Source organism: Adiantum capillus-veneris, chromosome 16, assembly GCF_014529385.1.
Source record: "Adiantum capillus-veneris isolate H3 chromosome 16, ASM1452938v2, whole genome shotgun sequence".
Classification (NCBI taxonomy): Eukaryota; Viridiplantae; Streptophyta; class Polypodiopsida; order Polypodiales; family Pteridaceae; genus Adiantum; species Adiantum capillus-veneris.
Window position 1 is genome coordinate 36,176,029 of NC_140946.1, and position 72,089 is coordinate 36,248,117.

The 72,089-nt window shown below is 42.5% G+C and overlaps 1 protein-coding gene across 1 annotated transcript; it reads right to left on the reverse strand.

Moving 5' to 3' along the window:
- Positions 1-15,434: 15,434 nt before the first annotated feature.
- LOC147438856 (uncharacterized) lies at positions 15,435-42,840 on the reverse strand. Its single transcript, XM_086484207.1, has 5 exons — positions 42,694-42,840; positions 39,004-39,029; positions 38,644-38,716; positions 15,917-16,065; positions 15,435-15,818 (listed from the first exon to the last, which is right to left on the reverse strand). The coding sequence occupies exons 1-5, from the start codon at positions 42,838-42,840 to the stop codon at positions 15,809-15,811; spliced, it is 405 nt and encodes a 134-aa protein (XP_086340333.1). The 3' UTR covers positions 15,435-15,808.
- Positions 42,841-72,089: the final 29,249 nt, after the last annotated feature.

A 72,089-nucleotide genomic window follows, 5' to 3' on the forward strand; every position in this document is an offset into this window, starting at 1 on the left:
CAAAAGGTTTCTAGCTTCAGTATCTGCCAATACAACTTTGTAGAAACCACGAGCACCAAAATAAACGCCTCAAATAGCCTGGCATTTGAGAAGGAGATCAACCCATTGTCCAACATCCTATGTAATTTGCATTTTTCTTGGGAAAAACAAGATGACTGCATTCATGGCATATTGCGCTACCGGATCCATAAGGTCCAGCACTCAAATACGCACCTTGAGGGTAGGTGCCTGACCATTCCAAGATTTTCGGACCTCTTCAAAGTCTTCATACAGATAGCTTTTGATTTCAGAGGTAGTCTCTAAATTCCATGGCTTTACGACGCTTGAAAACACACGGAAACTCTGACATGCAGCAGCCAGACCACAACCGAGGAAAAAACCAGAGGGAATTAACACTACAAAGGACTTTTTTTTTTCCCTTGATAGCTATTTATAAAAACCTTAGAAGTATATACATCTCCAACAGATAGCATACATCTGCAAAATAACACTTCCTAGAAAATTGTGCTGGAAAAGAACCAAAAAATGTGAAGAACACCTATCTGCTCCACAAGATTCTGTACAAAAACATGCGCCTTGTATGCTAGCAAAGCACCTTCTAAACAACAAGTTACTATAAATTTTGTTGATGATTTGGCCCGAGACAGGAGCTAATCACTGAGCTGACAAAGTCTCTTGCATGTTGTCTGCACCCAAACTCACACAATAAAACCAGAGGAGGCAGCGCCCAAAACAATTTGTTCTACAGGTCGATAGGGGCAGGTCGCAAGCTCACGCAAGAGACGGAACACTCGTAGCGACTGAAACAAGGGAAGTCAGATGCTACCCACACACACACACACACTGGTATACTGTGAATATGAAGAAAAACTTCCAAAAAAAAACCCCTTCCCCCCCCCCCCCCCCCCCCCCCCGCCTCTTTTTTTAGACTCCTGTTGCCTGGACCATACTAGGTCAAAAAAAACTTTTATTAAATACTACAGGGGGGCCAAGCCCTTTACTAAGTAGTGATGCTCTGTCAAGCGTGATCAATGGCTACTGCCCTCAGGGAGTAGAGAAGGCGTCCCTCATCCTCTCCCCAGTCTGTCAATCTCCATTGAAAGCTATAGGTGGGGTACTCGATGCTGTATCTCCTACTCATGGTGAAGCGTGGCCTTCCTCTCTTGAGTCCGTGACACTGCACAAAGGAAAGGCTTGCCTCCTCCTGCTATAAAAATAGGTGAGGGCGCATCTCTACCCCTCACTTAGCTACATTGGGTGTGTTGAGTCATTTTGTGAAACACTTCCTGTCTACTTGCCACCACCAAGGAGAATGGAGCTCTCCTCGGAGGTGACTCAGGCGTTCAATCCTTCCTCTGCTGCGTTTACTATTTTTCTGTACAGTTTGGTACACATACTAAAGGATTTTCCTACCTCTTGCTTGGTAAAAATATGCATATTGTGTAGGCTCGTTTCTTGTTTTGGGCTTCTTGCAAAAACTGAGCATATTAACACTTGCTGCTGATAGTCTTAAAAGGCTGGATATAGTGAAAAAAGTATTGGAGCATCCCTGCCATATGCATAAGAAATGGCTCCTGACCTAGGACTTGATTGGGCCAACTTTTTGGCTTACTGTAGGCTATGTCAAACTACTGCAGGTGCATGTACTTTCAAAACTTGACTGGTTTTTTTGTTTGTTGAAAGCCTAGACACTATGGGGGCCGTGGGCCTCTTGTGCATAAGAAATAATCATGGTATGCATTATGGGGTTGCCTCAGGGCGCAATACTTTTGCGTGTGCATGAATAACAGTAAACGGTGGTAAGTATGTGGTGATGAAGCATGAAGGTTGGATTGATGGCCGTTCAGGCTTTTGTTGGGTAAAAAGCAAAAGGCGGGCTATTACTGTATACCGACTGTGTAAATGGTTGCTACAAGGGATTATGGACAATGGGCCACTTGGTAAAAACAAACAGCAGGCTGTTGTCGTTGTAATTACTAGTTGTTTCCATCTGATTGTTCTCGAAACCAGTGGGGCTCTCTCTTTCTGTCTTTCGTGATTAACTGGTTGCTTAGTATATTTTGGAACTCATATGCCAGACATTGCATATGGGAATAACCTGACATCCTTTTCCAAAGGTAAGTATGTAGCAGCACATTCTTCTAAACTTTTGAAATAAGCCATGGTTGGCATGACCAGACACTATTGGTCGAGATAATCGATAATGACTTTTTGGATAAAGAAGGTAAGTGGATATTTGTTGGCTTGGGTATAGCCTCCAAGTTGTTTGGCAAAAAAATGATAAAGTTATTTAAATACTCTCATCTTGTCTTAATAGTTGGTTTTTTCAAAAAAACGAGGCATCTATAACCTCTGGATAAACAAAAAATATCGGATCTCGCATCTTTTTACCTTTGATACCATAGGTTCTGCTAATTGAAGAAGGTAAGTATACAGTTGCTTCTTTATACATAGTCACTAAGCGGTGGCTCTTGGTGTTACCCTTGATGGACTCCACCATAGTTTTTTCTAAAAAATAATATGAAAAACTGCTAAACTAAGCTTGTCTAAAGTAATTAAAACCTATAAGATGGAAATGGATAACAACTAATATAGTCCATTGATACCTGTAAAACACATCCAAGGCTAACAGAATTGTTGCCTTGTTTGGATGGATGCAGGTAAGGACTCTATCTTATCTTGGATGGCTTTCTTTTCTTTGGCAAGCAACCTTTCTGTAATGAATTACTCACTGAGGAACCAGGAAGTTCTCCTATTTCTAATTTTACTGAAAGAGGACCTCTTTCCTACAATCATTGTACCTAAATAATTCTAATATCGAGTTATTTTTGGACATATCAGTTCATTTATTCCTTGGCCAGCTGTCTTTTGAATGTAAAAATTCAATTATGTCTTATTATTTAAGATGTAAAACAACTACACACACATCATATACATAAGGTTTCTCCTTGTTTTGGGAAAACCGGGATGCTGGCCTAGGATATTTTCTTAGGAATGGAGCTCTAAATTGGACCCACATTTGATAAATCCTTCATTGGTAGACTGGTGTTAGGTGGCCCCCTTTAGACTCTTTTTCCTGGTTCCCTGCTCACGGCTACCATAGTCTCTGACTTTTTCCGGTTGAAGGTTTGCAAGACCAAGTATACTTTACTATTTAAACACTTTTTGCTAATCTTTATGTCACTTTTTTTAGGACTGCTCATGCTATAGATTGACAGCTCGCATGAGCACTAATCGCAACCTCAAGAATCATGCAAAGATTCTTGATCAGATTAAGCTTTACATTAAAAAACAAATACCAAAGGATGCCTTGGCTTCTAGAACTAGACCTTTCCTTGCTAGAAAAGCCAAACTATGTACTACATACTATGGCAAGAAAAAGTAAAGCTGACCTCACTATTTTTGCAAACTCTGGCCTTATCTCAAGGATTGGAACTCACCTCGGAGCCCCTCTCTATGGCTTCATCTCTTGTCCTCAGATGTATAAGCAGTTTGGATGCTTCATAGCTTATTTATGATTCAGCTCTTGCCTCGGATAAAAAACTGTCTATCTTGCATATGTTGTCATTTAATGAGACTGGGTAAAAATTCTGGCTACACTGGACAAGGACTCTCTAGAAGGAATTAACTTATTGACCCAATATATTGCCCAACTTCCAGTCCTTGCTACACAATATCAGCAAGAGCTTGCTCAGGTTTCCTCATCGGGAGCTGAGCTGTCAAACTTCCTTAGAAAACTCTGTGGGCTTAACCCCTCGTTTGTCTTCACCCCAAATAACCCCGTCATCCCTCCAACTGGAGGAATATTCTGTAGAGATAGTGTTGCACTAGAGGCAGTAAAAGAATTCCAAAACAATCTTTGTTCCCTCAATGATGTCAACCTCCTGGAGATGGTACCAAAAATCTCCAAAGTGTTTCCTGTCTTACCAATAAGACAAATAGAAATTGAATCTCTCGGAGTTGATCATCAACTATGGGTTCTACCGAACAAGGCTTTCCTTGCCCCCATTCTTAGTGAAACCTGGGTGTACTTGGCCAATCTCCCAGCCTCAACAGTAGAAGACTGTAAACTTAAGATTGCCAAAGGTGGACAGTTCCTGGACAAGGGAACTAATTAAAGCACCCTTTAACCTCATCGACCACTCCAAATGCCCCTCAAATGCTGGATTGTACATACGTACTAAAAGAAGTATGGAATTTGCAAAAAGCAACCCGGATTTCTACACAGAGTCTATCTGGAATATCTTCTGCCCCTATATAAAATGTGCTTGCAGATTTCTTGACCCAAAAGCTACCTGTGAATCAAGCATCATGTGGTTTGACCATGCAATATGGTTTATCCTCAACCACCTAGATCTGTTATTTCCAGAGAAACCTGTCGACTTTCATCTGTCCCTCATCTGTTCTTGGCTTGGTGGATAGGCTAAGCAGATTGTGACTGCACAAATTGCCTTTAATATTTTCCGCGGTCTTATGCATGATATTCTGAAAGAGCTTAAAGAAGATGAACCCGATCTATACCTCACCACCTATGCTAACTTTAAAGGAGTCAAATTCATCACTAATCTGCTTAAACCTTGTATTGAAGATGATGAGTCTCCTGCTCTAAAAGGAGCCAACTCTGTGGCCACTCCCAACTCCTTCACCTCGTTTTTTTCACCTAGTTCTTCATCTAATCGAGGAAAATCCCGTAGTGTTACAAGAGGGAGAGGCAGATCCCCGCAATCAGAAACTTCCCTGAAATCTAACCCTTAAATATATTGCAGGTCTCTACCAACCCTTGTGGAAGAAGGATTCTCAGCAAAGATGATTCGAAGCATGGTGCTACCTACATACATTGTCTGTTTCACAATATCCTTCTCGATTGGATCTCACCAAAAAACCTTTTTTGTGAGTGCTTTGACATTTTTTTTGGTGATCATAAACTTCTTGACAACATTCTCATAGGATGGAAATACCATCATCCTATAAAAGGATTGGTTTTAAATAATGACTTTCTTAGACAAGAAACAATCCCTTACTATACTTGCTTTCAATTCACCTCATTTTGCAAGAATTTTGAAGGATCTGGTAAACATGTCTGTACCCAGGATCTTAGTATTATCGATAATACCACAATACGAAGAGTACTAGCCAAAGGGCTCAATCACATACCCAACTATCCAAAAAAACCCTTACCTTGCTCTATCAGCTTTACTTAGCTGCCTCACTAACCTTGTCAGTGCTCTCTGACTGGAGATGACAGTCCTACCGAACTTAAAGGAATTAGTGAAGGAAGGCTTCCTTCATAAAATTTCTCAACTTCCTAGAAAATGGCTTTCATCTGATAACTCTTGGCTTACTCCTCAACTAGCTCTTGATTTTCAACTATCTCAGATAAATGGCTTGTGGTCGGGCTGGACAAAAGTGCCAACTGTCCTACTATTATGTGCAAATACCTTGCTTGGATAGCTGCTCAGGATCGAGTTTCAGGAAAAGAATTATGTCATACTAACAAAACACCGCAAGAGATTTCTGACAAGATCTCTAAACATCTAGAACAACTTGGCTATTCTCTTAATAACACCAGGCTACCTGTACTATTTCCTACATATAAGTTTCACAAACATCAATTCAGATGGATATCTGATGCCTCTAACTGCATCTTCACAGATATCACCAAGGATATTACTTTATGCCTCGATATTCTTCTCACAGAATTTGAACTCATTTGTGCAGAGAAACAAAAGATCTACAAAAACTTCTTAAAAATCCAATACAATCCCTTCTGGCTAACAAAAAACACTACAGAAGTCACACTTAACCTTCCTCAACATATCTTCCACATCTTTTCAGCTGACATAACACAATGCTATGAAAACATTCCACTGAGTGGAGAACTCGGCCTTAAGACTGTTTTAGCTAAGGTTATTAAACTAGCCTTCTCCAATGCTAAAAAAAGAAAGTATCATTCTATCTCTCTATCCAAAAAACCCAGATGGATTCAAACATCTCACTCCATACACCCTCTACACTTCAATGAAGAAACGATCTGCGCCTATATCTTCTGGCTGTTGAATAGCTGCATTGTGATTGTTGCAGGCAGATGTTGCTTTAACCAATGCCTTGGCATTCCCATGGGCTTCTCCTGTTCACCTCTTATGTGTAACATTTACCTTGCCTTTTTTGAATACAAATGGTGCTTAAAAAACTTAGAAACTAATCATAAAATACTTCCATTGTTCAATCATACTTTTAGATATATGGATGACTTGCTGAGTGTTAACAAGAGAATGTTCTCTAACGAGATTGATCAAATCTACCCCCACTGCTTAAAAATAGAGCCTCCCTCCCTCCCAGAAAATCCAACTGCTGTTGAGAAATTCTGCAAATCAACCCAGTTTCTCAACCTTTCAATTTCTCTTCATTACCCATCCACAGGCGGTTTTGACCTTAGATTTATTTGGAGAAAGGATCTTAGCACCTTCATGCACACACACACACACACACACACACACACACACATACTTGCTATGTTCGGGAAATAATTGTGTTCTTTCTTGAGGTCTTGGTTAGGGACGTCAATAGCTTGAGCTTGAAAGAGACTGACCAATTGGCTGCCTAGTTTCACCTCAATGGCACTAAGAGACTGGTGCTATGAAAAGGCTGGTCTATCTCTTGATGCCCCTCTGTGAACCTGGTCTTGAGTGGATAGCCTAGTGATGGCCCCAGATTAGCCATTTCCTCAAACCACACACCAAGGTCATATACCACGCTCTTATGCACAAGGGGGCATACAATGGTCAGAGGATTGGTGCGTAGCTACTACAAATAATATCTTCAGTGGCCTCTGTCAATGAAGATCTTTTTGTGGAAAGTGTTATGGGGGACCCTGCCAATAGGCGACAAGATGCTTGCCTGCAATATCATCTCTAATAGGTGCTTGGATGCAAAACAGCTAGTGGGGACCTGACCCACCTATTTACAAGGGATTAGAGGCCTGGTAGGTAAGATATGCAAGTGAATCCAAAGGAGCTAGAAGATAGGGTTCTCCAAGAATGATTTGTTCCTAGGAGGGCAAGGGAGGAAAAACACTTCTTATATGTAATCAAGTTGTTATATTATTCCTCTTCCACCATATTTGGAAGGCCAAGAATTCTCAAGTGTTTGATAAGCATCTCTTTGTTGCCAACTTCTTAGAGATTATCCAAGAAAGCACGAAAACTATTGTTGTGATTGAGAATTCAGACAAGTGTAAAAGGCTTGCTCTTGTCGTCAGGGCCACGTGTGGCCATTAGATCATGTTTTGTCTAAGGTTGTTGTACATGTTATGATGGATGCAAGGTTGTGGCTTCTTGTTTACAGGCTTGGACACTCTGAGTGAGAAATCAACAAAACCACACAAACATAAACTTCAAATCCACTGAACTTTAATTGAGAAAAAGAAAGAGTCAACACGGCACAACAAAGTTCCGTGCCCACTGAAGCACTAGACCCAAATACTGGTGCCCCTTTTGATATTTCTTTATTATTATCACAACCAGGTACAAGTCCCAAGGGTTCTCTGCTCTCAGACTCTGGGTCAAGATGCTCTGTAGAGTGAGGCCCCATGGGGCTCTTATAAGTAGTACAAGGGATGCCGAAAAGGGATGCACTGAACCCCAAAAGCATCTACTCCCAAAAGCTAGCGTTGAAACCAACCCAAAATAGCCAGCACTTTTTGCAAAAATTTGTACAGCCTGCCACATGGCACAACCAAGGCAAAACGTAAACAATCCGTACAACCCTGCCATGTTAGCATCTGTATGATTTGCCACTTCATGCCAGTGCGATTACAAAAATCTTTAGAGTTTAATATTTTGGTCTTTTTAGGGTTTTGGGCCCCAAGGTCAATGCTTCAAAGGTTCTTTCAATTGGTTGGCTTAGTTTCTTTTATCCACTTGGCCATTTCTCTTCCAATTAGGCATGCCACATCATCACTTTATGACATTCTCCCCTCTTGAAAGAATTGTCATCGCCCTTGATTACGCCTGCAAAATCAACATAAGAGTTCAATAGAAACTAACTCTAAGTATTGACGCACTAGACAACACATAATCTTGCACAAACGCGACAGTCATTGAAACATTCAAATCACATTCACATCACCATCCTCATCGAGATCTTGGATGGAAATCATGATATATTGTAATGTATTTAGCAATCACATCGAGATCTCATTGATCTCTTGTGGATGTCTTGATTGACTAAATCTTGTTAATATCATGTCCACATCATCTCTCAGGAGAACAAGGCCAAAATGTTACAGTCATTTCATTTTTCAAACATGCACTCAAACACTACTCACTAGAGGGAGCACATATAATAGATTCATTTTAGGAATTTTCATTTCAAAATACTTCTTTCATAAAGTCATTCAGTAGAATATTGTCAGCCCATCAGTATCCCTGAAATCACAAAGGAAGTCAATGACTTTATTCCATCTAGGTAATATGTGACCCGGAATAAGTCCCCTCTTGTGAAGTCTCGGTTGCACTAGATTCAACTCGTTGATCATTGGGAACTCTTGGAATAGTCAAAGCTAGATCAAAAGCCTCAAGGTAGAGTTCCAAAATCTGAGGAGTATCCGCTAGGTCCTCCTCTTGTCCTCCTCCTCCATCCACTTCGCATCAAATGCCGGATAGTTCTTAAACTAAAAACCGCTGTATCACTTTTCTTTCCTTGTTCTCTGGGACATGTGGGTAGCCTCACTAGCCTCCCCTGTCCGTTGGCACGTCAGTCTCAATCGTCAAAATCCTAAGACGTACAATCATCTAATTCTCTTACTACTCCAGAGTTCTATGATGAGTTTTCATCCGGTTCCCTTGATTCATTCTCTTCACTGGAAGACTCTTGCCCTAGTGAGGTGGATCATATCCTATCTGTAGGATAAGTCAATGAGCCGGCATGCATTCCAAGGCAATCCACAGAAAAACCTCTCAATTGGGTCTCTCAAAGTAATCTTTCAAAAAGAAGACACTGGCAAATAAGTATCCCAAAACCTCTGGTAGTGGTCATCCAATGTATCTTTCTTAGTCATTCTCAAGTGATGCCAAGTCGTGATGACATCTCGTTCATATTCGTATGATATGCAAGTTGACGTGAAAATTTTCTTGAATTTTAACCACGTCACAGGTGCTTCTCTTTGTAACAATAGGGTAGCCCACCATGTCTGTGCAGTTCCTTTCAAGTAAGATGTCGCCATTCGCACCTTGGAGTGTTCTGTGAGCTGAGCTCCAGAGAAGGCGACGCCAAACTATTGTAAAAACTCAAGGGGTCGAAGGGTGTCACAGTAGCCTGAAAATGTCTCAAACATGACGGCATGACCCCCCCTTCCTTGAACTCCTTGCTCTTCTTGCTCATCTTCTCATTGTCAAAAGAGGATGAGTTCTCCTCCTCCAAACTGCTAGATGGCTTTCCATGCCTTCTAGGGGTGTATGCATGACCCACTTTTAGCAATTGCCCCCACCAAGACAGCTAAACAACAACCTCTTCTTTGCCACTCTTACGTACATTTGACTTGCTTGCGCTTACTTTGAAGAGGCAAGATTTGGTACCACACAACGCATATAGTTGTAAACACAATGGAAAGCTCTGATCTTCATTTTTTCACATGTAAATGGAAATTTTATTGTGCGAGGACTAATCTGGTTCAGCATGTCGCACCTTGTCATAGAATTGTGACCTTGATGAAGAAATACGTATAACTTCAAATGGGATTTTCTTCTTAACTTGCCCTTTTGCACATCAAATGTTCACTTGACAAGCAATTTAAATTGATTTATTGATTATTTTTTTAGATATTTAGATAATTATTATTATTTTTCTTTGTTAGAATTTCTATTTACAAAATCCTACTTTTTTTACATAAGATATCTAATGATGTAAAACTTATTTTTCAAGATCCAACGGTCATTTGATAGATTATGACCCTCTAATTATCCATATACACACACCTTTTAAGAAAGAGTGGTGGATACTCCACAAGAGGAAATCGATTAATTAGCCAACAATTATTAAATTAATCAATTGTTGCAAGTTTAGATCTTCAACTCAAAAGAGAGAATAGTCAAGTTGAGGTTTCATCATCCATTTTTGCATCATCAAAAGAGTAGTTCTCAAACTTAATTAAATATTGTTGCAAGTTTTAATCTTCAACTCAATAGAGAGAATAGTCAAGTTGAGGTTTCATCATCCATTTTGCATCATCAAAAGAATAGTTCTTAAACTTAATTAAATAATTATGCAAAACTTTACCGCTTTGTAGGAGGTTATTTTCATGTCGCAAGATAACTTCTGATTAGAGTAATTCATCTACTTCATCAAATTCAAGAGGATCTCCATGTATATGCTCCATAGAAGCTATTCCCTTATATGGATTGATAAGCTAACATGGAAGACCTTATGTATGTTCCAATGGGATGTAAGCTTAAGCTTATAAGCCATACCATTAATTTTTCCCTGAATCTGAAATGGTCCATAATAACAAGATGAGCTAGTTTTGTATAGAACTTTTGATATGCAATTTCTCACCTTGCCAGTTCTTACCGGTAGTGTGTTCTAATCAAGCCTCTGAAAACTTGAGCAAAACTCAATCATCGTCCTTGAATGTGAGAGCACAATGATGCTTATCTACAGCTAACTTTTGTTTATCTTATGGCATCCTTAACCTTTTCAAATACACTCTTCAAATCATGCACGTATTCTTCAACAACAATGAAGATCTTGTTATGAGTTCTCAAGAGTGGGAGGAACCTTAGATCTTCCTTCAACAATCTAAATTGGACATTTTTCAATAGAAGTATGCACAGTGTTGTTGGATGCCTATTCTACCAGTGGTGGATACTTCTCCTACTAATTTCTTTGGTCTACTTCATTGACATAGTTTTTAAGTAAATTCAGAACAATTGAGAGAACAATTTTACTCTACCATCCATTTGTGGGTGATAAACGCAGTAAAAGTTTAACTTTGTATTTCGAACAATTCTCTTCAAAAGGATTTGTCATACATGGAACCCTATCAAAGACAGTTGATGTTGGTAAACCATGATACTTGAAGATATGGGAGATAAACAAACTAGCCATATGATGAGATTTGGTCTTCTTGACAGGTATGAAATGTACATGTTTGCTAAAGTTGTTTACTATTGTCCAAATACCATTGTTGCTATATAAAAGTAAAGCATAGATAAATTCCATCATTATACTCTCATGAAGCTTCAGGTATGGGCAATGGGAAAAGTATACTTGGTTGCATGCTTCTATCATATTTCACTTTTTAGCACATCATAAATTGTGTAACATAATCATGAGTATCCTTTTTCATTCATGGCCAATAGAAATATTTCTCCATAGCATGAGTGGTAGCTACTATTCCACATGTCCTACAGAAGGAGGAACATGTGATTCTTGCATTACTTTCTCGCGTAGAGCTTGTGTAATACACAGTCTATTGACATTGGGAAGAAATTGATCTTTTAGTGTGAATGAATCTTGTGCTCTGCTATTGTTCAATTACAACATAACATCAGCATAATCTGAATTTATAGCCATTGTGATATGCAATAAATGTAGCATTAACTTTTGAGCTATGAAAAGTTGCCTCTGCTACCTGATTGTGCTTGCTAAAAGTGTGGACAATATTAAAGTGAAATTGCAAAATAAATACCTCGATTGTTTGGAAAATACCTTTGTTTGAGTCATTATTTGCGAATAATAAATAGGTACCCAAAAGATAATGCTTCCACAAGCTAAGTACATGCATTATCGCAAGAAGTTCTTTTTCATATATGTCAAGAATACACTCATCTTGATGAAGACAACAATTTTCATATGCTATAGCATGGCCCTCTTGGACTAGGACAATACCTACATAATCTTTGCATGCATCACAATGGGTCTCAAGAGGCTTGGAGAGATCACAGCCACATTAGGCGTACATAAGAAGAAATGTTGTTTCAACTTCCACTACTCCAAAGACAAGCAAAGGAGAAAAAGGCTTCCTACAACAACAATAAAAATGATAGATCTGCAAGTACATTGCCTTGGACATGAGGACGGCAAGAACATCTCTACCTTGTTCAAAGAGGAGAAGCCTGCAAAAAAATGCAAACATGCAGCTTAGCGATCAAAAAGCAGAATTGAAAAGATCCAAAGTTTCCATCTCCTTGCATGCTTGCACTAAACTTACATGTTACAATGGTTTGATCATCCAACTAGTCTTGCTTGGTGGACATTCTTATAGAACGTAACAAGACATATGCAGATTGACATCATGCATCTAATACTGAAGTAAACAAGTAGAGTGGATTGGCAAGTTTTAAAAAAAGAATTGGTGGTGTATTTATTAAACATATATTATGATTGATTAGCTCTATAGTTGTTTCTAAAATGGTCGGCTTTCTCTACAACTGATTGAGCAATGAGACCAAGACACTGCTCTCTGTCGTACACGTTCTGATAGATTTTGGAGCGCAGTTGGTTACTTGGTTGGTTGTGATTGTTGTCGCCTCGGCTTTTGTTTTGAAACAGGAGTGGATGAGTAGAAACAATCAATAGGCAACATCAATGGCGTAGATTGGGACTTGATGACCATTGGGAAGAAGCAAGTTGTGTCCCATAGGGCTCACTATACAACAGGCGGCTAACAAAGGGGATAATTAAATCGAGCAAAGGGTTGCAGCTTAATCATTATTCTTAAAACCTACTCCTTAACCTACTTTGGTAGTTTATTTGTAGATTGCCATTCAACCTGGCAATATTGCCGACCATTTAGTCTCTAGACCAGGGACCCATCTTTGAGACACCCATCTTACTCTGAATCAAGCGTAGTCAATTTTCTCTTATTTCTCGTAGAACGAGCGAGAGAGAGAGAGAGAGAGAGAGAGAGAGAGAGAGAGAGAGAGAGTTACGTGTTGTCATTGCTAGAGGATCTTGGATGTTGATCACAGAACCTGGTACAAAACATATCTAAGGAAGAAAACATTGGGATAAAGAATTGGCTTCGTGCTTCAGAACGGTTATGCAGATGAGAACGTTGGCTTACAATATATAAGATGCATTGCTAAACAAGGACATACGTAGGTTGACATCAACCAACTAGGAATAAAGTAAACATGTACAGAGTGCATCGACTATTGCAGCATGTAAGTTGAATTGTCCAACTATGAGAAAAGAAATATGTACGGTCTATTTGATACATAGGTATGATGATCGAAATTGAGCATGTACTACCGAGGAAAACATGTAGCTAAATTGAAATTAAAGAAGCATTGAGAAACTCAAAAAATACAAAAAGCATCAACATACTATAAAAAGTAAACTACACTATCGACATGATAATCGTGTACGGGTGTCGTCCCATTGTGCAAGCCGAAGGACAATGTTTGAGTCAAGCTACATAAAAGCAATGTGAATAGTAAACATTTTGTCTTGCAATGAAGCATAAGAGAGTGAAAATGCTAAATATACAATGCACGTCATGCAGAAGTGCCATAAAAAAGTACGGTGGAGAGTTGGCACTGTGGTCTCTTCAAAAATTATAAGAAATGAAAGCCGTGCCCTACCCCATAGCATTTATGTGTTGCGCCAAGCAAATGCATAGACATGGGAAATTGGATGCAGATAACGGACCTTGCAGTGTCGTTGAGTTGGAGTCGTGCTTATGTAATTGCAACGGCCATTGTCATGAATATATGTCCTCTCTATCAGACACAAAGCACACGTTAAGACAAATACAAAAGATACAGAAGTTATATTTAACTTAAAAAGGAGCGGAGGTAACTTTATGTTCTACATCATAGATGGTGTAGGGTTTATTGTAGTGATGAGTTCTCAGCTCATAAGCTCCAGCACAATCACTATAGTAGAATGGCTCAATCAATATAACTTTGTATTCTAAGGGCATTATTAAAGTAGTTCTTTGATGCATCCATGAAGTTCTCATCTGGGGGGCATGTGCCAAGATACACACTTTTGTGCTTTTCTAAGGGCACCATTAAAGTTGGCATGCATATCAAACAAAGAATTTCCAAGCACAACATGTTTCTCCAAGGGCCCTCGACTACTGCTCCATTATCTCCACTACAATAGCTTTTCATCGTGTCGATTTTTTCGTTCACTTATACTATCATGTCTATCATCACCAATGCTTCTATATTGTTCCTCTTTTTTCAACTTAGGCTATCGCTTTGCATATCTTTGATTCTCCCTCAGAAAGCCCAAGAAAGAGTGATTTTGAATGCTTAGTTTTGTTAACCTCATGCTTAAGTCGTTTTGCACATCTTTGGTTCTCCTTCAACTACTTCCTCCCATGCCACAAAGGTTTGTTGCTGCCACTTTTGTCTTTCGCTAGATCTGCGATGCTACCCATTGCTCAATATGCTTAATGTCATGTTTAGAACAATATTATGTGACAAAACACTCTTCCTGAATATAGTCCAATTCGAAACAAAAATTCCAATGGAAAGAATTGCACTTAATTCATAGAAGAGCTTGAAGGGTATACAAACATCCATTTTATAAGCTTTGTAATAAGCCCAAAGATCACTCAATAACTTTCTCCCATGTGGTTCCATTGTCCTCCTTAAGTGCCCCATAAGACTCATTTGGTGCTCTCCACTTTGTCATTTGCCTAGGAGTGATAAGGGTCCAATTGGTCATGTCATAAGAACTGCTCGCAAGAGCATCATCACTACTTTTTCATTGAGGTATGAACCTTGGTCATTAACACTCTTAACCTACAAGCCAGATCTAACAAAGGTGTGTTCATGAAGGAACTTGGTTGTTAAATGAGCATTATTCTCGACATTAGGCACAGATTTTGGTGGCGTAATATGTGGCCACAATGATATATTCGCATCAAGAGCGGTGGAAGTGGTCCTACAAATTCTTTTCTCCACTTTGGAGAGGCTCTCATGTTGATGATCGATCATAACAGCATTGAATCGTAGCATGGCAATACCTTGATTTGATGCAAATGGTCACACAGTTCAATTCTCTCTCTCTCTCTCTCTCTCTCTCTCTCTCTCTCTCTCTCTCTACCCCTACCCCCCCCAAACTTGCTGGTACTTTTATACTTTTGTCCTTTCCCCATAGATGGAGGACACACACACACGTACATTTGATTTCTCTCATAGGCCAACTTCAGCCTTTAATAGACTTACAAAGATCTCTCTCTCTCTCTCTCTCTCTCTCTCTCTCTCTCTCTCTCTCTAGTGTGCACACACACACACACACACACACACACACACACACAACCCGGACTTTAATAACCTAAAAGTTTCATTCTACAACTTCATAACTTGCAAAGAGTTCAGAACCGCAGTGACCTTGCCAAGTGAACACCTTAAAGGGCTTCAAAACACAATTCTATGATTGTCGCCACGAAAACAAAAATGTTAAAAATTCTTTGATCATCCCCACAAACATGCGTCCAAATATATTTACTTGGTTAAGCTAGCAGCGTTTTTCAAACGCTGAAAGGTGAGACCCACATGGCTGACTCTCGACCATCGATCTCACCCAAACAACAATGACATCTCAACTGTCCATTGGAACGTCCAGAGAATACATGATGCCTCCATATAATGTTGGATTCTTTACACAAGCCATCCTTCCCTAGGATAATGCACTAAAAGGGACAGCGTTTTGACAAAGCGGAGTGGTTGTGAGTGAAGAATAGCAGCCCTACTTGTTCATTAGAGATCTATAAAAAATAATGTAGTTTTTCCATTCCATTACTAGTCCGTGCCTCTAGGGTTTCCGATATTGTCATAATAGTCAGCTGGTCTTACTTCGTCCTGCAAAAGTTCGAACAAGGCGATTAGACCATGGCAGCTTACAACTGGGCTGCCCAAAGAAAAGGCATGGAATTATGCAGTGAAGGTTCAACACGTACGTCTGTTTTCCATAGATGGAGGTGCCAGGCACTCTTTTGTTCCGAAACATCATGTATCCAACAGGTAAAACCACTCCAATCATCATCACCAAAGCTCCAATCAAATATCGCGTAGGCCCGGGGGACTCAAGTTCAAGTAGATGTCTGACCTGTACACACAAATTTCCAGTTGTAAATTATACAAAAATAAATGAACAGTGCTTTAAAAAATTACCCATGGCCACACTCTCTATTATGCATACAAATTCACCGTACGTATTGAATTTTATAGCGATACAACGAAGTACAAGATGTGCTTACGTAGGGTAAAATTTAGCCTGTAATTAAAGTGCTTTCAACAATTAAAAGATGAAGTAAGATTAACAGCTGCATGTGAACTAGAAGATAAAATTGTATGCATACTCAACTGGCAAATTGTGAAAGGGCTTAAACACTTCCACAAACCACACAATCAAGTCACGCAACCCACACCTATAAACGAGAGAAGATTAAACCTCGGAACGACGCAGACGGGATGTCTGGGGAGCGTTAGGTTGTACTAGTCCTCTGAACTCATGGCCCGGACCTTTTTACGTTATTTGCGGGGGGAGTGATGAGGTAGTCATTGAGTAGCTTCATACCACAGACCATCTGTCTCCAGGAAGTGCTAAGCGGCACTGTTCGTTGCGTCTTGTAACATGCATATGTGAGCATTTGTGTTGCATTGTGATGTGCCAACCACTGAATATTCGTTATTGGATAAGATACTTCTGGGAAGTCAATGACCCAGGATATCAAGAGTTCCGATCTGGAATGAGACTCCTTATTGGATGAGATTCTTCTGGGAAGCCAACTACCCAGGAAATCAAGAGCTCCGATTTGGAATGAGAAAATTGATTGTCCCTCAGAATGACCCTCAGAAATTTTTGAGCTAACTTGAGTTGTTTTACAGGTATGCTGTAATCACGGATGATTCAAGAAGGGGGGATGTCACCACATTAGAGTAAGCAAATGTACAAATTTCTTTCAAATGACCAATGTTGTTGTCTTATAAGAGTAGTTCTCTTTTTATTGTGCACAAATTTAAATAGTATGCATGCTTAGAATCATGTTTGTGATGACGACGTCTCTCAAACACCAAGTAGAATTTGTCACTCTACTTGGGAGAATGAAATGGACTAAAGAGCAGACATGCTTGCGGCAGCTATGTCTCCCCAAGCACCAAATGGATTAGTCATCCATCTTGGAAAGATGTTGTAGAGTAAAAAGGGATCTTCTGCCCGCTAAGCAACATTGACTAATGACTAAGGCTTCATCTCTTCTACCTCATAGTCGAGGACGACTATGATTTCAAGAGAGAGGTAATGTCATAAAATCTAATATCTAACCAACCCAAATGATTTTCTCACATTAAACTGATCATTTAATGGGGAGAATAAACGGGAACAAGAGTTAGAATATAGACATGTGCTTACAGATATATCTCAACACGGGGCCAATGGTAAAGAGGTCCAAATGAGAGATGGTATGTCAAAGAGCAAGGCTAACCAATGGAGTTGAAAAGACCTTAGGGTTAGCTTCATTGAAGACCTCCAAAGGTTAATGTTAAAAGTCCTTTGACCTAAGGTAAGCTAGGGCTGTGCTTGAGGTCGAAACCTAGCCCAAGCTTGAGGTGCTTGTCGTGCCTGATGACTGAGATGCTTGAGATGCTTGAAGTGCTTGATGATTGAGATGTTTGAGGTGCTTGTCATGCTTGAGATGCTAGGGTTGTACTCGAGGCGGGAACCCAACCCAAGCTTGAGGGGCTTAAGGGCCGAGCTTGTGGTGAGAATTGGGCCCAAGGTTGAGAGGCTTGAGGTGTAAAATAAGTCAATGCATATCCCTACAAGGAGGAGGCGAGCCATGCAAGTAGGGAGTGGTGGTTGCTAGACCACTCTCTCCCCCAAAGGGCACCCCTTGCTCAAGAGGCAAGTAGGACACGTGCCAAGCCCCTAGCTAGGTTCCCCTCAAGGAGTGTCCAAAACCTATTGGTTGGCCTCCCGAGGGGTCCAAAGTAGATTGAATTACTTGTTTTTACATTTATCAATTTCTCTCTCTCAAAGGGGAAAGGGGGACACTTGTCCCAAGGCTAGCATACTTGCTTGATATGCTGACAAGCGCCTATTGTATTTGTCGCAAGAAAAGTACATTGAAAAGGTGCTGGACAGATTTAACATGGCTGAAGCAAAGCCTCTTGGTGTGCCATTACAGCCATATGTCAAAATCTCCAAGGATGATTGTCCCAAGTCAAAGGAAGAAGCCAATGACATGCAAAGTGTGCCTTATGCTTCAGCTTGTGGTTCACTTATGTATGCTATGGTTGCTACTAGGCCTGACATAGCCCATACAGTGGGAGTTGTGAGCCGATTTATGGCTAGTCCAGGCAGGTTGCATTGGGATGCAGTGAAGTCCATTATGAGGTACTTGAAAGGGACTAAAAACAAATGCAGTGGGAGTTGTGAGCCGATTTATGGCTAATCCAAGTAGGTTGCATTGGGATGCAGTGAAGTCCATTATGAGGTACTTGAAAGGGACTAAAAACAAATGCCTCTGCTATGGTAAAGGACCAATGGAGTTGAAGGGATTTTGTGACTCTGACATGGCTGGCGATGTGGATACACGGAAATCCACAAGTGGCTATGTATTTACTCTTGCGGGAGGTGCTGTTTCATGGTGTTCTACATTGCATAAAATTGTTGCATTGTCTACGACAGAGGCTGAATATATTTCAGCTACTGAGGCTTCCAAAGAAGCTATTTGGTTAGCACGCCTAAGCAGTGAGTTTGGTTTGCCTGCCAAGGCACCTATGCTTGGTTGTGATAGCCAGAGTGCCATATGTCTGGCAAAGAACGCCATGTTTCATGCACACACAAAGCATATTGATGTGCGGTATCACTTCATACGAGAAGTGCTTGAGGATGGCCTTATTACATTGGTTAAGGTCCATACATCACAAAATCCAGCCGATGCTATCACTAAGTGCTTACCCAAAGCACATCATGATCTATGTATAAAGATGGTGGGATTCACGTAGCTTAAAGGCGCCATTTATGCCTTTAAGTGGGAGGTTGTTGGGTTAAAGGCCCAAATGGCCCCCTTTAATGTATATTTTAAAGGTTACTAACCTTTGGCCAAGTTCACATTGAACTTGGCAACTTGGCCACTAACTTATAAATTGGTCCTTTACTTTTAATAAAGGGAACAAGTGAGTTAATTTACTCGCTTATCATTTCCCCTCACCTCACGTGTAGCGAGCTCTCTCTCCTCTTTCGCTCTGCTAGCACTACCTATCTGCAAGCCTCTGCCTCCTCTGCAAAGCACACACCCCGCACACTCTCGCGTGCTCTTTCACTTGTACACACCGCCGCGCGCTCATCAGTCTATTGGAGGAGGAACCGGCTCCACATAAATCCGGTCCTCAATTGTTGTCATGTTCTCTAAACTCTCTCTCTTGCAAAAGTATTGTTCATGCCAAGTTAGCTAAATGCTATGTTTAAGTTGCTACCATCAATTAACTTCACCCTCTATGCTCACAAAGTAATTCCACAAAAGTGCTTCTTTTAATTTCCGTTACTCTCAAAGTTCATAGGCCTTTTCCATTACAAGGACAGTCCCAAAGACAGTGACGCTGACTCTCCACAAGATGGTCACAAGCTGCACATGCTGCCAAAAGACCATTATGTACAAGCCAGCTCCCTATTGCTGTAGCTCGATGTGCAACCAGCCACTGGAACAAAGTGACCTCACCCAAAAAGCTAACAAGAACTCAACTGTGAGTCCCTCCTCTTGCCAATGAGGTGCTGCAGCAGAACGAGCCTCTCTCCGTGATGCTAGTATGTGACGTCCCACTCGAACAGTGTACTGAAAGAAGGGAATGCCTGGATGGGCGGCTGAGGAGAAAGAGTCCCTCCAAAACCACTCTCCAGGATCCCACTGCACTCGTGCCGGTGGACAGCTCTCCCAAGCCCACAGCCTCCATGGCCAGTCTCAAGAGCTGTTGGGTCAGGAGCTATAACACAAGTCCTCCCACAGATGCCCACAACTTGGATCCTCTGAAAACAACACTCTGCTACCTGTGGGGCCTCTACTGAAACTTGGTGAAAAACGACCCTCACCCTGTAGCTCGAAAAACAAGAAGGGTACAATCTCTGAGCAAGCCCCAACTGCGATGAGGACCTCCAATCGCTTGAAAGCCCCTATCCATCTGGGCGCTGTTGACTCGAGAGGTGTGAGCCACTCAGCTGGTACTGCCTCTGTGATGTCCTGACACATGCTATGCACCCCACTCATGCCCGACAAGCCTGAGAATTGTAGCCAGTCACCCAAGGTGCGTGCAGGCCCCTCTGCCATGGGACCCCAAGAAACATGAGGCCTACTAGCAACCAAGTGGCCTCTCCGAGTGCTAACCATGGGGTTCCAAACAAGGGGCGGTCACAGACGCTCCTCCGTGCAAGTAGGCTGATGCTGCTCTAGGCCTCTCCTCAAATGCTCCTAGGAGCGAAGCAGACTAACACCAAAACGATCCTCCAGTCTCCTGCTCAGGCCAACTCTGCGCATCTCTGTGAAAATCCATCTGGTCGAAGGTCTCCAAGGGCCTCCAGCCTGAGGCATTCTAGCACTAAGCTATTGAAGCAAAAAATCCTTCCAGGGCTCCTCCCCTGGAAGCAATCCTCTGACAACAAACTTCCCAAGAAGAGCTCTACTCTGTTGTGCTAGGTCTATGATCCCCAACCCCCCCTGAGAACAAGGAAGAGTGATGACCTGCCAAGCTACTTTGGCCCGGGCCATCTGAGTGTCGCGCCCTGACCAAAGGAAATTCCTGATCAGCCTCTCTACCTGGCTAATGCAGGAACTCGAAAAGATCCAACAAGAAGTGATGTACCACATAGTAGCCAACAACACCTGGTTGGCCACTACAACTCTACCTGCCAGAGAAAGTCGTGCGGAGCTCCAATGTAACAGTTTCCTCCTGATGGACAAGAGGAGGGGAGCAATCTGCTGCTCAGGAGACAAGTCCAAACCAACTTGACAGCCCAAGTATCGAACTGCAATCCCTCGGAGAATCCATCTGAAACCCTCACCTGGCAGCCAATCAGGCGTAGGAGCACTACCAACCGAGAAAGCCATTGTCTTTCTCCACTTGATCCATGCGCCTGATGCACAACAAAAGGTCTCAAAAGCCTGCTCACACCTGTGGAGGTTGGCCTCCTGGCCCTCCAAACACAAAGCTGAGTCGTCTACAGACTCAGCAGCCAATAACTCGTCGCCCCGAATAAGGAACGCTAAGCCACGTAGACCAACCTACTGTGAAACCAAAAATCTGCTCATCGCCTCAACATAGAACAGAAAGAGGAAGGGGGCAAGAGGGCAGCCCTGTCTGACCGAACTTGTGAGCATGAAGCAATCACCTCTACCACCTGCCAAAAGTACTTGACTGTGTGCCTGTCTGTAAAGAGCTGACACACCTCTGATCCAGGCATCTGAGAAGCCCATCCTGCGTAGAGTGCCCTCCAAAAAGTCCCAGACAACTCTATCGCTCTCCTTTGTGTTGACAAGCTCCTGGCTAGCCTGCTGCAACTGCTCCTCCAACCATAAACTGTCTGGATGCTTTACATCCTCTGCAAGGAAGCAACGCCCTGTCGAAGATGCTGCCCCTCTCTCACTGCAGCCAGGCGGACCGTGGCCTCTTGAAGAAAAAGCCGACTAAGCTGAGCAAGTCCAGAGGCCACTCTGTGAGCAGGAGAGTTCTGCATGTCTAAGCCCTCTGTCCAGAGAGCCACCACTCGCTCTCTAAGCGCAGAGTCCAGCAAAACCCTCTCAGGGATATGTAGCATCGTGCTCCCCCTCCTCTGTCTATTTGTCACTGTGAGGATCAGTGATGCATGGTCCGAAAAAGAAGTCCCAGCCAGAATGCAAACTATCCCACCCAAGTCACACAAGTGGTCACTAGTGTAGAAGCGATCTATCCGAGATAGATTCACTCCTCCCACTCTACGGTCCGAACGAGAGAAGGCCAGGCTGTCTGGGGGCCTCACAAAGCTAGAATGCTGCCACACATCTGAAACCCGCACAATCATACATAACCTCTCCTAAGCTGCTAACTCAACTCCATGCACAGTAGTGTGGCTACCTCCAATCCGGTCAGAGGGGTCCTCCAACATGTTGAAGTCACCCCCGATGCACCATTGCTCTGCTTGCGGCAGAGACTCAAAATATGAGACCAAAACTCTACATGTGCACTCGCCACATTGGGCGCATAGATGTTCAGGAAGCCCATGAGGCAACCCTAAACCTGCATAGTGATCCACTGCCCTGCTTGGCACAATAATCCCTCTGCCCACGATGGCCTGCTGTAAAGAATCCGCAATAGTCATACATACCCCTCCCTGGATGCCTCCATGTCCAAATGCAGCTGACCAAAACGTCTCATAGCGACCACGCAAAATCTGACCACATCGTCTAATGTGGCTCTCACAAAGATGATGCTCCTGAAGCATAAGAATGTCAATCTCACCACCCACAAGACATCTCTGAAGCTCCTGACGCAGCCGACCCACGCTAAAACTGGGGCCCTCCTAATCCCTGCACATTCCATGAGATGATCCTCATGGAGTCGGTGAGAGAAAACAGATGCTGCCACAGCAGCCAACCTCGCTATCTTTGAGGCCGGTTTGGATGCGGATTACGACCTCTAGACAGCCGCGAAAGGAGTGTGTGTCCCGCCCAAGACCAAGCCGAGCGTGCGGCCCGAAGGGCTACATCCTCATGTACAAATACATAACAAGAAGGGCTCTGAGTGTCAGCAAAAAAATGCACCACAATATGCCTGCAACCCGCTGCATCCGGAGGCGTCACACTGAACTTGGCAAGAGGCCAAAGTGTCTGCACCAGATCTGTCACCCCTAAGCCCCTGTGTGGTGAAAGAACTCAGTAGCCTAAATCTGGAGCCAGTCAAGAACTGTGTGCTAGGTCCACTCTGTGGTATCCCTACCGCAAAGCGGAAAGGAGAAACCAACCGCTGTGTCCAAAGCCTCAATGCCTCTAGCTGCAAGAAAGAGGACGTGGACTCAAAAGCAAGCCTTCTCCATGTTGGGAGAAGAGTCACCCACGAACCGTGCGAAGCTATAGTCGAAGAAGTCCCAGCGTCTATGAATGTCAAAGCAGTCAAACTCAAGTGGGGCTGTCCCTCTCGAGCCACACGGCTCGTAGCGAAAGCACTACCAAGAGATCACCTCGCCGCAGACGTGTGTCCAGTCCCCTGCGTTTGAGGAGGAGTGGAGGAGGGGTCGGGAGATGAGGCTCTGGCCCCACCAAGGAGAGAGGAGGGTCAACAGGCAGAGGTGGAGGTGGAGGTGGGGGAGGGGGACGAGTGGCAGCGTCTAAGGGAGGAGGGGGTGGAGGAACTGAAGTGGACGGGGCCTCCTCACGTGGGTCCTATTGAAGGGGGTCAAAACGGTTCCTAGTCGGAACCCAGTGCTGTTGAGCTGCAGAAGTCGGCCACCAGGGGGAGCAATGGGGTGAGCTCGCCCCTGTCGATGGCAGCCAGGCACTTGTTGCCAAATATCAGCTGTCTGATCGGCTGATCTCAGTCGAGGTATGAGCCTGTACGTCCTATGTGTCTGACTGTTGGGCATGCTCAGCCTTGGGAGGTTGAGCATGCACTGTGGTTCGAGGTCTCTTGCGAGGACAGGCCTTTGCCAAATGGCCCATCTCTCTACAAATGAAACACTGATTCGAGAGGCCCGAATACTCCACGCTCTGCTGGAACCAACCTCCACTCACCCGAGGTAGTAGGATGACCTTCGAGAGAGTGTGGGTGTCCCGAACCAAAACACGTACGAGGGGATGCCGGCCGCCTTGGCAGCTACAGAGGTTGCCGTGCGAGGTGTCTCGAGGACAGTCCCAATCTCTGAGCCTATCCTGGACAAGAGTGGCAGGTACTCCCTTCTCAAACCGGGAAAGCAGACGGAGATGGGAAGGTCTACCTCCTCTACCAGAACATCTGTAGCTGGATCAAAACCATGCCTCCACTGTCGAAAGTGGGCTCGAATTGCTCGGATGGCCAGGGGGCTCATCGCGATGACCTTGGACCCCATCTTGGAGGTCTCGAACTCTATCTGATAGTAGCCGCGTCCAAGGAACTGAACATCCAAGATCTTGCCCACCTCTGCGAGAAGGCCGCCCTTCAGAAGATCACGTACCTTTCCTCTGCTGGGTCTGGTGCCGAGAATCTTGCAGATGACGGAAGTCGCCTGAAGGCGTTCCACCTCTGCTGCGAGGCCCGCTTGCTCTGTCGGCGAAAGAGCAAGTCGGATGGTGGGCTCTGCAGGGTCGGGCGAGGGGGCTTCTTGAGAGTCCTTCTGAGGTGGATCATGAGCCTCCATCAGTGTCTGCCTGCTACTGTCGGAGAAGGAGAGAAGTGCTGGACCGCCGAGCACGTCAATGGTGCTGACGAAAATCAGTCAAGCAAGACCCGGGGGGGGGGGGGTGTCACGAGGACGTGGCAGTTATTAACCATGTCACAGAGATGTGGCAACTGCTAACCTTGGTTGTTGGTTTCTTTCCAATGGGGTTTATTTTATTTGTTTTGAGACCCTCTTTTTGAAGTAGCAAATGGTCGGACATTGTATGGCCAATGTGAACGGTAGATTCACCCGCAGACGGGAAGTGGTCGGCACTGGAATTCGTATGGTAAGAGGATGTCTAGGCTCAGAGCAAGATCATATAGGTCCTCCCGTCGCACTTAGCAAGTTGGTGGATACTAGGAAGTGAACTCAATTAAGGCGTAAAGTCAAGGTGGGACTACCAACAAAAAGTATCCGACAGTTGGGCCACATTGCACTTTTGGATGCGGTCCCAATGAGGATAGATGGTCAGAAGACCAGTGGGAGTCCAACGGAAGCATCTCCTAAAATTTAGGGAACTGCTATTTTGGGCCGTGAAATGTGTTCGCGTCATTACCTCCAGTATGACTAGGGGAACACTTTATAACTCTGCCGCGAAGTCAACTGACACGTCGGCTGGGATATTTTTAAGCGGCGAACCCGAAACGGGAAAATGCTTGAAAATGCGCCAAGTGTCACATTTTCGTGAACTTTCCTCTTGCAGAAAAATGGGCGCTGATTTTTATGCTGGGAGAGGCCTCATTTCAGCTTTTGTCACAGGTTAAGAGCTATGGAGTGCTTCCTTTCCCTCTCATGTACAGTGTGGTGCTAGGAGTGATGCCCTGCACACTACACACTGCTCTCTCTCCCCTACGTGCAGTTATGTGATGCCCCACAAGAGGGCTACTCATTTGACTGATGTACAGTTGTGTGGGTTCATGCTTTTGTGCTGAGGCAAGAGCCTCCTTGAGCAGGAACAGGGGTAGCTAGCTGCTGCTCCAAAGCAGGCACTGGTGAGGGTCATAACCTCACCATACAGGTGCAAAATCAGCGCTGTGTATGCGCTGTATATTTACTGTTTTTCAGCCATACGGACGCCAGGATCATTGGGAATAGTGCCCCACTGGCAAAGGACAGTTAGGAGACTGTTTGGGGCTGAAAACAGGGCAAAAACCAGTAAATACAGCGTGCTGAATTTACTGTTTTTGGACAGGAATCAGAGAGTATACGACAGTGCAAGCGAGTTCCAGCAGGGGAATTGGTTTCGCGCAAGTTTTGGGGCTGTTATGCTACCGAAATTTGGCCAAATCAAATGGTATCTAGGTGGATACATGTGAAGGATTCCCAGGACCTTACCTTGTAATTTACCCTCCTAAAGAATAAAGAAATACCGAAAGGGGCGCCAATTTTGGGGCCTACAGGTTGTCGGCGTCTGCTCGGAGCATTCTAGCTTCCGAGCCGTGTGTGTGTTTAAGTGTTAACTCCCGTTACAGGTCTCCTTTGCAAAGTGCTCTGTGTGTGTGTATAAAGTAAAGAATTTCGGGTGAAAGCCAACGCCTACCGCCCTACGGTCCGGTTTCAGGGGGGGGGATATAACGGTGGATAAAGGCCGCAGGAGTGGGCGAGGAGGCGGGCGGGGGGCAGCAGGCAAGCAACGGAGGGGGGGGGGACGCAAACGCGAAGGGCGAGGGGGGATGGCAGGGCAATGCGAGGGCTAGGGGATGGGTAGCACGAGGGGGTTGGGGGTCAGGTGAGATCTTGGCCGAGGAGCCTAAACCCTAAGTGAAGAAGCACAAGCAGAAGCAACAGAAGAAGTTTTACCAACTTACAAAGCCTTGCCGAGTGGACTATTTTTTAAGAAGAGTTTCCACCAACTTATTGTTAGACTTACACCACTCTGCTGCTTCACACAAGTCTAGGGCATATTTGTACGGCTAGTATGTCTCTGGGCTGGCCACCTATAGACTAGGTTGTACCTGGTCCGGCCGCCCGAGTTTGGGGCCGCCGGCCGCCCCACTTTTGTCCAGGCGCCCACATCTATTTCCATATATCGTTTTTCTGTTGGGTCGTGGGAATTTTTATCAGGCCTTGCCCTACCTCCCCTTGGGCACCTATTTATAGGGGTAGGGGGGTACCCACTTCCACATCTCACAAAGATCACACATCTGAACATTGTACGGGTCTTCTGCTCATGGTAGTCATGGGGGGCTGATCGCCCCCTCTTCACCATATCTTGCGTTTGTGGTCTGCTGTTTCTCTCTCTCCTCTCTCGCTTCCGCACACGTGCACTCTCACATGGTATCAGCAGATTCAGGCTCTCCATGGGACTAGCGCTTCATCACCTGCAAAGGTTCTCCTCCCAAGGGATCACAACAGCCAGCGTTTTTGGAAAGCATCAGCATTTCTGCAAATCTGCCTGCAAGAGGGGGTGGCACCAACATTTGGATGGCTTCCATCGCGAAGGAATGCTTTGCCACCTACGTTTTTGCAAGAAACATCAGATCTGTTGATTTCCCTGCTAGCGCTACCATTTCTCGACATCTTTGTCGTGGAAAACCCCTCCAAATCCATTTGCATTTTTTACCTTCATCTGCGTTTTTGAGTTTTCAGCCCATTTTCGGCGGTTTTATTGGTCACTTTGTGTCGTTGACACCTTCCACAAGTTGCTGGGCACCTAGGGTACCCATCAAGCCTTTGTTTTTTCAACAAACAGAAGATTTTGGTGCCAAAAAGTGCAGCAAAAGTGGGCTGCAAATTCACCTGCGTTTTTGCAGCAAGAGGGCAACGCTCAGCTTCTGGACCCCGGATCTTGCCACCACCTACCCGGCCTTGGCATCTGGTGCCTTGCCGGCGAAGTTCCTCTTCAAATCTACAGATTTCAGCCATTCCCCACTGCTGTTTTTTTCTTTGTTTTCAGCCCATCTGAGGCTGTGCCATTGATTCCCCACCCTCTGCACCACTCCGGACCATGCCGGGAGCGTACGAGCACGCCGAAAATTGCTGGACAGCAGAGTTTTCATCACCTCGCAGTTGTGTTTTTGGGTGGACAGCAGCCACATGGCTTGTGTTTTTCGCAGAGGATGAAGTTACCTCCCGCCAGGACACCATCCGGTGGTGGTCCATGCGGTCTCTCAGTGATTGCAGCAGTACACGATATCTTCTACATCGGCTTGATCATCTACGGGCGTACGATCTTTGGAGATCCATTCATTCCAGCCATCATACGGCGGTTGCACACTCCAGAGGGGGTGGTGACTTGTGGTTTGCTATGGACACACCTATGCACTCATCAGAGGAGTTCACACGAGATATGCTCATGGCATATGGGATTCCGACATTCCCAGAGAAGACACCACCATCTTGGGTGGACAGACACTTACCACTTGACCTCGACACGTCAAATCACTTGCTTACAAAGGGAGCATCTACATGGACTTAGGGAGAGGATCCTCGATCTCTTCTTGGACAGGTTCATTGCTTGGATCTACAGACTGGAGTGGGACTTCAGTGCTTTGGACTCTCTCGGAGAGTTTACCCGCGAGATGCGGGAGATCAGGCATCCTGCGATTACATCCAATGTCACCCGGAGCTTGGCTTGGATGGTAGTGCAGTTGTTCTTTGCTACCTTCAAAGTTGCTTACGCTCACCCTCAGTAACCTGAGATACACGCAAGACAGCGCAGACAGATTGGTCTGGCGTTTCCTCTTCTCAGAGGATCTTCACAGCACAAATTTCTCAATCTGGCTTCCCTTCTTCATACAGGATGATTATGGTGCAGACAGCTTGGTCTGACCACACCTCTTCTCAGAGGCCCTTTACAGCGCACACTGCTGAGTCTGGCTTTCCCCTCATCTTGGATTACCCTACCTACTGATAGGACACCATCCAGTGGTGGTCCGTGCAGTCTTTCGGTGATTGTTGCAGCTTACAATAGCTTCTACAGTGCACACTGTTTAGTCTGGCTTTCCTTGATTCAGAGGACGTTTACGATGTAGATTGCTACATCTGGCCTTCCTGGAGTTTTACTCAGCTTAGCCACCTGGCCACCTTGGGTTGCAAGTTCATGCATTGACACGCTTCCGGTCATTCTCACGACTGTTCTTGGGCTTCTCCATTTTCTCCACACGGTTTGACTATAGACACCACACATCCTATTGGGGCAGGACACTTGCATATCTATTGGCACTTCTTTCACACAACAAGGAGTTGTTTTCACACTCAATTCGGGACCTTCACGCAGTATCTTCACCCTGTATCGACGGAGTACAACAGTTTGCTACACTGCTCGTGACGGCACTTTACCATGGAGATTTGTTTTAATACTGGTTTTAATGATTGGTGATTTTACTCCCGGGTGGAGTAGTGAGAAATAATGTTTGAGAATGCTTGTTCATACTCATGGCCCGGACCCTTGTGGTTATTTGCAGGGGGAGTATTGAATGATTGAAAAGTGTTTTTATCTCATGCCTAGACCTTTTTAGGTTATTTGCGGGAGGAGTGATGAGGGAGTCGTTGAACAGCTCATGGCCCGGACCTGGATGGTTATTTGTGGGGGAGTGTTCATCGGCGGCTTTATGTTTCGATGTCTTGTAACATGCATATGTGAGCATTTGTGTTGCATTGTGATGTGCCAACCACTGAATATTCCTAATTGGATGAGATTGCCTAGGTATGTAATTTTAGTGCATCAAGACACCCGTAGAAGATCAGTACGGTCTGGGTGTGATGGCTAATTTTACTACGCCGGAATATCGAGAGTTCCAATCTGGATGAAAGGAGAAGCTAACTCCTTGATCAAAAGAGCCGAAAGGAGAAGCTAACTCCTTAACAAAAAGAGCAAAATGATTGTCCCTCGGAATGACCCTCCGAATTTCTTTTGAGCTAACTTGAGTTGTTTTGCAGATATGCTGTAATCGCGGACGATTACTCTCTTTCAAGGAGGGGAGATGTCACAAATTGCTGACGTGTCAAAGCCTTGAAGAAGGGAGCCGACTTGCAGATGCCGACCGAGGGGCCTAAACCCTAAGAAGAACAAGTAACAGAAGAAGAAGTCCTACCAACTTATGGGGATCCCGTACGATGGGGCCCCAAGTGACATAAAGATTGAAATAAGGCAGGACCCGTAGCTGATGACGTGGAAGTTTCCGAAAAGTGCGCTGACATGATGACATGGCAGGCTGTACGGATTTCCACGTTTGCGCTAGCTGATGACGTGGCAATTATACGAATTTCCATAAATTACGCTAGCATCTTTTGCCATTGCTTTTGGGACCAAAAGCTTTTGAGTTTTGAAGGCTTTTCACTGTAACTGGTTTTTAGGCCAAGGGCCTTTAAATATGAGGTTAGGGCTCATTCTCTGGCATGCTTCCTGGAGGAGGTGTAGAGTCTAGAGTACCGGCTTGTACTGTGTTGATGCAATATAAAGAAATACCGAAAGGGGCGCCAAGGTTTGGGGCCAATACTCTCTGGGGTGGAATTCCGCCACTCCGTGTCGCATGTCGTCTCTCTTTCAGTTCAGTTGTTATTGAAGTGCTAAAATTATGTTCAGTCTGCTCTTTTCTATTGGCACGTGGTGCCCGTCCTGTGACATACACAGTGCGAGTACCCGCATTGTAATGAGTTCAAGCAATATAAAGAAATACCGAAAGGGGCACCAAGGTTTGGGGCCAATGCTCTCTCGGGGTGGCACTCCACCACTCCGCGTCTCAGGGTGGCACTCCGCCACTCCCCGTCTCGTGTGTAATGCACTCTTATCTCTCTCTCTCTCTTTCAGTTCAGTGTTATTTGAAGTGCTAAAGTGTTCAATCTGTTCTTTTCCATTGGCACGTGGTGCCCGTCCCTTGTTACATTATTTACGAGGGGAGTAATAAGAAGTCTGATTGGTGGTTACTATCAGCACCTCCAAGCGACGCAAGCTACGATCTAGGGAGCGTTTGGTTGTAAAAGGCCTCTATATCTCATGGCCCGGACCTCTTTAGGTTATTTGCCCGAGAAGTGATGAGCGAGTCGTTGAACAGCACATGGCTCGGACCAAAATGGTTTTTTGCGAGAGTAGTGTTCATCGTCGACTATATGTTTCTGTCTTGTAACATGCATATGTGAGCATTTGTGTTGCATTGAGATGTGTCAACCACTGAATATTCCTCATTGGATGAGATTGCCTGGTATGTAATTTTATAGTGCATCAAGACACTCGTTCAAGATCAGCGCGGTCTAGGTGTGAGAGCTAATTTTGCTATGCCAAAATATCAAGAGCTCCGATCTAGAATGAGAAAACTGATTGTCCCTCATAATCGCCCTCAAATATTTTTTGGGCTAATTTGAGTTGTTTTGCAGATATGTTGTAATCGCGAACCATTACTCTTCTTTCAAGAAGGGGGGATGTCACAAACTCCTCAAGTGTCAAGTCACTGAAGACCCGAGCCAACCTGCAGATCCCAGTTGAGGGGCTAGAAGAAACAGAAAAAGCATAAGTTCTCACCAACTTACAAAACCTCGTCAAGTGGGGCCAACTACTAAAACGGTTTTTACCAACTTATGAGACCCCATCCGATGGGCGCCCAAACATTAAAATAAAGTAAACCTTTGCCTCCGTCCTCTAGCGAGCTCGTGAATTTGCCTTTGGCTTCACAATCCCGAGCCAAAAAAATTGATGGCTTCCTTGAGAACTTATGTTTTGCATAGGTTGCTAACTGGGTGCTGGTCAATCCACTTTCCATAGCTGATAGTTGGTGTTGGTCATTCAAGGCGGAAGCTTCACACAAAAAAGTTATCTTTGCCTTTGACATTGCCTTCATGAGCTCTCCACGCCATGCAATTCAAAATGCTCCACTTCACCTTTCACTATAGCTTTCCAAAGGAGCTTGCAAATTGGGGAAGGTGACACAAGCCTAGTCCGCTCCAGATGATGTGCGTTGCAAAACGCTAGTCCGAGTGAACTCCTTCCTTTGCTACCATGCATTTCAAAATGCACACCCAAATCGCTGCCCTTTTGGCTTCACAAAGCGTGCATCTCAGAATGCTTTCCATCGAGCGCCCCCGTTGCACTCTTAACTCCTGAAGCAAGTTCCTACTGGCGAAGAGCGTCTCAAAATGCTGCCTACCATTGGTGCTTTTGTCGCAGACCGCGTTTTAGAACGCAGACAAGGAGCACAACTCCCCCATGCGTCTCGAAACGCCAACGACTCCACGGCGCCGACCCCTCTTGCTCTAGCATTTTAGAACGATGCAACACAGCTGCCACACACTTTTTGCCTTGCATTTTTAAAAACAATGACGTCCACAAATCCTTCTTCTATGCGCGCTAATTCTCCCACCAACGCTTTGATACTATGTCAAAGTCAACGATGTGGAAGTGTAGAGCACTGGGAGAATACATGAGAGAGAGAAAGAGAGAGAGTCTGTTGAACCAACCAACTCGGCAATGAAATAGTGATTTACAATGGGGGCTTGGGTGCTCCTTATATGCTAACTTTGGGAGCCTTAAGTACCCCTCTTAACAAATTGCCCTACCCAAGACTTTGACAATGTAACGGGAGGGCACCATGTGCCAATGGAAAAGGACAAACTGAACAACTTTAAGCACTTCAAATAGCAACTGAACGGAAAGAGATGCACGACACACGAGACGTGGAGTGGCGAAATTCCACCACAAGCCCCAAACCCTCGCGCCCCTTTCGGTATTTCTTTATATTGCTTTAACTCAGTACAAGCCAGTAGTCCCTTGCTCTGCATTTCCACGTGAGGAAACATCCGAGAGAATGGGCCCTTGGCACATATTTAAAGACCCTAGGCCATTAAAAGGAGTTTACAGTGAAAAGCTTCAAACTCAAAAGCATCTGGTCCAAAAACTCCTGGCCTAGGAGCTGCCAACGTAAAAACAGGGAATTCCGTACATATGCCACCGTCCACGTCAGCATGCAGCAACGCAAAACACGGGAATGTGCATTGCTGCCACGTGGCACTGTCAGCACGATTTGCAGGTTATCCGTAGAGGCCAGCCACGTCATCATCAGTCCACACAAGTGTGTGTGTGTGTGTGTGTGTGTGTGTGTGTGTGTGTGTTGTTGTTGACGAGGACGGCAGAGCAAGTGATCAGTTAGCTGCCTCGGTACCCCAAAGGCAAAAGCAGGAACTCACAAAAAGACAAAGGCAAACGCAAGCTGGACAGAGATAACGGTGATAAAGAATTGACAAAGGAGATCGGCATGGCACACGTGGTGGCAGCCACAGTGACCATGACGCCAGATTGCTAGTCAGGTGGCCGTTGCCACAACTAGCTTCAACCAAGGAGAGGCTTGTGAGTGGCAGAAAAAGGCAAAAGAAGCTCCCTACAAGTGATTTGGACCCATGTGTTGGAGTTCAAGTTATCCATTGTTGTTGGCCCGATTATGGAGAGGATGTGTATCAATTGTTGTTGGCCAGATTATGGACATGATGTGTTTCAAAGTTCATTGTCCAATGTCTAGGAATGTTTGGACGTGACGTGTTCACAGTTCACGAATGGGGGATTCTTGGAAGTATTGTGGTCTACATTTCAATTTTTCATACGGCAACCGATGCTCAAGATGGCATTCTTATAAGGTAAAAAGTTGGTGGTAGCATAACCAAGGTGTACCTAGTTTGAGACCTCTTCTCGGGTGTCCATGGTAGCTTCTTCATCGACTTGGTCTTCCTACATATGTCCACTATGAGCTCCATATTGGGTGTTAAAGTTATAGCATCTCAAATGAATAGCCCAACGTGATCCCAATACTTATTTTGGCTTTAGGTATTTAGTCTACTTATTTGTCAAAGTCTTAGGTAGGGCAATTGGTTGAGGGGGGTACTTAAGGCTCCCAGAGCTAGTATATAAGGAACATCCAAGCCCCCATTGTAAATCACTAATTCATTGCTCAATTATTGGTTCAACACTCTCTCTCTCTCTCTCTCTCTCTCTCTCTCTCTCTCTCTCTCTCTCTCTCTCTCTCTCTCTCTCTCTCTCTCTCTCTCTCTCTCTCTCTCTCTCTCTCTCTCTCTCTCTCTCTCTCGTATTCTCCCCATTTCTACACTTCCGCATTGACTTTGACAGATGGGCAATCGATGACGAAGATGGAGAAGTAGCAGCAAGAGATCCACCGAAGGAGGCCATAAAGAGAGTCAGCAAAGCACTATACCTAGAGCAAACAAGGAGACGCAAGCTAGTATAGAGGACAATCCGCTCACTTAAGGTGGCTCCTAAATCCAAAGCTAGGGAGGAAACTCCAAGTAGACAGTAAAGGAACTCTGGGAACCACCATATGAAATCCTACGGGAGAAAACCTGGCAAAGAGAGCAGAGCGCCAACCCGAGCATTCCAACATCCCAAAACAAAAAACACAAAACAAAACAAAGAAGCAAAAACAATAATCGAATAGAAATCAGGGTGGTTTGGGAGTTGAGATCCAAACATGTAGACCTATTGAGCAAGGTGATAGTTAGATGGCTCTGTCAAGGTTCTCACGCTTGGATTCTTGTTTTAGTAGGTTGCTTTCTCTCTGCCCTCTGAGGATTAGAAATGTGGAAACCTTCTCTTAGATAGATTTTTGTGGCAGCCAATCTATAGATGCATGGTCAAAGGTTTGAAGATGTTTGATGCGTGTATGGATTTCTTGTTTTGTTCAAAGGTGCCCCCTGGCAAGATATCGATAGGAAATCTTGTTGTGGAAGTTCTTTTGTAAGGATTTTTCCTCTTCATTTGTCTAGAGAGAGGAAGGAGTTAGGGTGTGGGGCTTGCTAGATTTGCAAGCATGCGGACAAACATTGTTCATCGGTGTGGTGAGACACTCATAGATGTTGTTTTGTCCTTTCAACAAGTCAAAGTGAGGAGAGCAAAGATTGAGGATGCTTTTCCTCATGGTGGATTTTTCAAGTGAATAGCTAGAACATTAGTCTTTTTTGGCAATGTTAATTCATGCTTGAGGTGCCACTGCTTGGGCTTTAGGGAGATTTTTTGGTGGATTAGATGATTAGTGCGAAAATGAAGCTCTGACAATGTTGTCAAATACATCAGAATCTAGAGACCAGGCAAACAAATTCTTTGTTGGTATCCTTGGGTTAGTGAGAAAAACTTTGCGTTATTGATGGTTTATATATATAAACACACATTCATACATACATACACACTCTCTGTATGTATGTGTGTACATGTAAGGTGCAGTGCAAGTGAATGTTGAACTTTGCTCAAGATGAGTGCTCCGAACTGTGCTCAAGGGTTCCTTTTACTTACGGAAGGGAGAGCCTTCCGTTCCTTTAGTGAGAGAGTGCAATGGACACAAACAAAGTGGAGAACACTATGAATGAAGGTGCTGAGACTCAGAGATAGAGAGAAGAATACGACACCATACAAGTTGTCAACCCCTCCTCCAACTCGATGTGGCGAGAGAAGTCTATGCTATTGATTGCACAAATCTGGTACAAGATACTGATGCAAGTAGTGAGACTATGATGCAATTTGTCTCTAGGATGTCGACGACCGCGACGACGAGGTTGAAATGCTAACTGCTGGGGGTGCGGGATCTGCTGTTGTCTATGCTGCTGAAAGCGTTGATTTCATGTTGTATAAACATTGATTCATGCTGTCCAAAAACGCTGGCTGGCTGGTTGTAAAACGCTGGTTTACTGCTGTAGAAAAACACAGATCTTAGGGCTTGAAAAACGCTGAAATGCTGGCTCCAAATCGCTAATCTAAGACCCTTAAAAACGTTGGTCTTGTTGCTTCAAAAACGTTGGAAGGCTGTCTTCAAAACGGTGGTCTTGCTACTGAATTCGCTGATGTTTTAGGGCTGAAAACGCCAAGCATCAAAGGCAAAAACGCTGGTGGTTCATTGCTGAAAACGCCAGGGTTCTTGGGGGGTTCTTGCTTGAGAAGCTGTCCAGAGGCCTGCTGCAACAGGTGCCTGTGCTCTCCTTGCTCTTCTGCTCATAAGTGGTAGCGCTAGGTTTCTATATATACAAGCTTATCAAATTTGCCCTACCTAGTTCCCAACAAAAGTCACTTAAAATTAGTAAGTGAAAAAGGTCAAAAATAGGGAAAATAGGTTTATGTACTGTAAAAATGCTCCTGATGGGTTCTGATGAAAATCTGATGATCATGATGTGTGCAACCAAAGGATATGCACCTAATCTAAGTGTCTGGACATGCACAGTCTGCGAACAGATTCACAAAAGTGCCAGATCACTTCCTATTCTAGATTGACTGAACTGAATTGAACCCTTGCCATGAAGTAGATTGTCCACATACACATAGGGTTAGATGTGCACGTGACAGTACATACATACATACTATATATGTGTATATACATATATATGTATATGCATGTGTACATATGTATACATATATATATTTATATACATACATATATAAACATTCATACATATACACACATACATACTATACACAAGTGGCAAGAGACTTGTGATAATGCTATCACATAACCTCCTTATTCAAGAGGCGAGTTCATCTCCAAGCCGAAGATCTAGTGTAATACACGTGAGCAATCTGAAAGAACTGAACAAAATTGAGAGAGAGACAACACGGCACGGCCAAGTTCCACGCGTGGAGGTATCGACCCCAAAGACTAGCGCCCCTTCTCGGTATTTCTTAAATATTATGCTTCAAAAGATACAATGTCCGAGGGTCCTCTTCTCTCCACAGTGCTCCTAAGCTATTTTGCGGAAGAAAAGCCATGGCAATTTATTTGTAGGCCCTTGGCCAAAAGCAGTACATGAAAAGCATCATGTCTAAAAGCATCTTGCCCCAAAAGCTAGTGCACAGGGTTGCCAACGCGATTTACGAAAATCCATACTGTTGTCATGTCATTAGCGTAAAACGCGGGGTCCATACAACCTGTCATGCCATCGCGGGCGTCCGTACAACTGCCACGTCAGCACGTTTTTACGCAAGTTTTGTGTGTGGGGGTGTGTGTGTGTGTCTGATTGGTCTTGCTTTATTTTAATGCCTTGTACTCTTAAGGCCCCATCGGACAAGGTCCCATAAGTTGGTGGAAACTTGCCTTTAAAAATAGGCCACTTGGCAAGACTTGCAAGTTGGTAGTCCGTCCTCTAGGTCATGCCATGTCATCACTTTGTGACAAAAACAGCCCCTTCTCCCTCATTTTGGAGATCACCTCATTGCTGAAATTACTCTCTAATCTCAGCCCAAGGAATCTCGACGCTACCATCATCATTGCCCTCTACATGCTATCTCTCTCTCTGATTCAAGCTTGTGTGAGGAAGGAATTGGAGGAGATGTTGCTTAAGTTCGCATGAGGAAGCCATTGCTGAATTTTTCTTCATCGAAGGACATCACTCTCCTGCTTTCGACGTGCACAACCGGTTTTGTGACCCATTGGTAGGCCTTTAGGGTGGCACATAGATGGGTGAGTTTCTCCAACTCTTGTATGTGCTTGTGTGGGCAACGCATGCAAGCAAGGGGAAACCAACAAGATTGTCTTCTTACTTGTTTGACGGTAATTCCATATTGAATTTTCATAGGGACATACTGGCACACTTATAAATAAAACCCCAATAGTCTCTGGATACCCTACCTAGATTCTCTCCCTCCCTCCCTTTCCATGTCAGTGAAGAGAGAGTAACTTGCACCCCCCCCCCCTCCCCCCCCCAACGTGCTCCTCCCTGGCGCCCTCCCGCTCCCCACGAGCTCGTCCCCCTGTCCACCAGCAAACTGGCTTGCACGCACACACTGCGAGGGTTTGCAAGTGCGAACGACTCAGAGGTGAGGTCCGATCTCTCAGAACGGATTTTTGCAACAGCACGAAAACCTCCCTCTCCTCCGCCCTCCCCAGGGCCCAAACACACACACACACACACACACACACACAAAGAGAGAGAGAGAGAGAGAGAGAGAGAGAGAGAGAGAGAGAGAGAGATCTCACCTGGCGTAGCCGCCCTTCCACTTTCCACAGAGAGAGAGAGAGAGAGGGTTTGGCAGAATCACACGAGGCAGAGAGAAAGAGCACTCAGAGCAGTGGCATGCTAGCCACTTGTGTGTGTGTGTGTGTGTGTGTGTGTGTGTGTGTGTGTGTGTGTGTGTGTGTGTGTGTGTGTGTGTGTGTGTGTGTGTGTGTGTGTGTGTGTGTGTGTGTGTGTGAGAGAGAGAGAGAGAGAGAGAGAGATTGGATGGAGCCTCTCCATCGACTCTCCAATTCCCTCTCCCTCGATAACCCAGGGACCAATCTTGTTCAAGATTCGCCACCTACATTCTTTTTTGAAAATCGTAGGGACATACTTGTAATGTCTGGAGGAATAAACATATTCTTGTGAAGGGGCTCGATCGTTCCGGGTCAACGGTGTGTCTCTCAATTTTCTCTCTCATCTCTCTAATATGTCTCAGTTATCCATATCTCTATGCATCAATTATGATATATCCCTACTCATATATGTCCCTCTTTCTCAAGCTCTAAGTGGAGATTAGTTTTTATCTTTTATGCAAAGTGTTAATCAGCAGTAATAAGCTTGTGGTGTGTCAAGGGCAAGTTTCAAAAACTCAAGGTTGATAATCTACCCGAGGCTACCTTGTGTGTGGGTGTGCGTTTGTGTGGGTGAGGAAAGTTTGTCTTTTCGAGTCTGATTTTTCATTTGCTTTCCCGATCTTTGGTTTTGCTGGGTTGTTTTTTCTTGTTTCTGCTGCTATTAATCAAGTCCAAGTCCGTCACATCATTAGATCCATCAAACAAGGCATCTCGCTCAGGAACAGATAACCTCGCAGACTCTATCACCCTAATCTTCTCAAACATTGACCGAAACTCCTTCCAGATCTTTCAATTAGGTTCCGCATCATCGATGAGTTTTCGAGTTCCAAAAGCATGTACATAATCTTGAAGGATGTGTGAATGCTTTGTTTGTGTCTATGTACCCATTCTCAGTCTCAATTGTGTCAATGTTATTCTGGTTACATCTATGTGTCCGCAAGGGGCATTTCTCCTTCGTTACCCAGACATAGTATGGCTGCCATCCAACAACCTCGAGCCTAGACCATACATCACAATCTGGTTACAACTATATGTTAGCATAGGAGTTAGATTCCATGCTTCTGCTTACATCTATGCGTCCGCAAGGGAGTTAAAACTTAAATTCCATCCGAATGTACCCTCATTCATTCAGCTTCTGCATTTGTCCTTCGTTCATCAGTCTCACCTAAACATAGTACGGCTGTCATCCAACAAGCTCGAGCTTGGAACATACATCACAATTCGGTGAAAGTTGATGCAAGAATACCAATCCCCCTCCCTCTCAAGGACACTCTCAATTTGCAGATCTGATTACTTGGAGCAGAGCAGCCCTTACCGGCATCACGCTCCCAATAAGCTTCGTGGAAACTCGTTCCTCTCGCAGCGCTCCAGATCTCGTCAGACGACAGCTGCGTAGCTACAGAAAATGATCAGCATGTTAAAGACTAAAGGAAATTTGTGGAGGTTCCCAAAATACCCAGATGGACGAGATGCATGCGAGCCAGATCAAAAATTCTACAAAATCTATATGTATTCTATAAGTTCAAGTTATAACGACAGAGAGAGTGCCCTTTACACGGGTCGAGAGGTGCGAGATGAAGTCTACAATCCAAAAATCCTCTGCGCACGATAAAGAAAGAGAGAGAGAGAGAGAGAGAGAGAGAGAGAGAGAGAGAGAGAGAGAGAGAGAGACCACCTGCGGCGGTCGGTCGTGCTAGTTCCCTAAATACCCTCTCAAACATCTCTAAACACAAAAAATTTTTGTTACTCTTCATAGGAAGATTGGCTCTCCCTCAATAGAAGATGATGAAGTAGGATGTTTTGTTACTCTTCATTTGAAGATTGCTTCTCCCTCAATAGAAGATGATAGAAGTAGGATTTTAAATGATTTTGTGGGCACACAGAGGCCTCTATTTGTGAGGTCGTTGATGTATACACAAATCCATACTCACATCACCGATTCGATTGAACTTACACAAATATTTGGTTTTATATGTAATTTTGTGTGTAGTTTTACTTTCTTATATTTATTTGCAAGAAAAGAAATCAGCATACGTAAATAAATTTGTATAAGTGGAAGTATGTATAGCAATTCACTTAGGCGTGCATTTTTTGCTTGTGCCATTGACGCTTCTAAATGTTTAAGTAGAAGTATGTATCTATAAAATTTACTTAAATGTACATGTTTTTATTTGTTCCATTGACATGCATAATCTTAAAGCACTTACAAATGTTCGACTTGAAATTTAATATAATGTCACAACAAGAAACAAGATCTCAAAGCTTGGGTATATGGTGTTCGGCCGGCTCACCCTCAATTCAACATAATAAACAATAATCTTATGGTATCAATATAAAGCCACACAATAGTGCACTCTACGTTCAAGCTAAAAACTCATGATCAAGCCTTTAACTTGATCATCATATACAAGCATCAAGAGGAATGGCCACAATAAACCTACTAGACTAAGAGAGTCTACCGCTGCTAAATCAAGATGGTAACAACTTAAATATGGACACACTATGTTGTGTACAAACACTACTTATAAAAGAATGAGGGCATGTAATAGCAAGGAAGTGCACGATGTGATGAGTGTTGGGCAGTCTCCTCATTTCTCTTTCGAGCTTTCAACCATGTCTACGCTTTGAGACGTATGTCCTTGGCTTGTGACTGTCATAAACCTCAATGACCTTGCAACACCCATAAAGAAACAAAGATATTAACTAAAATAATTTGAGATGATTGTTTTCTATGGAAAAACAGATAATATACGTATAAAATATATAAATGGAATTCATCTTGTGATGCATATGCATGTTTATTTACATATAAGGTAAGCTCAAAGAGACTTTATCATCTGAAAATTATTTAATCCTCTCAACAAGAAAAAGCTTGAAAGTACATATTGACCATGGTTAAATATGAATACCTCATACCTTTTTTTGCCTTTTCGGTTGTGTGAAGAGCCATGTTTTTTCTTTTATGGTATTGTGAACAATCCCTTGTGGATTAGTTAATAGTCCTTACAAAACCATAGGCAGAACTTTACAGTCAAAATTTTTTTAAGTTAAAAACTTAGTAAACAGTAGCAATACTTTTATGGATGTGCATGCAAATTGTGCATGGTATGATGTGCCCATCGAAAAAAGAAAAAGCTAGTGTGGAGTTAGCACAACTTGCTTCATGTTTAATATGATCCTGCCAAATGTGTACCCCTCTCATGCCGCTTTATGTGTCTCTAGTGCTAGACTCAGGAGTGTTGGAGAAACTATTTGATGCAAGAAGTAGCTTAGACAGAATGTGATTACTTGTAATCGGCAGTCTTGAATCAATCTTGTCAATTAACTCCAAATCCAATACCCTTCAAGAATGTGATTATCGACCTATAGTCTCCTTTTTACAACACACAACAATATTCTCAATAAAGATAAGTAAATCTCTCTCTCTCTCTCTCTCTCTCTCTCTCTCTCTCTCTCTCTCTCTCTCTCTCTCTCTCTCTCTCTCTCTCTCTCTCTCTCTCTCTCTCTGTGTGTGTGTGTGTGTGTGTGTGTGTGTGTGTGTGTGTGTGTGTGTGTGTTTGTGTGTGTGTGTGTGACAATGCATGGTTTGATTTTGCTCAGGTCCCCCAGCTTGGGAGACTTCTCCACACACAGATTGTGTCTAGGTAGGGTTTCATTCTACTACACTATTACATGGCTTTAACAACTTCACAAGGCCATTTCCCTTGCCAACTCCACTAGCTTAGAGGTCCTACGCACTCCAAGAGATGACATCCTAGCAGGGAGCTGATCCAAAACTTTTTGAGTTTTTGTGAGGGCACCAAAATTGGCATACATATGGACTACAACACCTCAAAGCATGACCTGTTTCTCCATTAGCCTTTGACTGGCAACCTCATCATGAATTCTCTCGCCCATGCCAATGTGTTGCACAATGTCACAAGACTTCATGGTGCATGCATAAGATCAACTTTGCAAGTGGGATTCTCTAGCACCTCCAAGCACAACATCATGGTTTAATTGGAGAGTATCCATGTATGTTGAAAGACTCACACAAATGTGAAATTGCCTCAGTTCTAGGCATTCTCGGAAGCTTTCTCTTTAAATGATGTCATTATTGAGCATGTCTCTGGGGGGCTTGTATATATCCCCTACTATTTTTAGTTTTCATTGACAATAAGGATCCAAATTTGAATGACTTGCAAGGGTTTCTTCCATGTTGTACATTGGCAACATGTTTAGCTGATGCATCAATACTATGATATTTTTCCTCAATGCACACAAGCTCGTCCTCTCCTTGCTGCAAGCCACAGGTCTTGCCCACCCTTCATGCTAGTTCCATACTGCCATGTTCTCTAAGCTTCACCCATATCACGTATGTCCTACTACGAGAAACCCCATAGTCGATGTTGTTCACCATCTCTAGCTTAAGCATTCACGACTTGGACTTGCACATTCCTTACCTACCTTGCAACAATGTGGCGTCATGTAGACTCGTGCTTTTTGGATGTTTAAATAATTAGCTTGTTAGCACTAAAGCACCCTCAACCATTGACCCAATCTCAATAGGATCCAAAGATGATGGTGTAGGAAATGGAGCTACTTTGCTTTCAGAAATGGTTCCACCTTTATAAGAAGCCTGCAGTCTTCCCTCACACTTCCATGCGGCTTTGAGCTTTGCAAAGATTGCTAGTTCCTCCATTGAGAAGTGTTTGTTGAGTATGTGCACAAGAGGCAACAAGTACAATGTTATAGCTTGCAACTCCTCCTTTCCTTATATATCCATGCGTCTTTCAACTTTGAAAAACCTCCAGTTCCTCCAATGAGAAGTACGTGTTGAGTTTGTGCATAATAGCTTGACGTCTTTGCTTTCACTGTCTATATTGCTATGAAGTCTATATTTTGTTTCTTGTGCTCTTCATTGATTTTCTTAATGTGTAATCACATAGATTCTCTCTCTCTCTCTCTCTCTCTCTCTCTCTCTCTCTCTCTCTCTCTCTCTCTCAACAAATAGTATGTCAACTCTTGGAGAATGGCATGCTTCGTAGTGCTTTGGTCTCTATGTACATGAAATTTGGGCATCCTCTCGAGTATGTCTCTTTGAGCACAATGATTGCAGACATCTCCAACATGTAGGATGTAGCTAGGAAGCCCATCTTTGGGTTGTTTTAACTTCACACAAAGGGAAGGACTTTCTCCAAATGTGCCTAAGGAAGCTTTATGTAGTTTCCACTAGATAGAAGGGAAGGCCTTTGCCATCCCTTGGAGTCCGTTCATTGCAGGATATGACCAACATGACTATGGAAAGGAAGCACTAGTCTGTTGAAGGGAAGGCTTTTATGGTTTACGTTTTCTTGTTCACGTAGCTCTTTATTGACATTCTTACCAACATAAGCAATGAAGATGCATATGCGTTTTGAGACTTTGTAAGGTTGCTACATGCTTGAAAGGTGCTCAACGTTGTCAAATGACCTAGCTCTTCACGCTCCACATGTGCTAGTAAAGTTGTAGAGCCCTTGCACGTTTTGACCATGGTCGACATATGTTGACAACACTATGTTCCGTGACATGTCCCAATGTGGCAAATACTTTGTTGGGAAAACAAGATCAAGGGGCACCGGTATAGCAATGTCTCCCAATAGCTCTCAGGACACAAGATCGGTACCACAAAACGTACCAAAATACTTCCCCCAACACCACAACTCAAAGATAAGTGATCCCTTGAGAATTTACAAGCACGCGCCCACCCAAAAGACCACCATGGAAACTAGGAAGCATTTGTCTTGACATGGAATTATAACACACACCGACCAATGCACTTGAGGAAAAGAAATTCCTCCTTCACCAAATGATTCTTAAAAAAAACCACAATTTTGAAGTGTATGCACACCATAAAACAATCGAGCTTCCATAACTCACCATACACCAAACCGCCTACGGGCTGCCATATCATGTACCCTACGGGAAATAGAATGTATCTCCAAAACTAAAACTCAAAAAGGGATGATTTTAAGCCTCAAAAATTCTCTTCATTTTTTGCAACAAAAGTTTTGAAGACAACAAATTTCAAATCTATGCACCGAAAAATTGGCGCAAACAACAAGCTACTATGGCCCAACCACACATAGGCAAGGCTAGTCGAGGGCAAAAAACTGCATGAAAAAGCATGAAGAAGGCACAATGATACTTTTCTACCTCTTCCTTTAAAGCATTAAGTTGTACCTATCCCATTCTCCTTACCTTTTGGTGTATGGGCTGAGCTCCTTCCTTGATTAGAATGTGTATTTCGTCTCCTTTGAAGCCTCTAATTTCCTCATAAGAATTGATGAATAAATTGGGAAATTGTTGTATCATGGCAAGATACTCACCCTTCTCATGACTAGTCAAATCCAAAGACAACATGCTTTGAATCTTGACATTAGGTTGAAACTTGGATTGCATCAACTCTTCAATTTTCTCATAAGGACTAGATTTATCCTCATTCTCCATAAGGCAAAGAAATCTTTGTTTCTCATCATGCTCTTCTTCAAAAGACAAGGAAGAAACATGCATCTACATCACTATCGTTGCTCATCAAAACCATCATCCAAAGATTTCTTGCTAGCCTTATCAAACCTCTTATTATTAACCCCTTCTATTGTAGAGAGTGATGGTACCCTGTCCCCAATCCTGTATAGGTTTGGTTGCTTGTAACCATGGCCTTCCAAGGATGAGAGGGAATGCACCAATACCCTCGGAAATCACATGACAATTGAACAGCGCTTTGACATCAAATGCATCCACCTCCAAGTCCTTTATAACTCCCAAACACTTCACCTTGATTGGTTTGCAAGCTTTATATGAAAACAAATTCTTCACCATGTTGAGTCCCAAATTTGATACACAAGCTTGAGTGATAACGCATACCCGTGCACCTCCATCAATATAAGCCTCTCCAAAGCACTTGTTCCATGCATCCACAATAGGGCATATATCATGTAGCTCATTCAAAGATAGGACTCTCACAAACCCCCTAGCATGCTCCTTCTTCATAGTGTTGACCACATACTTCCATTGCCTCTTTAACTTAGGGCTCTTCTCCATGAGTTTCTCAAAGGTAACATCAGCCTTTCTACTCACCAAATCAGCCCTTCGACTATAATTTGGTTGCCCTTCTCTCAAAGGAAAATCGGATGCATTGTAGCGTTTATTGGGTTTCCTCTTCTTCTTCTCTTTACATGTACCTTGTTTCAACCCGTTTTACTCTTTTGTGGCTAGGACTTGCATCACTCATGTCATGATCTCTTGTAGCCCTCTTACCTATAGGCATTACAATAGCTCCTAAATCCTCGTTCTTCTCCAAACAATTTATGTTTGCTACCTTTGTTTTGCCCTTCTCTTCAACTATCAAACCACTTGTCCCTGCTTCCCCTTTGGTCTCAATACCATAATCTTGAGCTCAAGAAGAAGGAATCTGTGAAGGAAGTGAAAACATATCACCACCCATTCTCTTTGGTTTATCACATTGAGGGCTCTTATGACCCCATTCATCACAATTTTAGGCTGTCCATACCTCACTCTCTTCCTACAAAAACTCTACTAAAATCTTGATCTAGCCAAGGATACAAACTACGCTCTGATACCGCTTGTGAGGGCCCTGCCAGGGACTGTCGGCTTCACCATCTCCAAATGGATACACCATGATTTTTGATATCCCTCCCCCTTGAGATCAACACCAAGACACGACTCCTCCCGCTCTTCAATGCCAACTCAAGGGGGTGATAACATTTACTTTTCTCTTACAAAACCCTTAACCCCAAAATATCTTTCCTTATCGCTTTAAAATTTCCAGTCAAAGTCATCAGACTAAATGTGAACTCAACCTTCCAAGTTCAACTGGTGGGTATGCTCTAGTTCACCCTTGGTTCAAGGTCACTAATGCTTTTTTCTCGGTTATGGCCAAGCACAACCGTCAAAGCATTCCCCTAATATGAGTGTATTCAATATCTACACAAAGCCCTCGTTCAACACGGCGCCTTGACACAATTGCCAATTCTTATTTTTCTTTATCTTGTGTGGGAAAGGCTTAAAAATAATCTACTTTAGATTCTTTTTAAATCAATAATTCGAGAAGCAGAGCAAAGGTCCGCCGGCTGATGAGAACAATTATGTTCAAGCAACACGGGCATCACTTCCATGAAGCTATCCCTTACTCTCCCCTTCAAACTTGCAAAACAAATTAAAAGTAGACAAACTTAAAATGAACAATGTATATGCTTTCTACAATGAGTTTTTCTTTGGTGTGATCTATGTGTGGTAAACACAAAACTTCGGAATGCACCAACTTGTGATCTTAAGACAAATAATCAAGAAACTTCCTTTGGGTGCTTATACAAGAGTGAAACCCTTCCATGCATGGTAGTGTAAAACGTAAAAAAAAGTTTGCAAAGTTCCTAAGAGTGGGCATGCTAGTGTAGTGAAAAATGCTCATGTAATTGAGTGTATGAATGATTAACAAGATTTCGACATACCTTTGCTATTGTGGAGAGAATTAATTATGTAGCTAGAAGAGGCTTATGGTTTTGGGACTTTCCAATTGATTGGGGGGGGGGGATAACCTTAATTGGAAGGAAATTCCCATTTCCAAGGAAAAACTCTTTTGAGTAAGATAGAGCTACCCTCCAAAACTTAACTCTCCTTGAGAGAATTAGTATTAACTTATTTTTATATTGTTGTGGTTCATCAACACAGAGAAAACTGAACTGAAATACTACTCTTGACCTCACATAACTCAAAACTACATTCAGATACAACAAGAGATACACATATGAAATATAATAGAGCAAGAATATAACTCATAACAGAACTCAGATCCACTATATTCATCAAGAAAAGAACTACAACCTCAACCCATTTTAATATCCATACATGCGTAGGGTGAGCTTATAAGCCTGCTTCACTTGAATGTGGTTATAACAACCTCAGGCTTGAAATAAAACTAACTGTTAAATATCTGATTCACTACAATCCAACTGACCATAATTCGACCTACTACAATCCGACAAAGCATATCTGGTTGACCATCAAACTACATTTGATTGACCAACAAATTGACATACTAGTGTGCCTGTCAACACATGGCATGTCTCGGTGGTGGATTTCATAGAAATCCGACTTGAATCCATATATCCCTTGATAAAAAAAGAAATAGACAAAAAGAAATTGAGCTTAGACCACCCTAGACTGTAGAATCTACTTTAACAACATCTTCAGACAGAATTTCAGATTCTGATTCCAACATAGCATGATCTTTCAACACCTCAGTCATATCTTGTATTCCAACATTCTGAACAACTTCAAACTCCTGCTCAGGTTCAGCCTCCACTGAATCCTCATCAGCACTCGACTTCTGAACTTTATTATCCGTCTCCAAAGTTTGGACAGAGACATCAACCAATTCCTTTTGCTCAGAATCTGATTTCAATAACTGTGATTCATCCCTGTGCAAACTTTGTATTTTGTATTCCTCAAGCTGTTTTAAACAAAGGTATTTCTCCTTCTTCAATTGCTCTACCTCCTGTAACAAATCAGCTTCATAAGTACTTACAAAACTATTTTTAACAACTTGATAGGGATATTTGACTATAGAAGTCACTCTCTCTCTCTCTCATAGCTTTCCAGACATCTTGCATTCCTTTCACTAGCTCTGTTGTCTCACCACATTCAAATCCCCTTCATCCATAAAAACCCAGTGACAATAATCTCTTCATGAGCTAAAACCTGTTTCTCCAATTCCTCCAAAGGCTTTAACCTTTGCTGCAACATCTCATTCTAAACTTGTAATTTTGTATTTCTCACAGCAATCTGTTCTAACTCAGAATTCACCCTGCCTTCCAATTCCTTGGTCCAATCCTGAAACATACCCAAGGACATCTTTACTTTTGCCACTTCATGTTGATGTAGCTGCAATTGACTCTGCAATTCTTTTATGTGTCCCCTTCACCTCCTCCAATTCTAGTTTCAAGGCCTTTGCTAAATCCATTTTTTGCTGCAACAAGACCTTAGATACTCCTAAATCTGCTACATTCCGGCTGCTCTTCCATTTGCTGTTGTTGATGAGTAACCAAACCCTGCAAAGATTGTGACATTTTGACAACTGTAGGTACATCATAAATAGTAGTTTCAAATACTTTTGAAGAACTTGGCCCAAGTTCAGAAAAATCCAATGATTTAGCTACATCCTAAATAGTAGCAGCCAACCTCCTTTTCTTAGGTATTGAGAAAGTTTCCCAATCACGTTACTAGGAGTTTGAGCTTCCACATCTAGCTCCATGAACAAGTCCCCTAACATCACCTTCTAGTCAGGACTGACCAAAAATTTCCTAGCTTCTTCTTCAAAGTAACCAGCTGCAAGTAAGTCATGAAAAGTTTTTACTTTCTCTGATAATGTTGTAGGCACACTGATTACTCAGATTGTTTTCCCTGATCAGGCACCTCTTCTAACTCAATGATCAGAGTCTTGTTAGGCACATGCACTGTTACCATATACACGTGGTAGTGATGTGTGTAAACACACTGGACCGCCGAGGCATTTTTCCCCTCTTTAGGAGCTTTTTCCCCCTGTGCATTGCATATACGCCCATCACTCTAGGGCTATCTATCTTTCCATTGCACACTAAGTAATACACTCTCTATTGTGTGCCTTGAGATTCTTTCGTCTTCTCCAAGCTGTGTGCGTTTCTCTGCAACGCTAATTCCAACAATTAGTATTAGAGCAGGTTGCGTCCTCCCGGGCTCAATCGCCTGCTCACTTTCTCCGATTTCTGTGAGCTTTGGCAAGGGTTCACAGGTCGACAAAAAGTTTGGGAGATCTCGTAGAGCTTAGTCCGCTCAGATTTTTGCTTCGGGCTCATTTTGGTCTCCGTTTCCACTACAGGCAGCAGTACTGCACATGCTATTTTGTCATTTTGTGCAAAATTTTTGTCAGTGCTCTTTTCTCCATAACGGGTGCCTTACAGTCTTCTACGGCTTGTGCTATATAGCACGTGTTGTTCCCGCTTCATTTCTCCTCTTTTCCTGCAGTTTTCACATCAGGTGCAACATTTACCATGGTTGACAACAACACAGATGTGTTCAAGATGTTTGCTGCTTAGGACATATTAAATGGGGACAATTACCCTATGTGGGCTTACATGATGAAACATGTTCTTGTGTCAAAGGGTGTCTGGAATATTGTGCAGGGCATTGATGTACATCCTGGTTCTGAGGATGCAGGCGATATTAAGGATGTGACAGGCCTTGCTGCAAGGATTGCTGCTATTAGAGTTGTTTTGCCTACGGTAGAACAATCTCGTTGGGATGTAAAGGATGCGCATGCTCATGCATTGATTGCGTTGTCTGTGAAGCGCACCATTGTTCCTCACATTCGTTTAGCAAAATCTGCAAAACAGGCTTGGGATATTTTGGCTAGTCTTTATGCAAGTCGCAATGAGGCTAAAATTGATTTGCTGCGTAAAGAGCTGGAGTCAAAGATTATGCATGAGGAGGATGATATGGACACTTTCCTTGCTGGTGTTAAGGATATCAATGAGCAACTTATTTCTGCAGGTGAAGTCATTTCAAACAGTTCCCTTGTGCAGACTGTTCTTGATGCCTTACTAGATTCTTACCAAACTTTTGCTAATACTTGGAGACTTATGACCCAAGGAAATCTTGAAGTTGTCAAGAGTCACTTTCTAGAAAAAACAAGACTAGACAGCGTGCAGTTGAACAGGCTTTTATTGCTTCCCAAAGAAAGGGTGGTAACAACAATGCAACCACTTCTTATGGCTCTATTGCAAGTGGCAAAACTTATGTTCCCAATGCTTCTGCTGGCAGCACTTCGTCTGGAAATTCTGGTGATAACGGTAAAAAGAAGATGTGTTGCCATTATTATAAAGCTAATGATCACTTGATTAAGCAGTGTCCTAAGTTGAAGGCCAAAGAGGCTAAGAAGAAAGAGGGTGGTTCCACTACAAATGCTGGTTCCATTACCAATGTAGCCATTGTTGAGTCTTCTACGAAAGAAGACTGTGATGCTGATGTTAATTCAAAATGGGCTTTTAGTGCAGAGTGCACTTACAATCCTGTTGTCCATGATGCATGCATGTCAGTTGCTGCAGATTCACATGTGTGGTATTTCGACAGGGTGCTACAATTCACCTCTCTCGAGTCTGTCCCTCATAGGAATTCAGTCACTTGTGCCAACAATACCTCTTATCCGGTTCAGGGAGTTGGAAAGATTGTGTTTACTGCTGCAAATGGCAGTTCTTTCACACTTGTTGATGCACTTTATGTACCTGGGATCAAGAAGAATCTTTTGTATGTATCTGCACTTGCTAGACTTTGACTTGTAGTCAAATTTGTGGATGACAAATGTACAGTTCATGATCTCAGTTTTGGTGATGAAATTGTTGCATCTAGGCTTTTGTGCTGTGAGCTGTATACGCTCACTTTGTATGACAAGTGTGGACAAAATTTTGCAAATGCAGTTGCTGATGAAAGGGCTATTTCAGATGCAAAACTTTGGCATGCACGTTTTGGTCATCTGAATTTTACTAGTTTGCTGTGTTTGCAGAAATCTAATATGGTTGCTTCTTTGCCACCTCTTGAAGCACATGTCAAACATGTTTGTGAAGGCTGTATTTTGGGTAAGATGCAGCGTTTGAAGTTTCCAAAGGATGGTTCAATTAGGGCCACATGCAGATTGCAGCTTGTGCACAGTGATGTTTGTGGGCCATGCAAACTCCGTCCTTGGGCAATTACCTTTACTTCATGACTTTCATGGATGATTACTCCAGGCATGCATGGGTATTTCCGCTTAAAGAGAAGTCCGATGTTTCTATGTGCTTCAAACAATTTCTGGCTATGGCTAGAAATGTCTCGAAATGTACTATGGGCACCCACAGTTCTGATCGAGGGGGGGAGTATATGTCTCATGAATGTAATGCATTTCTGGGTAGTCATAGGATAAAACACCAACGTATAGTCCCTTATACACCTCAGCAAAATGGTGTTGCTGAGAGGAAAAACAGGTCACTTACGGAAATGGCACGATGTATGGTCAAAAGTCAAGCTTTGCCGTATTCTTTTTGGGTTGAGGCCATCATGTGTGCCACTTATGTACTAAATAGGTGTCCTACAAAAGCTTTACAGTCTATTACTCCATATGAAGCATGGCATGATAGAAAGCCTTCTATTGAGCACGTGCGTGTTTTTGGTTGTTTGGCATATGCTTTGGTGCCACAAACACAGCGCATAAATTGGATGATAAGACTGTCAAATGTATTTTTGTTGGTTATAGTGCTAAAAGCAAAGGTTAGAGGTTGTATCATCCGCAAACAAAGCGTATTCTGGTTTCATGGAATGTAGTGTTTGTGGAAGATTCTGCTCAACCCTTGCTGTTATGTACTAGAGACAGTAATGTAAGCTCATATGACATTTATGATGCTTTGTTGCCTCTTTTCAATGGTGGAAATATGATGTAAATTCCAATGAGGCAAATGTACAGCCTATGGGGGTTTCAACAAATGTTATAGATGATCCTATTACTAATGTAGATGTACATGATGTACTTGATAAGGAAAGGGCTGAAAATGAGCAGGCTAGAGGTATGCCAAAATGGATGGTGCATACATTGTGTGGATTCACCTTTGTCTAGTCGTACTCGTTCAGGCTCTCGCCATGCATCTTATGCATCAGATTGTTATGCTTTGACTGTGTCTAGCTTACATGATGCTGAGGAACCTCTGTCTTTTGATGAAGCACAAAATGCAAAAAAACTGGATGGCTGCCATGCAATCAGAATATGATGCACTTACAGAAAATGACACATGGACTTTATGTGATTTGCCTCCTGGCAAAAAGGCCATTGGTACGAAGTGTGTTTACAAGTTGAAATGCAAGCCGGATGGTGAGATCGATCGCCATAAGGCTCGACTTGTTGCAAAGGGTTATGCACAACAAAAAGGCATAGGTTATGAAGAGACTTTTGCTGCCACTTGTTGTATGACTACTGTGCGTTTTCTATGTGCATTGGCAGCTCATTTTGGTTGGGATGTACATCAATTAGAAATTGTTACTGCTTTCTTGAATGGTGTCATATTTGAGGAAGTTTATGTAACGTAGCCTCGTGGTTTTGTCAAGAAAGGACAAGAGGACAAAGTGTGCAGATGTAAGAAGGCTTTGTGTGGGTTGAAGCAATCTCCTTGTGCTTGGTATGAGAAAGCTGACACTAGTTTGGTCAAACAAGGCTTTTGTAATAGTCCAACAGAAAGCACATTGTATTTAAAGCGTGAGGGTGATGTACTTCTTATTGTGGTTCTTTATGTAGATGATTTGCTGATCACTGGACCAAATGAGAGACATATTGCTGAATTTAAGGCTGATTTGCATGCTAATTTCAAGATGAAAGATTTGGGGCTGTTGCATCATTTTTTGGGTATACATTTTAAGCAGTGTGATGGTGGTATTGTCTTGTGTCAAAAAAGTTACATAGAGACATTACTATGTAAGTTTGGACTTGAGGATTGCAAACCTATTGTCACTCCCATGGAAACAAGTTTAAAGTTGATTCTACATGATGCTGGTGATCCTGCTGATGTCACTCTTTACCAAACTACTGTTGGCTGCCTCATTTATGTATGCAACATGAGGCCGGATATTCAGTTTGCAGTCTTACATGTTAGCAGATTTATGCATAGCCTAGGGTCTAAGCATTGGCAAGATGTCAAGAGGATTTATCGCTACCTTAGTGGCACTTTACATCTTGGCTTTTTTTATCCCAAGGGGCGATCATTGCCGCCAGACTTACATGCTTTTTCGGACTCAGATTGGGCTGGTTGTTTTGACACGCGAGTGTCCACAAGTGGTTTTTGTTTCATGCTTGGCAGTTCATGTATATCATGGTTGAGCAAGAAGCAGCCTGCTGTGGCCACTTCGAGTTTTGAGGCTAAGTACAGGGAAATATTCACAGCTACGGTTGAGTGTGTATTGCTCAGACGCCTTATGGTGGCTGATTTGGGTGTTGGACAGGACACTGCCAACACTATCTATAGTGACAGTCAGAGCGCATTGGCAGTTGCGAGGAACCCAGTTTTTCATGCTTGCACAAAGCACATTGAGGTGCATTACCACTATGTCAGGGAGAGGCTCTTAGTAGGAGAGATCAGCTTGGCTTATGTGCCCACACAAGACAACCTTGCAGATCTTTTCACAAAGGTATTGTCTCGTGAGAAGCTCGAAGCTTTCCGCAAAGCTTTGGGCTTACTCCCCTTTGTGGACTAATCATGTCCTCAGGGCATGGCACTTCCCTTTACTCATGTGCCAACTCTCATTCACCGCATCACTCCAAGAGGGATTTGTTACAATATACATGTGGTAGTGATGTGTGTGAACACACTAGGATCGTCGGGACATTTTTTCCCTCTTTAGGAGGTTTTTCCCCCCGTGCATTGTATATACGCCCATCACTCTAGGGCCTATCTATCTTTCCATTGCACACTAAGTAATACACTCTCTATTGTGTGCCTTGAGCTTCCTTTCTCTTCTCCAAGCTGTGTTTGTTTCTCTGCAACCCTAATTCCAACACGCACCTCACCTGCATCCACCCTCATAGGAAAATAAAATAATGCTGACAAAAACGCAGACAATCTGCTACTAGACAAAGTAAAATTTTTGAAAGAATTATGGCATATATCCAATGGGCCCAACTCACCTTTCTACCACTTTCAGCAAAACACAAAGGAGCATAATTATCTTTTGACAGGTCATTTTTCAGGTGACATTACATGTAAAAAGATTTTACAGGCTGGATTATGGTGGCCTACTGTATTAAAGGATGCTCATTCCTATGCTAAGAGTTGTGGGGTATGTCAGCAATTTGGTCAGTCTGATTCTAAGGATAGGATGACAAATCACCATTGGAACCATTTTAAAAGTGGGGTATAAATTTGGTTGGGCCTGTAAAACCTACTACTAGTAAAGGGTGCAAGTATATTTTGGTTGCCACTGATTATTGTACTAAGTGGGTGGAAGTTGTTGCTTTAAAAGACAATAAGGCTCAAAGTGTAGCTAAGTTTCTATATCACAACATTATGACCAGGTTTGGATGTCCTGTTGAGTTGGTAAGTGACAGGGGGACACGTTTTCTAAATGAAGTTATTTCTGAGCTTACCAAAACTCACATGATTATGCACAAAAAATCTACAGTTTATCATCCTCAGGCAAATGGACAGGCTGAGATTATTAAGATTTTGTTCAGGATGAAAAGTTGGATTCTGCTTTATGGTCTTTTAGAACAACCTTTAAGATAACAACATGTATGACTCCTTTCAGATTGGTCTATGGTCTTGAAGCTGTGGTACCTATGGAATTTGTGGTCCCTAGTCTCAGTTCAGCACAGAAATAAGTATTTGATGCAATTGGAGGAAGACAGGTTGGTCAGTTCTTACATCACAGAAGTCATTGAGTGAAGAAGGAAAGCTTGGGTCAAGGTACAGTTGTTGTGGCTGATGTCTTTGGAACTAGAGTGGAAAAGCTTGTAAATGGTTTCAGGTTGAAGAAATTTCAAGGAAAGCCACCTCATCTAGATTGGCTTCATTCTACTGTTGTAGATCCTGCCTTGTGTGAAGTTTCTGGGTTCTTGCATAATCCAAGGGAGCAGGTCATTGTTGAAACTTCTTTTAAAAGTACTAGGATTCCATTCAGGTACTGGGTCAGATTTTTCTAGCTCGGCGTTTACTTGGTCGGATTGTGTTGTCTCGAATTTTACTGGACCGGATATTTTAAACAACATTTGAATTTGAAAAATGGCCTTGAATCGTGTGAGAATTATTCTCCACTAAGCGTTATTATGAGAGTGAGAGAAGGATCAATCACCTGACTTACTGTCCGTTTGTGTGACTAATCACGTCCATCGGTCCTGCATGTACCCACAACAGCCTTTCAAGGTTTCTTCGCCCTTCACACCCACCATGCTGAGAGCTAAATCAACTCCAGCTATGAAGCTTTCCCCTGATGATGATCAAGGGGAACCCTGCAAGTTGCGACCGCGGAGGAAAGTAGCTACCATGAGGGTCGACATCACAAACCCGGAGGATGAAGCCGACTTACCACGTGAGGAGGATGCAACTCCTTTGTCTTCTAGCAAGATGCTACAGAGTTTGATGGACCCTTTTACAGATTTTAAGGTAGAAATCGATTGTCAGGCTGACAGACATGTACAATGGTTGAAGAGGATTGGCTTGTATGATTTTGCAACTTTACCTTGGGCTCAGTGGAAATCCAACATCTATGCAAAAACATAGGTGGAGGTATTAAGGAAAACAAGGGGAGCAATTTCAGAAAAGCTAACTTTGAGTCCGGGGCTAATCTCTGAGGTATTTCGGTTACCTTTTACTTCTGTTACAGTAGCTCCTAAATGTTCAGATGATGATTTAAAGAAGGAATTTGGTCCTAGAGAGGGAGGAAGACAATATCACATGCTTAAGAATGTTGATTACTGCAAAAGGGAACATATTAAGTGGTTTCTGGAAAGAGTGTGTTTTTTGGCAAAGTATGATTATAGCTGCCCCAAAATGAGCTTCTTGCAACACAGTTGACTGCTCAAAATTAGGTACACATCTCCTAATTACCTGATCAATTCCTTTCCCATATAAGGCTCCAACAATAACCAGAAAAGGTCTGCTAGTAAGAGTAAATTTCCTCCTTTGATCTATAGAAAACTCAGTGGGCATGATACCATCAATTAAGAAAATAAGCATCTGATCATACCAAGAATTAGAAATAGAACTTTGTACTTCAAATAATTCTGCATCTTGTAAATCATCATGAACTCCTATATGTTCTTCTCCTGTCTCAATCCGACTTAAATAATCAGCTATTGCATGCTCTTTTCCAGGTGTATGTACAATCACAAAGTCAAACTCCTGTAACAACAACATCCACCTTGCCAACCTTCATGTAAGTAAAGTCTTCTTGATAAGATATAACAAAGCTTGGTGGTCAACATGAAATATAACCCTAGTGCAGAGAAGATAGTGCTTGAATTTAGTCAGGGCATAAACCATTTCTAAGGTTTCCCTTTCAGTAACTGCATAGTTCCTTTCAGTAGGAGTTAACACCCTACTTGCATAATAGACAGGTCGGAACCATCCTCTGATCTTTTCGTACATCAAAACAACTCCAACAGCCACATCCGAAGCATCAACAAAAACATGGAATGGTAATATCCAATCAGGAGGTTGCAAAATAGGAGCAATTGACAACATCTTCTTCGGCATTTGGAATGATTTTTCTTGAGGTTCAAACCATACAAAAGTTACATGCTTTTTGGTCAAGTGAGTAAGAGGCATGCACACATTGGCTAGATATCTGATGTACCTGCTATGCCATTTGACCTAACCCACAAACTTGCTCAATTCTTTAATATTGATAGGCATCTGAGCTGATTGAATCACCTCAATCTTTCTTGCATCAATGGACATCCCCTCTTGAGATACCACATGGCCTAACAAAACACCATTTCTGACAGCCATTACACTTTTGTAAGGATTCAAAGAGAGACTGAACATCCGACATCTTTCAAAGCACAACTTCAAATGATGGAGATGCAAATCCATTTTCCCAAATACTGAGAAGTCATCCACAAAAACTCTCATAAAATCCTACGGATAAGGCTCAAATGTTTTATACTTGAGACCAAAATTCATCATTGTAGATGCAAAAGCTCCCCAATCTCTTATGAAGGCTGTTTTGTGCTGATCCTCCTCAGTCACTGTAATTTGATTATATCGTGAAAAATCATCCAAAAAACTATACATTTCTTTCCCTGCTATTGCATCCAAAATGACATCACAAAAGGGCATTGGAAACGGAGTGTGGCTGCATTCAATTTTTAGTAGTCAACACAAACTCTGATTTTTTCATTTTTCTTGGGTACCACAATGATTGGTGACAACCATGTAACTTCATAAATTGGTTTGATAAACCCAACTGCTAACAACTTATCAATCTCCTTCTTGACCTGTTGTGCAAAATTAGGATTCATCCTATATCTTTGCTGCACAATCAGAACTACATCTTCTCTCAGATTAATGTGATGCTAATGCAACATTGGATCAATCCCTTTGACATCTAAGTAATCCCACGCAAATACATCCTCACACTCCAACAACAACTGCAAAAAATCCTGTAGAAATTCTCCATCCACATGAATACTGACCTTGAACATTTTAGGATCATCCTCAATTCCCAAATTCAGTTCCTTCTATTTATCTTGCTGAACTCTTTAGAGCCACCAAACCTTTTGTTGTAGATCTTCTCCACCATGTCTCTGGCATCCTTTTCTTCCTGCTCAACAACTTCTTTTGAACTAGAAGCTACACTCTGATCCATTCACCTGAGTATGTCGGATCCCTGAATTTCCTGACCCAAAACAAGTTCATGAACATTCTCTTCAGATTCTTGTTCCTTTTGCAAGATACCTGCAATATCAACCTCAAAAACTAAAACAACAGTCGGATTAGCCTGTAAAAAGGCTTCCTCCTCCTCATCCTCCACCTTTGCAACCAAACTAATAGATTGGGCAAACAATGGCCTTTCTTTGCCAGGAATATGATTTGTCCCCAACATAGGAATAGTGAGTACATGTTTACCCTTGGTAAGAACCACCTGATTCTCACCCAATCTTGTTTTACCTTGGCTAACCTGAACCAAGGCCTTCCCAACAACATTTCATAAGAAGCATCTCCTTCCTTCATCCTGAGTACTACAAAATTGACTTGAAACTGCATACCTGCAAGCTGAATGGAAGAGTTCCTCAAAATACCCACAGACTGGACCCTTCTCTGATCTGCCATTTTGACTTGAAAAGGTGCTGGTTCCAACTTCCCTAAGCCCATTGTAAGATACACTGATTCAAGTAGAATATTGACTCCAGATCCTCCATCCAACACTACCTCATCAAATATCCTGTTTTGTAAGGTAACTTTAATAATAGGAACTACAAATTCCACATCAGAAGGATGAATTGTGTTCACACCAGGTTCCCCCATTTGCTAAGTCAAAACTTCATAGTGCTTACCCAGCAGTTTATGCAACAACCTTTCTTTAAAGGTTGGAACTGTAGAAATCATCTGATCCAAAGATAAATGTAAAGGAGAATTAATGAGTACATTCAAAGCAATCAGGTTCATATACTTCAACCCTTTGCTGGTGTTGCTATGGTTCATCGGAAGAATCAGATTATCCTCCAAAATTTGATGTTGCTGCTCCTTCTGAACATGCTTATGCACCCGATCGTGTACTCCTTTCTGTTGCTCCCAGTCAATAGGACCCTTGGCCTTAGACCTTGTTACAGCCAATACCTCAATCTCTTGCTCCAAGTGCTCTGGATTATTGCAACTAATTTCCTCCTCTTCATAATCCTCAATCTGAACTACTGAATCTGTTCCAATTTTTGGTCCCTGATAAATCGGAATATCGATGATAATGACATTAGCTTGTGCCTAAGGTTGATTCTGAGGAGGTTGTGGAGGACCTGCTTGCTGGTTCTCCTGATGAAAAGGAACAACTAGGATACCTCTTTCTTCACTATGTTTTACTCATAATGCACAACGGAGCCCAACCCAATGATTAGGATCACCACAGTAAACATAAGGCATCACCCCTTGGGATCTTCTTTGATTGGTGTCTTGGTTTCTCCCAGGTGCTCTTTGGTTTCCTTGACCAGGTGGTCTTCCTCTGAATGGAGCCACTTGATTAGCCTCAGTGGAAGCAGTACCTCGCCCAATATTAGAAGGTGGTTTATTCCTCTGCTTTGGATTATACCAACACTGAGCAGTTGTATGACCATCCTTCTCACAAATTTCACAGAACCTTTTCTCTTTAGGAGCAATCACTGAATATCCGATACTCTTTAACTGTTGAATCAAATCAACATCAACACCTGTCTTATCTTTCTTTTTCTTATCAGGAGTCTTTTTCTTCTTCTTTTGATCCTCCTCATCATATGAATTATCTGAATCAGTTTTGGAAGAAGTTGTACTTGAAGCAAAACCAGTTTCAGAATCCTTGCTTCCTCTTTTGCTAGACTTGGTCATGCCAAGCCTTTTCTCAACTCTGGATGCAGCTTATACCGAGTTATTAAAACCACCTGCAATATCAATACTGGCCACAACATTCTTAAGACCACTCCTTAACCCTTTCGAAAAGTAGCCAACTAGCATCTCATCAGTGGGTCTTTCATTACCCTATAATCTTTCAATAAAAATCCTGAATTTCTGAGCAAAATCCTCTACAAGCATGGTACCTTGTTTGATATGACGCAGCTTTCTTAAAATGTCTATAGGAGTTTTCTCCTTTCTGAACCTTTGTAAAAAGGATTCTCTAAGTGCATTGTAGTAGCAAAGTGAGCCATACCATATTGGCTACACCAACTCATGGCCTTACCTTCCAATGTAGCTACAAATTGCTATAATTTGATAGGATCCGTGTGAATCACCTGATATCCACTAGCTTGCCATCTCGTTTCAAATTGCACCACGTGACAATTTGCATCTTCCTTAGACTGTCCTCTGAACTTTGCTGATTTAATCTGCAGATTAGGAGGTGGCTGGGCCATGGGGATAGGATTTGGGATTCTTTTAGGTCTTTGCTTGTTAGAAACCGTCAATGGGTCAAAGTGGAGTTGTCTTCTACTTCTCGTAGGTCCTCCTGTCAAGAGTAACGCCCCAACAAATTTTCTCACTGCCGTTGCGCCAGAACTCTCCGCATCAAAATTTAACAGCGGTTCTTTGGGTGGTGGATCCATTTCATCATCATTAGGAACAACATCACGCTAAATGGATCTATGTTGCCTGCTATGGCTTGAGCCCTCGTATAATATATGCGAGAGGTTCTCCTACCCCTCTCGGACATTTATCATCCTAGAAAAACATCCATAAGTGCAATACCAAACAGCTGCTTACGACCTTAGAAAAGAGGACATAACCCGCAGGATCGTCAAATGTGTTGTGGTTCATCAACACAGAGAAAACTGAACTGAAATACTACCCTTGACCTCACATAACTCAAAACTACATTCAAATATAGCAAGTGATACACATACTGAAATACTACCCTTGACCTCACATAACTCAAAACTACATTCAAATATAGCAAGTGATACACATACGAAATATAATAGAGCAACAATATAACTCAGAATAGAACTCAGATCCACTATATTCATCAAGAAAAGAACTACAAACGCAACCCGTTTCAGTCGGATCCATACATGCGTAGGGTGAGCTTATAAGCCTGCTTCACCTGTATGTGGTTATAACAACCTCAGTCTTGGAATACAACTAACTGTTAAATATCCGATTTACTACAATCTTATTGACCATAATCCAATCTACTACAAATCGACAAAGCATATCCAACTGACCATCAAACTACATCCGATTGACCAACAAACTGACATACTAGTGTTTCTGTCAACATATCACTAAACTAATCTTACACACATGTTCTTTTTCTCTTTGAAAGAAGAAAAATTCCATTTCTTAAATTTAAATAAGAATATTTGAACCTTTCATAAGAGCATTCTTTATAGAGTAAATTATAATTCCACTTTGAATAGAATGGTTAATTCCAAAAATTTCCAATACTTAATTACCCGTGCTTATGTGGCAATTATCTCGTGCATCTTAAAAATAGAAAAAATATATTTCTCATGGGGTTTAAGGGTACGCATAGATATTAATCATCATCCAACATGCATGCTATTAGTATGATCTCCAGTCACCTATAGTTGAAAAGAGTGCTTTCTACTCTCTCTGTGCCATATTAGTGTCTTGAATTATAAGTATGATCTCCAATCACCTATGATTAAAGAGAGTGCTTTCTACTCTCTCTATGTCATAGTAGTCTAGTAATCTAGAGAACTTGGAACAACGAAACTTAAAATAATGAGTGGCATAAAAATGGTAACCATCTTTTTGCAACATTTTTCAGCCTACTCAACGTCTTCTTCCTCATATGTGTATATATTTTTCTACGCTATTAAGTTATCTAGAGTAAACTCCCCCTCTTTGTTTAACCTTTGTGGCGACACATACATTGTACTCTTTTCAAAAATGTCACCTTAGTCATATATTTATATTACCACCCTTTTCTTTTTTTCTTTGTAAATAAAAGTAAGCATACAATAACCAACTATCTACCCCCAAACTTTCTTACCTCTTGTGAATTAGTAGTAGAAAAATAATATATCCATCTTCCATCCCATATAGATAAATTACCATGGAAAATCAACTCTCCACTTGTCTTTACCAAAGATTATGGTCCATCTCTACAAGTCTTCTATGCCCCCTACATAGGTGGCCCAATATCTCTTAAGAATATATATATAGTTTTTCTCCTTTTAAAAAGACTCAAATTGTATATTATTTTCACAAGCAAATAATATTGGGCCCTCCTCTATTTGTTTAAGCATCATACCCTTTTGAAAAAGAATGATTCCCCTTGGATGCATACAAGCAAAGGGCCCATACAAGAAGACTTGGAAGCAAAAGGTTCCCTAGCCTAGTGTGGACCTTCCAAACCGAATTCCTTGGTGCATGGGCGTGAAGAATAGTCCAAATTCATATCAAACATGTTGAGAAGGTCAAATTTGCCTTTTGAAGCATGTCATTCCGAGCTACAGGTAAAAAGTTATGGTCAAAATAGTGTAAATCTGTCAGATTCGCAGCAAAAGGGAACTGTAAATCAAGTAAATCAAGAGGGTGAGATCTTATTTTTTCCCTAATCATCTTCTAGAAGAGCAATGAATGTTCAAGGTCACTTGCATGTGATGGGACCAACCTAAAGATGCTTTCTAAATGCCAAGACAGACAAGTTGAGATACCCCGCAGGAGCCACCCGTAGGGCCTCATGGTGGGGCCCACCTACATTATGCACCCCTATGGAGCCTTCACGGTCTAAAATGATATTTTGGTGAATAAATAGTCCCTTTTATGTCCAATATTCAATGAGTGGTCAAAGGACACTTAATTAGGGCTAATCACTCACCCTAATTAAGTGTAGCATAATCCCACTCCTACACAACTATAAATAGCCCCCCTTGGAGAGACTCAAGGACACACATCTATATTTTCAACTTCATGTTGTTTCTTGATCAATAGTAGAGAAAACCCCAACTCTCCCTCTTTCACATCCTCCCTCCTAACCCTCCTGTTTGGAGGAAGTGCAACTCTATCCTCCACTCTTTCTATTCTACAATCTCTTACTCCATCAACCCAATAAATCATTTGTAACACCTCAATAACTTGTAAATACATCATGATCTCTCTCATGGTTATGTAATGATCATTAAATCATCTTCAAAACTTTCAAGTGTTGCAATTCGTGATGGTTAGCCAGCGTCTGTCTTCCCCTTAAAAGGTGTGAGAGAAATCAAGTAAGTGTTCTATTCTCAATTTACCATTGGTTTGTTTCTCCACACTTATTCAATTAGTCTAAAGAAATTTCTCACTCCAACTCTCTTTTGCTTCATTACATATGCATGTGGCTACCTCTCATGGTGATTTTTTTTTGTGTCACGACATTGCATAGATGGAGATGAGCTCTCTATGCAAAGTGTGTTAGTTTGATGTAAGTGATTCTCTTGTGTGTTTGAGAGGCAAGTCTTGTGCGCATGATTTTTTGATGAGTGCTTGAGAGAGGAGGAGTTTGGATGTATTATGGGTATTCTCATGGGGAGAAGGTGAATGCTATTCCACAAATTTCATATTTCATTTGATGCACGGCATTGGGTTGCATAATCGTTGATGGTGTTCAAGTGTCCAAAGTGTATATAGAGTAAGGGGGTTTTCAAAGTGTGTTGCTTGAGTGGGTGAGTGCAAGTGATATTTTGATTGGTTTCCTTCTCCACTCCCAAAAGAAGGTGGTGCCCCAAGTAGTGTGCGTACCTCTTTACAAACATTTTGTGAGGGTAGGCTCATTGGTTTGGGTTTAGAGGCCCCATTTCAAAAAGATCGCCCTCAATAACATCGTAGTTAGTGGTTAGCAACATTGTTAGTTGACAAGAGAAAATTAGTAATTTGTCATTCTAAGAAAGAGGAAAGTTTGCTTATGTAACGTGAGAGCTTAAGCATGAATTAATGTAGAATGAAGAGTAACCCAATGTTTAAGGTGTGCAATGACATGAAGATGATAAGAAAACATTACCTTGTAAGAGTCTTCTCCTTACTTTGGGTGATTGAAGAAGCTTGTTGATGTAGTCGACTCTCCCCCTTTTCAAGACCACCAATTGCGCTACTTGGAAGGAGAGAATAGAAAGAGGCAAGAGAGATTCAAGCTATGGAAAGATTAGAGGTTATGAGAGAGTGTAATGGGAAGAAGAAGATCAAGTTATAGGAAGCATGGTTATGGCTTTTGGCTATGGCTTTGGCTATGGCTTCTCTTGGAGAGGAGTTGTGTGTAAGAGACGTGTGTAGGAGGTGTGTGTGTGCGTGTATGTGTGTACAACAAGATGTTTGTGTAAGAGACGTGTGTAGGAGGTGTGTGTGTGCGTGTATGTGTGTACTGCAAGATGTTTGGCTATGGCTTCCTCAAGCTTCTCTATAACTTACTCTCTAGTTGTATCCTAAAAATAGAGGAGAGAAGCAAAAAATGAGAAGAGGCCCTCTTTTTATACAAATTTTTGATAAGTGTTTTCACTTTCTTAATAGCTTATCTTCTTTATCTTGATAACTTATCTTTCTTTGATAAGTTCTCTTCATAACTTATTGTACTTATCAAAACTTTCTAAACAAGTTACTTACTCATCTTATCCTTATCTTCTCTTTTTCTTCTTTATCTTTATCTTTTTCCTTTTCCCTTATCTTATCGTTTTTTTAATCCTAATTTTTCTCAAAATGAAAAGCTAATTTTCTATGCATTGGTTATGTTCATATAAAACATAAGCCGGAAGTGTCTCATGAGTATACTTTGGTACTTAAATTGAGCCCAAATTTTTTTCGAATAAATTTTTTTCTTTCTATTATTTTCTTTTTCTTGTTCATATTTTTAAGTCGATGGCTTAGATGTGTTGGCCTTCGGCAAGCGCTAGGAGAAGGCCTTACAAGCATGCGGTTGTGTAGCGATTAAACTCCACCATTGCATGGTATTATCTTTGAGAAATTTTGCAGCTTGAGAGATTTTTGATTCCTCAGTATAGTTCCCCAAAGCATAGATGTTGTTGAACTGCAAGGTTTTTGTTGAACTCCAAAAAAAGTGAAAAATTTAACTATGGTCTGTCACAAAGTGATGATGTGGTATGGCCTAACCCTAACAAAAGAGAGAGAAGAATTTTACCAACTTGCCGGTTCTTGTTAGGTGGCCCAAAGGGATTAGGATTGAAAATCTAACCTGCCCAACTTATGCAACCTAGATGAGGGACCCAAAACCTTCTTAAATAAAGCAAGGAACCAAAAATCCATAGAATGTGTTGACGTGGCAACATTTTTCATTGACTGCTGATGTGGTATTGTATGGACCCCCTACGGAGGCTCGCTGTAGTGCATGCTTTTGGGCACATGAGTTGTTGGGACATAATGCTTTTCATGTAGTTGCTTTTGAATTGGCCAAGGGACTTTATAAGTGTGCTAGGGCCTCATCCACTGGCAAATTTTCTTGGGAGCACTGCAAAGAGGGAGGACCCTTAAACATTGTACTTGTTGATGCATAATAATAAAGAAATGCCAAGAAGAGGCTCCACTCTTTGGGGCTAGTAATTCTAGACACGGAACTCCACCATGTCGTGTCGTCTCTTTCTCTCGGATTTGTTCAGTTTTTTAGTTTCTCTCGCATGTGTTGCACTAGATCTTTGGCTTTGGGTGTCCAAATCTATTACATTGGCATTAGGGAGCTCTGACAATTCTTCTTCTACAGAGGATCCGATCTATTTATTTGCATCACACATGGATTCGATCGATGAATCCCGCCAGGAGAAAGCTGTTTCACATGACCACTCGAGTACATAAGAAAACAATGGGGATTCGCATCAACCTCCTTCAGACAATTTGGGAGAAGAGATAATCTGTCTCCACCCACAACGTATGAAAGAATGGAGATGCAACGTGAATAGCAAGTCGAAAATTGTGCTCGACAGATGTTGTGGTACTCCAAGGATCCCCAGAATGCAAATTTTTTGGAGAAGCATCCACTGGGTGCACTCTCAATTGCATGCCACCATGGTTCACATCTCAAGTCGGATTTAAAGAAGAAACCTTCACCACTCAGAGGATGAATTTGATGAATTTGTAGAGTGACGAGTCAATAGACTCATGAAGACCAAGAGCTGTCATGGAAAAAGAGTCGTGCAATAGACTATCCCAGCTACTTAGGTTAGAAATCTATCTTTGAGGCCGACAGTAAACCAGTTTTGAGAACGATCCCAATTCATCATCGTCTTCTTTTGACAATTCAAAGAGTTACTCTTACTATGACTCCAGTGATGAGAGCATAATAGACAAGAAGCGGAGAAAAACTAAAAAACAAAAACAAAGGTGAGAAGGAGGCAAAGAAAAGTAGATCCCGTGGGAAATTTCAGGAGCACTATGACAGTTCAAATGAGGGCTTCTCATCCTCTAAATTTTAGACTCCAATATGCTGATGTACGCGACAAAGAGGGCCAACTAGTATGAATACCTTGAGGATAAGGGCAAGAAGGCCAAGGCTTTTAGGGAGGCTAGGAAAGCTTTAAAGTTTGATACATTTTCACGCTTTAAGGATACCCACAAAGCTCTTGTTTTTATGAAGCAGACATCGCTTTTTCAGGAGGCCATTACTCAAAGCACTCCAAGGTACAAAGAGTGGCATCATATCTCAAAGGGAATGCCCAGCCATGAGCTAGACATGGTGGTCTATCCTACTGTTATGAAGGGAAGCATCAATGAAGTGGTTGCAGTTCAAGTGCATTTTTGCCTCTTCGTGGCTCACTCAGGAATACGAGCAAGATGTGATCACCGCTTGGAATCACCTGAGGATGAACAAGGAAGACACACTCGATGTTTACTGTCAAAGATTTTGAGATACTTTTCTATCCGTTTCTTCCTTCAAGAAAACAACCTTCAAGCAACAAGTTGAGGGGTTCTGCTATGGACTCCCTAAAGAGATTCGGAGTTATAGTTTGCAGAAGAAGTTCAAGTCCATGCAACGACTCACGGACATGCCTAACAGGGTTTTGCTTTGCATGCAAGCACTCTTACCTACCCTAAAGGCAGGCTTGTAGCAGTCACAAGACCGAACAAGAACCAACCAACGGTAAGAGGAAGAAGGGAAAACAACAAAAAAAAGAAACCTTCAGGCCCTACATTATTAGCAGAGCAACATGTTGAGTACTACAAAGAGGGTAAATGTTATGGATGCAGGGAACAAGGGCATGTACTTGCCAAGTGCCCCAATAAACTGTCCAATGATTAGGCAAACAACAAGGCAGAAAGTTTCAAAGCAGCAGAGGAGCGAGCAGAGAAAGGGAAGACAAAGACAAGCTTGATACCAGATTTTGTGGAGACCAACCAAGAACAAATGGACAAAAGCACGGAGCTCTGCAGAGCGCGGGGCAAACTACAAGATCAAGAATCCCTTATCTTCTTTAAGGAGGAGCCAAGGCCATCTTCATCTCAATTCAATTGGCGGCTCGACGTGGGATTACGCTAGAAGAAATGGGACCACCAGCCGAGGCAGTTCTAGCAACACTAGGACAGGATGTTGCTATTACACATATCATAACTTCGGTTGCATTGTCAAGGGTATCTAAGGCATGAGGACTTCCATTTCATGCCTTTGGAAGGGTGTGACATTCTTTTGAGAATCCCCTAGTTCCATAACAATGGCGTTGTGGTTGACTACACAGCAAGACAAAAGTGGCATTGAAGAATGAAAAGGGTAGAGATATAGTACTCGATATAAAATAAAAGGGCGAGTCCATCCCTTGTATCGACTTTGTCCGTTTCAAAATTAATAAAATCTAGTTTGTTTGTTTATTTGATCTACTTCAATGAATTAAATAACAATAAAATGTCAAATTTATTCGATCTTGATAAAAAATGACAAAGGGACTAATTCAGCCCAATACATCACCTTACTTCATCAATGCCACGCTTGTTTTAAAGAAATATGGATCTTAGAGAATGTGCATTGACTATAGTGTGAGTGCACGTGTGCGGGCGAGAGAGCGAGAGAGAGAGAGAGAGAGAGAGAGAGAGAGAGAGAGAGAGAGAGAGAGAGAGAGAGAGAGAGAGAGAGAGAGAGAGAGAGAGAGAGAGAGAGAGAGAGAGAAAAGAATAGACCACAAAACGCTGGTGTAGGGAAAAGGGGCCAATCAGCCCCCCATGACTATCAGAACAAGAGACCTATACAATGATCAGATTATATTGAAATGTGTATCGCCTTGGCCCCATATATATGAGTGCCGAAGGTGGGCGCCCAACTCAAGTGGGCGGTCGGCCCCAAACTCGGGCGGTCAAACAAGGTACAGCCTATGCAATGGGTGGCAAGCTTGGAGACACTAGCTGTACAAGGAACTGCCCTATACCTGTGTGAAGTAGTAGAGTGGTGTAAATCTAAGACCCCCTCTTAGCACCGCATATTGAACAAACCGCATGAAGCCGAAGATGTGAGGCAAATGATGAAGATGTCTGCTGCGATGTCTACAGCAGTCTGGGGTGTCCCAACCTCCGAGAGATCTCTATGGTAAAGTGTTGTAACGAGCAGTGTAGCAAACTTTTGTACTCTGCCAATATAGGGTGAAGATACTGCGTGAAGGTCTTGAACTTAGTGTGAAAACAACTCCTTGTTGTAAAAGAAGTACCAGACGTGCAAGTGTCCTGCCCAATAGGATTTGTGGTGTCTATAGTCAAACTGTTTGGAAAAAATGGGGAAGCCTAGGATCTGTCATGTGAATGACCGGAAGCCTGTCAATGCATGAACCTGCAACCCAATGTGGCCAGGTGACACCAGACCTGCAAGTGTCCTGCCCAATAGGATCTGTGGTGTCTGTAGTCAAACCGTTTGGAGAAAATGGGGAAAGCCCAGGAACCGTCATGTGAATGACCGGAAGCCTGTCAATGCATGAACATGCAATCCAATGTGGCCAGGTGGCTGAGCTGTGTAAAAACTCTAGGAAGTCTAGATCTAGCAATCTGCGCCATGAACGTCCTCCGAAACAAGGAAAGCCAGACTAAACATTCTGCACTGTAGAAGCTACCATGAGCTGCAGAAGTCACCGAGAGACCGCACGGACCAGCACTGGATGGTGACTTGTGAGTAGGTAGGGTAATCCAAGATGAAGGGAAAGCCAAAGTCAATAGTCTGTGCTGTGAAGGGCCTCTGAGAAGAGGTGTGGTCATACCAAGTTGTCTGCACTGTGATCATCCTGTAGAAGTAGGGAAGCCAAACTGATCACTCTGCGCTAAGAAGATCCTCTAAGAAGAGAAAAGGCCAAATCAATCTGTGTGCTCCGTCTTGCCTGTATCTCCTGCCTCCAATCCTCCGATGTGAACCAAAACAAAATCCGCACCAACAACGCCATCTCGGTGTGTCTCTCAATGTAAATGAGCTCTGAGTGGCCTATTGCCTAGGTTGGGGGATAAGCCTGATGTAAGGTTACTAAGGGTAAGTGTAAGCAACTCTGAAGGTAACAATCCAAATGATCATGAGTATAGAAGAGCAAAGGCACTACCATCCAGGCTAAGCTTCGGGTGACTCCGATTGTAGTCGCGGGATGCATGATCTCCCGCATCTCGAGGGTAAACTCTCCAAGAGAGTCTAAAGCACTGAAGTCCCACTCTAGTTTGTAGATCCAAGCAATGAAACTGTCCAAGAAGAGATCCAAGATCCCTAAGTCCATGTAGATGCTCGTGTGTAAGCAAGTGATATGATGTGGCGAGGTCAAGTGGTAAGTGTCTGTCCATCCAAGATGGTGGTGCCTTCTTTGGGAATGTCATGATCCCATATGCCATGAGCATGGCCATATCTTGTGTGAACTCCTTTGATGAGTACATAGGTGTCTCAAACCAAAAGTCACCGCCCCCTCTAGAGTGTGCAATCGTCAAATGATGGCTCGAATAAATGGATCTCCCAAGGATTGTACGCCCGTAGATGATTAAGCCAATGTTGAAGATACCGTGTACTGCATCAGTCACTTAGAGACTGCATGGTCACCATCGGATGATGTTCTGGTAGGAGGTAACTCACTAAGGAAAATCTGGACTCTCAAAGGGGGCTTATAAGGACTTTGACTTTCTCTCTCTTTTCCAAAACGGGTGCACGCCAAAATTTTACAAATGAAATCAAAACTTGTTAGACCTTTTGAATTTAGAATGTACTCATCGAAGTCTATCCATTGATATATAGCATGCCATCCGATTCCTTATATTCTAGAAGATTCCATTTTTTGATGTGACAACTTCGTCTTATAAATGGAATCTCTCCCCACATTTCAGCTTTAGTGGGGAGGCCATAACTTCTACACATCAACTCCAAATTTGTCGGAGTTTAGGGATTTAGAACCTACTTTCTAAGATCTTTCCAATGATATGTTGGTTGATAGAATTTTGACAAAGTGTTTAGGTACTTCACCGGGTTGCCCACTTTGGACAAGAGAGGCAAAGTCAAACCTCCTTATAGGGCCCCTTTGAGAGTCCAAAATTTCCCTAATGTTCATCCTCTGTAAAATAACACAAGTCAATAGGCTGCTTTCCACCCAAAAACACAATTGCGAGGTGATGAAAATGCTACTGTCCAGCGATTCACTGCGTGCTCGTACACTCTTGACGAGGTCTGTAGCGGTGCGGACGGTTTGGGGAGGATGGTGAGTCCCTAGCACAACCCCAAGTGGGCTGGAAACAGAGAAAACAACATTGGTATATTGCTGAAATCTGGTGGAGATGGAGAGGATACAGACCAGCAAGGCACTGGGTGCCAAGCAGGTGCTGTAGGCAAGATCTGTAGAGGGCAAGGCCCAACATTCCCTCTCTCAACCAAAAACGCATTAGCCTTGAAAACGCAAGTGCTGGCTGAAAAATGCAAGTGGTAGGGGGCAATTTCGACCATGAAAGCCAAGGAATGGCCAGCGTTGGCTGCAGATCTGGTGATCACCATGTTGATAGAAGAAAACTCAGGTTGAGAAGGTGAATCTCCACGATGAAAACTTTCCAGATTTCATCGCTTGCCTGGCTTTTGCAAAATGCTCGTAGATTTTTGCTCCATTTGCAGAAACGATGGATGTTGAAGAAAACACTCGTTGGTCTGATCCCTTGAGAGGAAAACCTCATGCTGATGGTGAAGCATTGGTCCCATGGAGAGCGTGAAGCTATTGATACCATGTGAGAGTGCACGAGAGAGAGAGAGAGAGAGAGAGAGAGAGAGAGAGAGAGAGAGAGAGAGAGAGAGAGAGATCAAAAAACGTTGTAGTAGGGAAGAGGGGGCGATCAACCCCCTACCCCCCTCCCCGCCCCCCCCCCCCCCATGACTACTAGAACACGAGACCCGTATAATGCTCAGATGAAAATGAAATGTGTACCCCCCTGGCCCCATATATATGAGTGCCCAGGTGGGCCCCCAACTCAAGTGGACGGCCAGTCCCAAACTCGGGCGATCGGACAAGGTACAACCTATGCTATGGGTGGCCAGCTCGAAGACACTAGTCATACAAGGAAGTGCCCTAGACCTGTGTGAAGCAGCAGAGTGGTGCAATGAGGTGGTAAATCCTCTAGCAATTGCACATGGTGCAGAGGCTTCCTCTCAGTGCCGGAGAGTTCAGAGAGATGACAATGTGTTGATAGCCGTTTTTCGGCTCTTTGTAATTGCCACAATGAGTTACCTCACCCTACCAAAATCACCCAAACACTGTGGCTATCCCTACCATTTCACTGTACATAGGCGTGCGTGAGTCACGGGACTTTTCCCATATTTTCTTCAAAAACCCTCAATTAGCTAGTCATTGGGCTAGTTGAGCCAAAAAAATAAAAATAAATAAAAAAAATAAAAAATATAAGTATATTATGGCCCATGCATATGTAAATATTTCTTTGTATATAGGGCCTAAATAAAAGATTTTTTCATAATTATTTTGGTATTTATTTAAATATTTCTACCTAGGTGTGTGTTATTTATGCTCTGTACATTGCCTCACCATTACCACAATTTTTTCTTACCATTTTTCATACTCTTTATTCCATATAGAAATATTTTCATGTAAGCTTCTCTTATATTTTGTGTAACTCCATCCCAACAAAAATCCAAAAAAACTAGTTCTATTTATGTGTATATTTTTTTCACTATTGTGATTTTTTCCTTCCTACATATATTCTCTATTACTCTCATAAATTAGACCACCAAAAATATTCATCTTTTTATGGTAGACTTATAATGAGAGAGATTTATTTTGACCCCTTTATATTTCTCCACCTATATTATTTATATTTGACATGTACATATTTTTTAGACCCCTCAATATTTGATTTTCTTAGTTGTACTATTCACTTATATCCTAATCTCAACAATATCTTCAATTATAGACCTACCAAATAAGGTCAAGGGTAGGTGGCATGCATACATGCACTATGGAGGGCTCACTCTTGGAGGTATTCAAAAGAATCATCCAAAGAAGGACCCCACAAAGACCTTGTGTAGTGGAAAAAAACGGTCGGTTTTGCTGAATTTTTAAAGTTCACTTGCTCTCCGAATTTGAAAAGGTGATACAAACAAAAGTTGTAGCTCGTGGGCTGAACTTTTGCCTCAAATTTTTTCATATTTTTTTGAGCTACGAGCTGTGAGCTATGATTTTTTTAGTGGACCTCAGTTTTCCCATGCTATGCAGCCACACTCTCTCTTCCACTTTATCATTTTCCTCTTTCACACACACTTCTCCACTCATCATCCCCACCTCTCTCGCCCCTCCTCTCTGCACCCTACTCACCTTCTCTTCAACCTTGAAGAATAAGAGAAACCATGGTAAACTCACACCTCCCACACCCAATTCCATTCCAAAATTGACCACCTAGGCTCATTTTTCCTCCTCCAAATTACCCATATCTATCAAAAAAACCACAAAATTCAGCCTCTTCTCTTAAAAGACAGCATCATGGTGGTTGATTACTCAGCTTCAATTACCTTGTCTCTCAAGGAAGGTCAAGAATGGAGAAAAAATGTACCGTCAAAGCTAGTGGACCGTCAACAAGCGTCAAAATCGGCTCTACTCAAGACACTTGGAGCATCAACCTTGTAAGAAATCCACCTTTTCTTACCTCTTAAGAGTTTTCTTCCTTATTTGTATCCTACATGGATACTCCCATTGTAAATATCCAATTCCATTTGTAAATTAATACTAACTCTACTAACACTAACCCACTATGAAAAGTCCTATCACCTCCATTTCTCTCCTCTCTCTTTCCCCACCAACTTCTTGATAATTCCAAGCAAAAGAAATTAGATAAATTGCTGAAAATCTAACCCAACCATGGTTAGAGGAGTAACCCTAGCCTTCAAAATTGCTATAAAAGGAGGGTGTAGCTAGCACAAAAGGGGGAGCCATAAGCAAGAGCACTATGCTATAGCTTGAGAAGCCAAGCTCAACCTCTCTAGAAGGAGCTCTTGAGTGGAAGCTCATTGTCTTATGCATGTGCATGTGTTGTAATAGGGGATTAGCAAGGGAACTCTATGCCATTGTAAGAGAGAGAGTGATCATTCAATTGAGAGTAGGAAATCTATCATTTCTCCTACTAGTGTAAGCCC

Bases quoted from the DNA above. Each gene is read 5' to 3' on its own strand.
- LOC147438856 (XM_086484207.1), bottom strand. From the start codon at position 42,840: ATGGTCAAAACGTGCAAGGGCTCTACAACTTTACTAGCACATGTGGAG. The intron at 39,030-42,693 runs GTAAGAATGTCA...GAGGGTATTTAG, and splicing joins CATCTTCATTGCTTATGTTG to GGAACTAGCACGACCGACCG. The intron at 16,066-38,643 runs GTAAGGGCTGCT...TTGTGTGTACAG, and splicing joins TTATTGGGAGCGTGATGCCG to GTCAGACATCTACTTGAACT.